The sequence below is a fragment of the Tetrao urogallus genome (genome assembly GCF_951394365.1).
Source record: "Tetrao urogallus genome assembly, chromosome: 1".
Lineage (NCBI taxonomy): Eukaryota > Metazoa > Chordata > Aves > Galliformes > Phasianidae > Tetrao > Tetrao urogallus.
The window spans coordinates 44,783,242-44,855,330 of NC_136813.1; the positions used below are offsets into that span (position 1 = coordinate 44,783,242).

The 72,089-nt window shown below is 36.4% G+C and overlaps 1 protein-coding gene across 1 annotated transcript; it reads right to left on the reverse strand.

Moving 5' to 3' along the window:
• Positions 1–42,014: 42,014 nt before the first annotated feature.
• On the reverse strand, positions 42,015–44,093 carry SLITRK1 (SLIT and NTRK like family member 1; the record flags this gene model as incomplete). The annotated part of the gene is made up of 1 exon (XM_079549416.1): positions 42,015–44,093. One exon carries the CDS (start codon positions 44,091–44,093, stop codon positions 42,015–42,017), a length of 2,079 nt encoding a protein of 692 aa, XP_079405542.1.
• Positions 44,094–72,089: the final 27,996 nt, after the last annotated feature.

Below are 72,089 nucleotides of genomic sequence, written 5' to 3' on the forward strand. Positions count from 1 at the left end.
AATTCTAAAAGATAGGATTGCAAATCTGAAAACTAATTAGCTATCTAAATTAAAGGATATTTAGAGTGGCTGGCAGGATTTGTATCATTTTGTTCAAGACAGTAGCAACACACATAATTGAATGAACTGCTACATTTGGACATTAATATTTTAAGAAGCGAAGTCTTGTGGAGTAAATGAACGTCTGCTTGACAGATTGGAGCAACAAAGATAAATATGAGTGCTCAAGATCAGGTTGGGCATGGCTTTAGGAAGCCTGATCTACTGAAGATTTCCCTGCTCATGGCAGAGAAAGTTGGACTAGATGAACTAGAAAGGTCCTTTCCAACCCAAATAATTCTAAGACACTATAATTTTATGATAGGGTATGTTATCAATAATGTTTCAACAAATTTTCAACAGCAACGACAGAAAACAAGTAACATCAAATAACCCAGTGTTCATTTAGTTGTCAGTAGAACACACATTGAGTTAGATCTGAATACTCACCTAAGATTTTTGCTGCTGAGTAAGACTTTAAATTTTATGCCAATTAGTTCATGAGTGTCAGCAAAATGATCACATTTAAACCAGACAACTGGGAATCAGAACACCTGTTTATGACCTAGGCTTTACAGCAGGTTACTTGGTTTGAGAAAATAATCAGCATTATTTTTAAAAGCTGTGTTTATAATTATATGTTTTTCCTCCAACACTTTCTCTGCAACTCTAGTACTAAAATAAGCAGTCACAGAATTTGTTGGAAATCTTTTCTCGACAGAAGTCAAAAGAGTTGGGGTAGTTCACCTATTGAAACAGAATCTCACTTAAGAGTTTCTTTTTCAAAATATGTTTATACTGTCTTTAAACAATCTAAGCATATAGTATCTTGCACTGTGTTGCCTTAGCATCTGGAATTATCTGTGAGTTCACCTTTTGAGTTTACAAGGATTTCAGAATGACTCCTGCAAATTGTGTGTAAGCTAGGGGAGAAGGAACCCTGAGGAAATGAAGAAAAATTGTGCCAGTACATGTTTATTTAAACTAAATTCCTTCCTTTTTCTGTTTGTTTGTTTGTTTTTCCATCTCCTCCCATAATGCTTATGAATTGCATAAATGTTTATCTATTTCCTTAATATATTAACCCTTATATTATTTAGTTTACTATTGAAGATATAGATGGAGGATTCTGAAAGCTGAACTGAAGCCATAGGTTGGTTATTCTTTACATTGTCAGACACAAATATAGGAAAACGCATGATTAGATTTTTGTCATCCAAATATTCAGACCATATACAAGAAAAATATCACCAGGCTTCCAGCTGTTGTGCCTGGGTGTCTACACTGAGAAACCAGAATATGAGTGTAGCAGAAGTTGAGGGTATAAGCTTCACTGTGACATGAAGATAAAATGCTGCCAGATTCTACATTTGGATTCAATATAATGAAAGCTTTTCAGAATACTACTAACACATCTTACTAAACACATCTCAGTGTCCAAACTACTAATTACCTCCCACCTCTGAGGTTAATCATCATATTAATTATTACACATGAGATGATGATTATATGATAATTATTATACATTATTATTATTATGCCCTTCTTTGAAATAGATTGTCTATTTGTGATATGACAGTCTTTAAGAAAAAGGCAAATAATTATTTTGAACAATGTTTTGAGACATTCCATTTCTTCTCTATACACACTTTATGTTTATACATATTTATGTATATATATCATAAAGCAAAGCAGCCTTTTCCATTACTTTTCTTACTTTTCTCTCCTTTCCCCCTCTCTAAGTTGTGATGTGTAAAATTTACTGTACACTTGAGAAAGTAGACAAATTTTTTTCTCTCGGCACACTGATGAGGACACTACCACAAAGGCAGAGCTTGTTTTGAAGCTCAACAAGTTTGTCCCTAGTGCAGTATTCTGGTAGCATTACTTACAGAACTATAGAATCATAGAATTGCTCAGGTTGGAATAGACCCTCAAGATCATCAAGTCTAACTGCAACCTAACCATACCACCCTAACTCTAACAACTCAATTCGGCAATGACCTTATTGTGAAATCTTGGTGGCACACATGGCACATGTGTGGTGTCCAGGGGATCAGGCCCAGCCAGCATGGGTTTGTGAAAGACCATGCTTGACCAACCTCATCTCCTTCTATGACTGGGTGACCAGACTGATAGGTAAGGGAAGGGCTGTTGATGTAGTCTACCTAGACTTCAACAAAGCCTTTGACACAGTCTCTCAGAGGCTTCTTCTGGGGAAACTGTCTGCCCGTGGTCTGGACAGGTCTACACTCCTTTGTGTAAGAAACTGGCTAGTGGGCCATGCCCAACGGGTAGTGGTTAACGGAGTTAAGTCCGCCTGGCAACCCATGGTGTCCCCAGGGGTCGGTACTGAGGCCCATATTTTTTAACATCTTTATTGATGACCTAGATGAGGGGTCAAGATCAAGTTTTGTGTTCAGTTTTGGGCCCCTCGCTAAAGGAAAGACATTGAGGTCCTGGAGCGTGTCCACAGAAGGGCAACGAAACTGGTGAGGGGTCTGGAGCACAAGTCTTATGAGGAGCAGCTGAGGGAGCTGGGATTGTTCAGTCTGGAGAAGAGGAGGCTCAGGGGAGACCTCACTGCACTCTACAACTTCCTGAAGGGAGGTTGTGATGAAGAGGGGTTTGGCCTCTTCTCTCAGGCAACGAACAGGACCCAGGGAAATGGCAGTTGTACCGGAGGAGGTTTAGGTTAGACATGAGGAAAAACTTTTTCTCTCAGAGAGTGGTCAGGCACTGGAATGGCCTGCCCAGAGAGGTGGTGGAGTCGCCGTCCCTGGCAGTGTTCAAGATGAGCCTGGATGAGGAGCTGCAAGATATGGTTTAGTAGCTTGTGGTAGCAGTGGTAATGAGAAGACGGCTGGACTAGATGATCTTATAGGTTGTTTCCAACCTTGTGATTCTATGATTCTAAGAAAAAAATTCACTGTGGCTGCTTTACTCCCATGGAAACTTACTTAATATTTGTAGATTTTCACAAAGTAATCAAGTTCATTGAATATGAATAGCAAAACTGGGAGTCTATTGCTCAGAGAAAATTTGAAACTGGTTTCAATAGAAGGTGCAATTGTATTTAAAATAAATTATTTTTGAATATTTTTTTAATTTGCCTACCTGAATCCAAATTGTTTTTCTCCTTTAAATATGATATGGATTTATATGTAGCTCTTTGTCTACCTAAGTTATTTTCTGAAATAGGAAACACTGCTACATCCTCTGATTATGTAAATAATCTACTTTTCCTAATATTAAATACACGGTAGAATAAGACAAAAATCAAGCTTTTATTTAAATTTCTCTCATTTTTATTGTTTATATCTGTGGGACGGTGTCTTGCTTTCCTATGCTATACAACTAAGGTTTGACTCGAGGCAGTTTGACAGACACTTCTGAGCAAGGTAAGGACGAAAAAATTTCCTGGCATTCAGTACAATTGTGACTCTCCTAGAATATCCCTGGCAGTTGGTACAATCAGTTTCCCAGAAATCAGTGACCTGTACAGTGTTAATAGTCATAGTACTTAAACCCTCTCTTGAAGACGCACTCTCTTAAAAACTCTCCCTTGTGATCTTCTGATGCACTACCTGCATCTCATACATGTTTCTTAAAATTGCTACTCATGCTCATAACAGATGCTCATCTCTATGTTTCACATACTAGGAACACAGGATTTAAAAGTTATATATGAGAGCTGATCCAAAAGCAATGTCTCCTGTTTTATTATGCTGACTCATAACATTGGAGGCAGATACTGGTTGTATGGCAGCACAAGTTGAATCTTCCTGACAATATTCTGTTAAATTTTGTTGCCATGTGACACAGAGAGGCAGAGGGGCAGTATGATAAAATGACATCTGACGTGGAAATGCATATGAAGCAGAGATGAATTCCTCCATGTGAAAAAAATTACAGTTATCGGACATTCATTGACTTTTTCTGAATATTTATGAATAGCAAACACTGAATGTGAGCACAGCACTGCTGTGGGTGGTGCATTTCATTGTGGCAACATCAACGTAAAAGACAACCATTAAGTTCTCCACAAGATTGTAATCTTGAACAATAAAGTACAGGAAAAAAAAAAAATCAAGTCTATGGAATTGCCAAGAAAGGCATCTTTCTCCTGTACAGCTCTCAGTCCTGAGAAAAATCTGTATGTTGCATATATGAAGATATATTGCACTAAGAACAGACTTATTTTTGCCTTGGGTACTACTACTGGAAGCTACAATTACTTCTGGTGCCACCAGAGATTTGGGAGAAAACACATTGATCTGACAAACTAAATGACAAAATTTTTCAATTCAACTGTCCTTTGAAAAGCAGTGCTTCTGAAGACAGTTCATTAAAAAAAAAAAAAAAAAAAAGACTTTCTCTTGCTTTTACAGAGAGAAGTTATACACTTTTGCTTATTAGTCATGTGCTGATGAAATTTTAAGAGCAGTAGGAAATGATTAATGATTGGACAGTAGATTTACCATATTGCATAATTCTGAAGTGGTGGAAAACCCCAGAAAATTTTTACAAAGCATCGGATTATCTTAGTGAGTAACTAAGTCTAAAAAATATCCTCCCCAGCCATGCTGAAAAATTGAGGAAAAAATTATTTTAGTGTTTGCAAAATAATACAATTTCCTCGTGACTACTAATTTTTCCCTATAGAGTGCAAAAATCATATTTCAGATATTTTTAAATTGTTATTCATTAGTGAAAATTCTGAAATCTACATGTCATACTTATGAAGCAATTAGCATTTCAGACCCATGTGATTTGAATAGCTTCAAATATCAGTACCATATGTGCTCTTCATGTAAAATAATAACTACTAGAACAACACTTTGTAAGGACAGATGAAGCAAGAATCAAAATACTTGTATTCAGAAGATTTACTACCATTGTGACAATGTTACTACTTTGAAATGTAGTCACTTGACCTGGGAACCCACCAACATAAAAGGACTTTTGGAGAGTGTTGGCTAGTAAGATTATCTTCAACCTCTGAAATAAATAAACCAAATTTACTGCCCTTCAAGACATATTTCATATTTCCAAATCTAATTGGAAACTAGACTGAAGATCAGATCGATGAATAACAGTTTATGAAGTGACAAAACTTTGTCTCTATAGTATGAATATTTTAGCAGTTTGTAATAACTATGTGCAAATTCACTTGGCATTTTTTTGTTTTGTTTTCATGTCTTCATTAGAAGTGCTTTTCTTTTTTCTTTTCTTTTTTTTTTTTTTCCCCTTTTCAGTTGGTATACACTAAAATATTCCATCTGCTACCATATAAGATAAGCTGAACTGAAGATAGCAAGTAAGATTTTCATGAAAATGTGTCACATGGGATTTGAGCCAAGAAAGGTAAGCCTGAAGATCATTGTTTTGTGTACATGAAGTAAGATACAAAGATGTTAGCACTCCCATGTCCTTTCACCATGTTTAGTAATACATTATTTTGTAAAATTCTGCTTTCTGATGCTTTTTCAGTGAAACAGGAGGTTCATATGTGTTCCCTTTCAGTCTGGCATATCATAAAATTCTGATGAAATACTTCTTTGGGATCAAAAGATATGCAGAACTCAAAAGGACAAGAATAATTAGAAAGTATATACATATGCATATTTTCTATTTATTAGCTTCCCAACAGAATCAAATAGCAGGTTGAAGACATACTGTTTTCAATTCCCATTGCCTAGGTAAAGCCATTTTCATTCCTAACCTATAGCCATTTTCATTCCTAACCTATAATAGTTTTAATAGTATTAACAAAATCAAAACACACTGATAATTATTTGTCACACCCTTAAAAATAGATAGGAACTTTTATTTAAAGCTAACTCACTTGTTTACAGATGCATTTTAATTTCGTTCAAAATACATCGAGTCTTACACTCTGTCAGAAATGTAAACCAAATTAATTTCAAAATTTGAATTTTGTATCAGCTGATTACTTAAAAAAAAACAGAATTTATTCACTTCTCATTAAAAAAAAAGTGAAATCAAATGATGTTCATCTCTAAAACTCTGATTGCTTTTTTCTAATTGTTTCTCTATATGTTGAGATAATAAATCATGACAGCATAGACATTTGAAGTAGATTAATTTAAAACTGATAATGAGATTTCTAAGTCTAAAGCCAATATTTTAAATGTTTTAACACTGGAAATGTGCAATAAATGGGAATAGTTGCTAGTAATCTTAATATCTATTTCTTAAATCTGGTTTGCAGACAGTCCTGCTTCTCCTAATATTAAAGGCATAAACTACAGAATTTCTATAGAAGACATTTCTGTGTGGAAATTCTGCCTTTCTGTATTCAAGGTTAAAAATTATATTATGAAGGAGATGCAGTCTAGACATGAATAAGTACAGCTGTCGCTATTACTATGTGGATTTGGAGTTTTTTCAGTGCTATTAAACAACATAATATGCTATATGGATCAGCTTACGCAATTCCAAGTAGTTAAATTGAATAATATCCTTCCAGACATATAAAAAATGGTTTAGAAATAATTTCCACTGTGCTGGCACTGGATAACTTTAAGCTGTTCTGTTTAAAGTCTCTGTTTTAATGAAAGTGCATTATGTTGAATTGATCAGTCTAAATATTACTTTCTGTACTCAGCCTCTTAGCAGTGCTGGTAGCCTGAGCACAAATTGTGTGCAAGTGTTGAACCCAAGCCAGTTCTGGTTGCAGTCTCATTAGCATATTCATAAGTCACAGCTTCATGCAGGTGCCAGAAAGCTGCAAAATGTTTTGTGACTATTCACTACCACAACAGCAGAAATACTGAACAAGCCTCCAAAAGCTATTATATGCTTTAAAATAAACTATTTAATAGAGTGGAAAAGATTCAAAGACTCTTGGACAATCACGCTCTATGAAGAAATGAAATAATTTTTTCATATTTTTCCCTCTTTTTTTCTTCCTTCTCCATTCTCTGTCCCATCCCCCATCATTTTCCTTCCCTTTCCCCCTTCTCCCTCACCCCTTTGCCCTACGGAGTGAATAATTCAGATCAGGCAGTTTAAATAAAATGTTTTTTGCCTCATCCCCCTTTGAAATTCTGTTCTAGTTTTCATAATAGAGGCCAAGGAAGATGGCATGATAATTACCAGATTAGACATCTACATACCCTGCTGCATGAGTGATAAAACGGAATAAGGGAACTAAGCTTCTTCTGAATGAATTTCAACAACAAGATGCTCACTAACTTGAATCCAAAATAAAAGCACACTCTTGACATGCTGCTGCCAATAGTGTCAGCATGATAAAAGGATTGTCTGGATCAATGTATCTCTTCACTACAGGTCGCTTTTGCCCAGTTTGTCAGGAAAAAAAAAAAAAAAAAAAAAAAAAGGTTTTTCTGTATTGTAAAAACAATTGATTCTTCTGAAATTAAAATTCAAAACATTGCTAAAGCAAAATATTTTAAAGGTTTTTCTGCACTGTTAAATCCAGAAAACAAGGCCAGTTTGATTACCATTTGGGTGTATCAAACAGTCTGTACAACAATTCTATACAGTTTGGTACAGTTTTCTTCATAAAAATAAAATTACTCAAATAGTAGGAATAATAATAAAAAAATAATGTAGATAATTTTACCACTGATCTTGTAGAGAATGTTTAATCATTTCAACACTCTGTATCAGTTTAGGATACATACTTGATATCACCTTAATGGATCCTATTAAATCATCCTTCCTTTAGATGCAGATTATCAGGTTCTCAATCATTTATGCATTAATAAAACGTAATATACAGTCATCTACAATCAAAGCATTCACTCAGAACTTGATATAGGCAAAGAAGCTACCCTAACTACATCACAGTGTTTAAGAAAACATGCCTTATTCATCAAGTTTTTGGAATTCATATTATTATCCTGTTGTTGAGGGACAGATTCAGAATTGTGATATATCCATTTCCTTTTGCCACATTCTACATATCCTTTACAAAGATGCACACTTCATGTTTTAATTTGTACAATATGTATGTGAAAACAGGAAAAATTCCCCTATATGAAAGTTATTAAAAGCCAAGGCAGATGCAGAAGCTGTATGTTGATACTAGAGCCTGCAGTCATTATGATACCTTATATAATGTAATCGAGCTTTTCATTCTCTGTGTAAGGAGTATTTGACATTGACTACGCTAGGTATTTCTAGTATTTCATCTAAAAAAGCCTTAGAAGCCTAGAGAGTCAGGCTCATTTCCCAACATGAAACTGGAATTTGCCTGTCAAGCGATAACAAATGTCTCCTCTTTAGCCCTGGACTGTGTGTCAGGGAGGGAAAACAGATCATAAGGAGCTTCCATGCTGAAAGAAATAATTCAGTATACTCCCCTCCTTGATGGGATTTGGTTTGTTTATTTATTTGTTTATTCTCTCTTCCTGAGTTCTTAATTCTGGCTACTATATTAAGAGGAGGAATTGTCTCTGATTTAAATAAGGTGAAGGCCACACCAGATGCTGAATTCTTTTGGATGGGTTTGAATTGTTCAATCCTCCTAAGAAGGATTTCCTCACATTTAAAATAATTTGTCTTTCAAAGAATGCAAATACAGAATAATGCTTATTTTAAATAATTTTTTCATTTGTTTACAGCTTGAGGAAAAGGATCAGAACAAAAGTTATTTGTTTCTGGATCTAGGGTATTTTATCTAGGTAGCATTACAGACTTAAAAAGTATCACCAGCATTATAACTAGAAACATCACTCTTCTGGAAATTATTTGAGTTGCAGTGGCATCCACCTCCTACCTTGTAGGTACAATGAGGAGTTTGTTGTCATGTTGCTGTTGTGCAGTTATTCATAACTATTTTACTGAAATGATCATAAAATTTCCATTTTCATAAGCTGCCTATAATCAAATGCTTTCTGAGCTTTCATACAGAAATGTCCTTTAAAGTTTTTTTTTTAAAACAAACAAACAAACAAACAAAAAGCAACAGTGCAAATACAAGATGTTTTAGCAAAAACGATTGCTAGAGAAATCTAGTGACTTGTATATTATTTACAAGAAAGTATTTCTTATTATAGAAAGTTTTGCTGTTGGTGGCTATGTATTAGTTTTCTTCGTTTCTTATTCTGTTTTTAAAGAAAAATAAAGAAAAAATAAAACAATTTCTGTTCTTCCTTGTTTTAAAGATCACACTCCACCTGCCCACCAATGCTGACAGTTTTTGAAATGACACCTCTGAATCCTGCAGAGTAGAAACTATGTAGCATACAGAAAATAATCGCAGTAGAGTAGAAAGATATGTATTTTGAAAAAAAGTATTTTCATGGTAATTGTTGAAAATTAAACTATCAGTGCAAAGGTAATCTCCTGAAATTTAAAAATTCTTAAGTCCTAAATCTAAAGACCCTGTTCTCCAATGCTGGCATTAAACTATTCACTTTTTTTTTTGTGTTTTTCTGCTTGCATGTAAACAGGCATGCACACAACACATGGAAGGAATGCCTCCCTATCTATTTATCTTCCTATTTATGTTTCTATCTATCCATCTATCTGTGCTTATCTACCTACATACTTGTACAGATAGGTGTATACATGTTATCTGTCTATACATACATTTCTACATTGTATTGATTCTGGTTCAGAAAATGAAATTACAGATCATTTAAATGTGAAAATGGCAAAAATATTCTAATTTATATAATGAGATGAATTTCTCATCATCAGTAGAGATTTTTGTTTAACTACTATTGTTTTATAGGATATAAAGGATCATTCTCAGCTAAAGAAAGGAGAGAAAATTCACACAAGCACTTTGTAGCAATTTCTGGGATTCATGAAAATGGCACAGTACTGTGGCATCTGGCTGCATAAGGTAAAACTGCAGGTAATATTTGCTAATGTGCCTAGAACATTTGCAGGAAGATGCAAAGTCCTATGGACCCTAGCAACACTACAGAATTAACAGAATGAATACCTTTTGAAAAATGTCTTCAATGTATTATGTATTAAATGGAATTGACTTCACTTCAGTTTCAGCCATGCATGACTTTTTGTTCCTGTGCTATCTTCACTCAGCATAGTTTCCATTTGTCTGTGGTATTTCTAGAAAGCAGAAACTTTTAAAATAATATTTGTCATGGTTTTATGATTTTTGGTTATCAGTATTCCACATCATAACATCATGTAGTGCATTGGGAGTTTAACTGTTAATGCTCAAGTTCTGAGTACCTGTCTGGAAGAGAAGAACTACATTCCCCCGGGGGGCTTAGTGGTCAGAGAGAAGATATAACTCCTGTCAAGATCACCTGATGCGTTCTTCTTCATCTGCTCTTCTTCATCTCCCTGCTGCTCAACTGGACTGTGCATCTCATGTCAGTGTTATGGTGAGTCCTATCTACCTTTCAGACATTCTCTCATTATATTAGATTTGTTAGTTTCAATTCTAATTATATTGTATTATGGGGTGTTATCTTGCATTCTGATACTATATTTAGTAAATTAGTTCATTTCTCCTCAGATCGTTGCTGCTGTTTTTAATTATTTTGGGCCCCCCTGTTCCCTTTTTCTGGAGGCACAGATTTTGTGCAATCCCTCTGCCATGCTGGTCACGGAACCGGACCGAACCAGGCCATAAACCATTGACAATATCCTAGGGAACTTCTTAGAAAATGTGAAATTGGACCAGAGAGTTTTCAAGTTTGTGAGTAAAAAATTTCCATGAACATTTCCAATTTAGAAATATGTGCACCTTAGGAAAAAAAATCTTGCAGAATTTTTTGGCTGGCAGTCTTCATAATATATATGACAGGTGGCATCTGCAAGGGAGAATAACAACATAGTCTTATAAATTTGTCTGGAACAGCTTTGGAAGGTGTCACTATTCTCCTCCTCTGGAAGTCTCTATACTGACAGCTATGAACCCAGAGAAGTTATGTGATCGCTTCAAATACATTTCAGCGCAGTCACAGGGTTAGTTTAATTACTGCTTAGTGTAACTTCATATGATCAGTTTTTGTTTTAAATATTAAGTCTCACCTGACAAAATGTAGAATTACCTTCATAGCATGTAGATATTGAAGAACTTAGAAGTTTTTTGTTGATTTTATTTAATGGAAGTATTACACTGAAGACTCATCTGCAAATATCCTCTGTAAACTTGATAGGTTTCCTTTTCAGTAACAGGGAGAGACAGACCCATTCTGGATTTATAATGATTTATGCCTATAGAAGTACTTACCATTTATGATTATTTAAAAAACTAATAACTTAATGCTTCAAAATTTTGATGACACTTTAAATATTGTTAATTAATGAGAGTAAAATGTTTTCTTAATAGGTACAGAACTTTTTTTGAACCATGCTTTAAGTTTATATCATATACGAGTAAATCAGATTGTAGTTTGTGAAAATACACTATTCTTTATGCCGTTAATTTCTGATGCTATACTAAAATTTCTGGTCTAAACATTCATTAGTGGTATATGTAAATCAAAGTGTGAAGTTCTTTATTATGCAATGTAAGTAATGTTAGATATTCATAAAATTGTTCTGTCTTTAAAGATCTATAAATTATGCCTCACCATTTTGAAAATTTGTGAGACTGACAAAACAGACCAATATTCTGCTATATATGTTCCTGTTGCTATGTTTTTATCAAAATTATATATACATTAGCAATAGGTTCATGTATGTTACCCCAATATGGTGTTTTGCAGAGCCAGAAGATGATGACCTGTAGAGCTCTCTGCCACATGATGATTGTTAAACCAAAATGTCTTTTAACTGCTGTCACGGATGCAGAAAAAGAAAATAACAACTAAATCAGTGTTATACAATTTTTGAAGTCTGTATCTTAGAGCAGAGAATGTTTTCCAACTTATATGCTGTAAGTATTTCTGTGGGTGTACGTGTATGAGTGTGCAGTATGTCTGTCTGACAAGGTAGCTGTTTTGTTTGTTTGTTTGTTGTTTTTTTCTCTTTTTTTTTTTTTTTAATTGTGTTCAAGAATTAAGTCAATATTAATAGGGAAAACATACATAAATCAGCAACAACATGACAGAGCCCTTTCATGTCTTTTAAGCATTGCTGTGGGAGTGTTAAGTGGTTATAAGGGTTTTGCATTAAAACAGTACTTCATTGGGGTCATTTGAAACAGATATGATACGCCATGCTTTCATATAATTAAAATTTATATGGTGCCATGAGCTCCTTGGGCCCTCAAGAGGTGCTTAAAGATCTGTCAACACTTCTACTGAATCATCTGCTCATTTCTTAACATAAACTTTGAGTAACTTTGTTCTGTAGTGAAGCAGAACGAGTACATGGTATGAACTGTTTAGGCGTCCTGCTTTTGAAACTACTGAACTGACATGAGAAAAGGCAGGTGGTCAGAGAGGGGATGTGCAAGTTGCAGAATGAAAAAATTAATAATTCATGAATGTGAAAGAAGGAAAGAAGAAGTTGAAAGAAAAGGAAGAAGGTGGATAACTTCAACTTTCAAACAGACATTTTGGCTTTTTAAAGTTGCTCTATCTCCAAACGAAACAAGAAATATTTTCAAATCACTGGGCTTCATTTTAGAAGTTATAAGATAAATTTAATACATGAATAATTCTGTGTCATGACAATAAATAAAAAGCATAGAAAAGACTTGCATTACTGAGAGAGATGTGTTTCCAGTCTCCATTAATATCACCATCACAGAAAATCAGGCTGTTTTCTTTAATACCTTAATCCGGTTTGAAGGGGCCTATTCTTAGGCAACTAGGTTCAAAAAAATATTCCGGGAGAGATAAGATGTATTCTGGCAGACTGGAGAGTGAAAAAAGGTAAGTATTCTGAGGGGAAACATTTTTTAAGATTACAATAGTAATTAAAACCAAAATGTAAATTGAATTAATCTGAATTAATATCTATGTGATACAAATTTAAGCTGTACAGTTTTCACAGTCAAATAGGAATCACATATTTCTATACGAGAAGTTCAAATAGTGCTGTGGGTGAATGCATGGCATATTTTACTCATCTGAGTGGGATGCTTTAATGTCAGGAAAACTGAATGATGTCTGGGAGTCTCACAGTTGCTCCTCCAAGGTATGAGTAGCAAGAGAATAATAAAGGTTCCTGATAGCAGTGACATCCTACTGTTAGTTATATCAACACTCAAGAAAAACTGAGGAGAACTGAGAAATGTTTATATAAAACTGCCCTGGTTTTATCAATATTCCATATCACAACATCATGCAATAGGCTATAACCTAGTGAGTTAATTTCAAGCAACTATTGTCAAACAATCAGACATCTTTCAGAAACTATCGGGCATGTTATCCTGGTATTTTATACATACAAATGCACAAATATATGTGTATAAAATTTAATGTCATTAAATGTGCACTGTGGATTAAAATAAAATTAAATAAATAATTTTAAAAATTATGAATGCAATTTGGAAACAGGAAATCGTTATATCACTTGCAATACATAAAGTCAACAGCAAAAAAAAATCTTAACTCTATATCACAGAGAATAAGAGAAACAAAAGAAGAAATAAGTAAAATAAATGCAGACGTTGAGAAATAGAAACAAATAGAAAATAAAGAGGAATCCACTAACAGGAAGCTGTGAAACATCACTTTCACTATATTCAGGAAAAAAAAAAGAAATCACAGAGATGCAGGTTACAATAATTTAATTCATTAGCAAGCAAAACTCGGATATGAGTTTAATCTTTTTAAATAAAAAGGTGCATAGTTAAATAATATTTATCTGTATGCATCAAGGCTTACAGTAGTACCCAAGTTTTGAAAAAAATAACTTAAATACAGGACTTGGTAAATAATGAGGGTCTTTTCTTCCTTAACTCTATATGTGTGTCTCAGAGTGACATCAGTGATAAATGCTTTTAGGATATCTTTAAGATTAGAATAAAAAAATATTCCTTAACCAATGTGTGCTTTTGCTTTCAAAATGTGCCTTCACAAAATCATTTTATCAGTGAAGAATTAAAAAGTTAAGTTTTCATTGCAACAGAAAGTTAAGTACTCTCAGTGACTTCATTTTGAATAGCATTGAAAGATTTTATTTCATATTTCATGTATTATAATGACATATTAAATGGGAAAATAGAGTCACAGACCCAATCATCTTGTTTTCTGAAGTCATGTTTGTAGATGAATGTATCTGGCATTTTAAAATCTCACAGAAATCTAGGAGAAGGCTTTGAAATTTTCACTTTTTATTTTATGTTTCAGAGAAAACCATTGAATTTGTTTGCACAATGTGTTACAAAGCAGATCTTATAGCTATAATAGAGCTAAAATCCACAAAGATGAACTGAACCTGCCTGCATTTGATCCTGCTGGATGTGGATAGATTTAGGTGTTTAGGTTGAAACAAGTAGTCCATGAAGTTCTCATTTTGCTAGCTTCCCAATTTGAAAAGCACTTACTTTTCACAGTGTGTTCTATTTATTTCGGCTGATAAATCAACATGCTTCAATATTCCACTTAGGATATTGAATTTCAAACTGGCCCATATCAGAAGCCTCATTTGTTAACTGTAGAATAGAAATGGAAAGTAAGAAAAACCATGTGTTGTTTTCATCAAAACACAGAGATGATGATGTCTGGCAAGTAGAAGTCTTCATTGATAATTCTTCTTTCCTCTGTGGTTTTTAATCCCATGACTAGAGGGATTAGTGACTGGAAGCCTTTTTTTTTCTTTTTTTTTTCTTCCACAATATTCCATGCACCAGATTCATGTGCATTAATCACCATGTGACTCAGTTTTTCATTCTCATAAACAGTGATCCACAAAGTGATAGAGAAATAGACAACTATATTTTTCAAGCTGTAAAATACAAGCTTGAATTCTTGCAAATTGTAATCAATAATTCCAAGTTTCCAATTTCTAAAGCAAAAAACATCTAAATAAACAAACAAGCAAAAAAAATGTAAGCACAGTACATACAAGGGCTGCTCCAAAAGTAATGCCTTCTGTTTTATTATGTTGTTCCATGACATCAGAGGCAAACTATTGGTGGTATGGCAATAGAGGTTGAACCTCTGTTCCTTTACATTTTGTTGCTGAGTACCAGATGATGGCGAAAGGACACTTTGACAAAATGGCATCAGACATGGAAATGCATATAAAAGCATGAAGCAAAAATGTGTCACTGAATTCCACCATGTAGAAAAAATCACACCTATTTACATCCATCAAGGCTTCCTGAATGTTTATGGAGACCAAACAGTGAATGTTAGTACAGAGATGCAGTGGGTGCTCTGTTTCAGCAAGGACACTGTCATGTAAGCTATGAAAAAGAGGGTCATCTCCACTGGTGCAGAATTTTATGAGCATGGCATGCAGGCTCTTTTTCATTGCTGGCAAAAGTGCATAGCTAATGATGGTGGCTATGTTGAAAAATGACCTTTTGTAGCGGAGAACCTTCTCTATTAACTATGTTATTATGTACTTTGCACCTCTTGTAGTTTCCATGGAAATAATAGGAAGCACTACTTTCAGAGCATTTAGATATCCTCGTATGCATCTCTTACTATAGTTTGAAGAGTGATCCTACTGAGACAAATGTCTAATCAGAGGAAAGCATCCCCCAAATGGACAGAGACATTAACTGTGCTATTCAACAAAATATCAAATTTCAGAATTCAGACTTCAGGTTTATGTTAGCAGCTCACATGCTAACTTCAGTCCTTTTCAGTGACCTTTAAAGCCTAGGCGAACAGATTCGGAGTAGAAAATGCTTTGATAGGTATCTTACATTTCCTCAGTACTAGAAATACTCCAGTGCATAATGACATTCAGATGCGTTTTCTATATTAAAGGAAACATTGTCATCTAGCATCTTCTATTTTTTCACAGAATAGTAGGAGCCAGATATTCAAACATGCATTTTATATATTTGCACTTCAAATATATATAAATATATGTAAAAATTAAATATATTTAATGTTCTCAAATCAATAAATGATATTTAAATTATGTGAAATCTTTACTGCCTATATTAGCAGTAAATTTTAAAACATTCTTGTATGCTGAATGCTGAAGTAAGCTCTCAGTTAAGTAACTGCATCCAATTAAATAACAATTGCTTAATGGTTATTTTAGCATTTAGCAGTTGCCTAACTGCTGTGTTCACAAAGAAGAAAATATTTCACAAATATATTTGAATTTAAATATAGTGAAAAAGATTAAAAGTCAGAGATTCCACTTATATGTAATCAAATATGATAGAAGAGCTTGTTACAAAAGCAGGCTATGCTCTTGACAATTTTGTGGATTATTATTTTTTTTAATGATAACATAAAGCACATTCAATTTTATCTGAAATTCTTTTCATGTTTATTTTTCAGAATTTATATATTATATAAAAGATGATTATTTAAAATTAATTTCAGATAGATCCAAGCTAATAGCTGTAATCACTTCAAAGCGTCATACACATACTAGAATACACCATGTAATCTATCTTATTCTAATAGTGTATATTATATTGCTGGCTGTGTTTCTACTTTTGTCAAATAGCACTCACGTTCAGCTGCTTTTGTATGGGATCAATAACAAATTTTAACATTTTTATTTTACACCTCATTTCTCCTCATATTTGCTAGTCTTAGTTCATGGGGTAGAACAATTACACATTAAATTGTGGGTTATACTGCTATTTTTCAACATGATTATTATGCAATTCAAATTAATTTCTTCATCTTCCTGAACTTCAGATTCAACAATGCTTTTATACTGTTTTTTCTTTCCTTTAGCAGTGATGTGCAACATTCTCTTAGTGGCAACTCATTATATTATCCAAGGATAGTTAATTGTAATTATTGTATAGATGCTAACAGTAAGGAAGTGAATACTAAAGTACAAATTTAATAGACTATAGATACTGTAAATTCTATTTGTCCTAAAATTGCAAAAATAGTTTCAAAATTTTTCTCCTATCTAATCACTTCTGTTCAGGTATTTGTATCACTGTATCCTTTGTTTTGATTCTCCTGGTAAACATCGCCAAAAAGCTTTCATTTGTACATAAATCAATTCATATTTATTCGTGGATTTTTTTAAGCACACAGTTGTATCTGACAATCATTTTAGTTTTCTAATGCATATGCTGACAGAGTTCAAATGAATAGGATGAGTGCTTGTCTAGGGCAATTATCATAATATTAATAATTAATAATAATAATAATATTTCTGTCATCAAAATGACTGTCATTAGTAAGCACTACAAAATTAAATGAATCTATTGCTACTAATTATGTGTAAATAGTAAACATGTAAAATCCATAGGTTATGTAGCATATACATGCATTTAACATCATTTTAATGAGACTAGTATAAAGTGTAGGTAGTGATTCAAAATGTAATTTATTGACCAACAATATTAAGTAGACTGAGAATCTATTTCAGTAGTGTGCAGGATAGTTTGCACATATAAAATACATTTACGGTCTTACTAGTCACTATTTTTTTCTCTTATATTTTAACCCTCTATCTCTCTCATTTAAGATCCTGGTTCACTTTTCAATAAAGTGGAGTCCTCTGAATCAGTGCAGTTTATTCTACAATTGTTCAATAAATAAAAAGAAAAGTTTTATTTGGGGATCAGTTAAGTACTGTACATAATATATACAAATCATCTGTTCGTATTTATAATAGACCTGATCATGCACCTTCTGTAAACAATGGAAAGACTGCTGTTAACTTCAATGACCTTTGATCATTGTTATCTATGTAGCATCAGAAAGCATATTAATTTCAGATGTCCCAAATTCTGATATTTCTCATCCCTGAAAAGTTTTTTGCAAACACCCTCATGCACCACACTGCATGGTGAATCAGCCTCATATTGCACTTTCAACTCTTTTTCCTACGCGCAGTTAATAAGATGTGTGGATTTGAGCAGGTTAACAGTGAAACAGTGTGTTACTTTGACAGCAGAAAGAGGTACACTCTGCATTGTCAACAGCAAAACGCACTTTCATCTCAACAAGACACATCAGTGTAGTCATACGGGGTAAATGATGAGCACATAGCCTGTCAGGAGACATTTGTACATGAAGTCATAAAAACAGTTTTTTTCTGCTTATATAGCGTCACATATACAATATGTTGAAGAGAAGAGATTATACATGGCAAAACCTGATGAACAAACAAAGTTTGAGCTTGTCTATTGGGCCTCTTTCTCTTCTTGAAAATGTCACGTTGAACTGATAACTCTCATGTTTCAAAGTGAAACACAAATTTGTTTTTTGGCATAAAAGAAAATATTCTAGCTAAGCCTTCATAAATCTCTTTAAAAAATCAGTGTTATTGATATTGATAAATTGGGTGTTTCTTAGTCAAACATCCTTTCTAATAGTAATATTTATTTGTGTATCATATTTTACTTAGGAAAAGGAAAAAACATCTTTGAAGTCATTATGGAAAAGCCTTAGTCCCTGAGAAAGTAGGAATTAAATGTTACTTAAACATAGGATTATGTTGAAGTGAGACACCAGACTGTCACTAGACTTCATCTGTAGTCTTTGGAGAATGACAGAGATGTTCCTCAGTTCAGGTTTTGCAGTAGGGTGACCAAAGTAGTTGGGAAAACTATCTGCATTGAAAGTCAATTAAGAGTAAAATAGTTCCTGCAGTGTTAAGTTGCAATGAGATGTGAACATGTGCTCCTTTTTCTCCTACAAGCAATTGAGGCAAACTCACATGAGATTTGGTGAGACCTGCTCTCTCTTCCTCGCTTATTTTAAATACAAAAATTATGGTTCTGCACAGACTCAGAAAGACAGGTGTCCTCAGCAGACCATTTTGTTCTTCCTCAAATTCATAATGGTATAAGAGCCTGAGGCACTTTATGGCTTCTATCTATACTTTGTTCTCATTTTAAACACAGGAAAAAAAAAAAAAAAAGAGCATGCACATACAGCCATTTAAATATATCTCACTGAACTTACCAGATAACTATACAATTTAACAGTAAAACATTTGTATTGAACTCTGGGAAACAACTCTAAATTTTTATTAAATACTGTATGAGTATTTTGAATGGATCTTTTTGCCTTCTTTTCTATTCAACTTTCAGTATGTTTTTCTAAAATCTTCAGCATAACTGGGCTTCATTATGAATAGTATTTTTTTTTCTGTGGATGAAGCAATCACTCAAAGTATTAAAAATATTTCTCATTACATTGCTCATGTGCATTCACTGCTATCTTCCTCATCATAAACTTTTGTGATGTTATATTTGAATAGATATTTCAAGATGTTAGATTTGCTCATTGAATCCCTATATCTGATCTTGTCTTAACACAAAATGTGCAGTATTCTTTAGTTGTGTCCTTTAATATAATTTCACTTATTTTCCTGTGAAGAAGAGATTACAGAGAAAAACATGCAGTGCAGGATTGCCTTTATTTTTCTGCATGCAGCTGAAAACACACCGATGTGTTCTCACGTAAGAATCTAGATTAGGCATGTCCAACCCATGGCCCTGCACAGGGCATCTAGGTGTGCCTCAGCTGCAGACAAGCAGGCATACTATAGAAGTGCTTGAAGCACCAGGGTAGCTGGCAGATATATCACAGGATGTTTCAGACCTACCTATATGTTGACAACTGAACTCTTCTCACTCTATCAGGAGAGAGATGGTATCTCTGTATCATGAAGGCAGTCCTTAGACACACTTTGAAAATAAAACATTTTTTTTTTTCTTTCCTAACAGATTAGAAAATCAGAACAAAGTATTTTCCCTTTAATCTTGCTAAGATAATCAGGTCCTGGAATTGAAATAAACTTACATGAAATAAGGGGAAAAAAAAGGAAAATCTAAGAGAACACAAGGAGCACAAGGTCTTAAAGGTGAAATAAGAAGTAAAGCTTCAGGTCAAATTTACATAATTTCAATGAATATCTTGTCAAATTTATTTTAAATGGAGAGCTATTTTTGTTTATCTCTCTGGTTAATGAGAGGCAATTGACGACCACCTGCTTAAAAACCTAAAAATTATTAACAAGGTTTTTTTGTGCGTATGTGTGTTTTTTGTTGTTGTTGTTGTTTTTGTTTTTAATGGAAATTATTAAATCCCCTCTTTATAATGCTTAGTTTTACCAGTGTTTTCCTCAACATTTGATTATTCTAAAGAATGCTGAAATGGTATTGCCCCTCCTGTCCATTCCTGCAGAAGAAATAGGACACTGTTTCAAAGAATACTACTTCAGATTGTTTCTTCCATTTTATCTTCCCTTCACAGTTTTACATGTCTCCTCACCAAATTTAAATTTTGTTTGTGCACAAACCTCAGAGTATTAGTAAAAATCCATGTATTAAGTTTTTACTCCTCATTTTTCTTATCTCATTTTTTGATACATATCTTCCAGTTTTCCAACTGAATGAACATATCTCAGGCATAGACACACACACATACACACAAAACAAGAAATTTCAAAGGCTTTCCCTTCTAAATGTCTCTCACACAATGTTACTATTTATTTTTGTGTTGGAAATTTGGAATATAGAAGTGTTATAAATATAATTAAATTTGGGAAAAGCAGAGCATCATAGCTTCAGAAAGGATAACATGAATAGACATCTGCAGATAAAAAACAGAAGTTTCATTTTGATGGCTTATGTTAAATATGGATTAAAATATTCGTAAGAAAATATGAAGTTAAGACCCAGAAAAAATCAATCATATGTACTATGAACTCAGCAAATTACAGAATTAATCTGAAAGGGAATACAGTACAGATGAGAAAAAACTCACTATTTCTAATGGAGTAAAAAAATAATAATTGTTTTTAAGGGAAAAAGATGTGCTTAGTCAGTTGATTCCCATTCCTGGAACTTTTCATAAATTTGAATGGAGACAAATGTACAAGTTCCAGTTAGCTGGAAAAAGATTGTGTTATCAGCAGTTACTAATATTTAATATTTATTTGATATAGTTCAAATTTCCCTTGTGAACAAAGTAAGTTGAGTTAATTACGTTTGCAAATACTATGGACAGTCCAAAAATAAATGATGGCATCTGAAAAGATTAATTTTAAGTGGCAGATGACATACTTATTGCAAGTATATAAAATTTGCATAGAAGTTGTGCCAGATCAAACCTATTCTTGCAGATACTTGCATATTAGCAGACGGTATGTTGAGCATATTAGAAGAGTTTCAACTTGAGTAAATACATGAGAAAAATATCTGTAAGTAATTTGATAACATGATAGCGCTGGCCATTTTTTGATGGTGCAAATGTCCAGACAACAGCAATACTAGAGCAATTGTTCTGAGTTAAGTATTCTTGAGTACACTGAATATAAAATGGAATAAAATTTCTTGTATTATCTGTAAGAAACAGTATGTGGGTACTTTACCCCAAACATGAAAATGTCCTGACAACAGGAAAAGTACCTGCAGGCTTTTCACTCTATTCTTCTAATGATTTGAAGCTCTATATTCAGTAATGAGAGCAGTGAATGCTAACTTTTTGCTGTTTACAGAAAAAGCAGCAAAACCATACAGAGATTAAAAAAAAAAATCTGATTTTTTTCATGATAGCTCATTAAAAGATATGGAAATAGGTCTACATGTTTAAATATGTGCAGCTGAAATACATTCTCATTAGTAAAAAAAAAAAAACAAAAAAAACCAGAAAAACAAACAAACAAAAAAAACTTTAAAAGAGGCTTTATTTTTGACCCAGAAATAAATACTACAGATTTAAGAACAACATGTAGATTATTTTTCTCATGCTGTAGGAAAATTGAAAATGAATCTCTACTTGAGTGTCCTCCCACCAGAGGTATTAAAAAAAAAAAAAAAAAAAAAAAAAAAAAAGAAAAAAGAGGTTCAATTACTTGATGCAAGTGTAAATATAAATGAAGATATTACAAATATTACAATGTGTCACAATTTTCTGAAAGAGATCTGATTAGACTGAGAAAAGTTTTGCATGGATTTTTCTGGAAATCAACATACTTACTGATATATTCCATATTCATATTCAACTCTAAAGTTTCAACAATTTTACCATGAAGCTTACTAAAGAGAGGCATCAAGTAGCCAGAAAGACACAGATATTATTTGATTTTTAAATTAATAATTCTATAACAATTTTAGCTTTCTTATTACTATGTTAATTTCAATTTTGACACCTGTAATAAAATATCAGTTCAAGCACAAATACAGACAACTTATTTAAAAGGTAATAATTACAACTATAAAACAACTTATGACTAAATATTAGCTAAATAATTTCATTATTCATTTTGCTGAGTTTTCAGTTTTGCAGTAACCAGGAATGAGAAAGAAGAAACAGAAAATGGGAAGGAAGAATGAGGACAGTATTTTTTTCCTAACTTAATAGCTCAACTCCTAATTAAAACATCTAGAAACTCATGTTTCTTGACAGTCTTTTCTGTCTAAAAAAATGAACAAACAAACAAACAAACAAACATCTACATGTATTAAGTGTTCTTGGCTGTGCTTTTTTCCTTTTTTCCTTTTTGTATTTTCTTTTCCTTATTTTCTCTGTGGTAAATAGAGTCAAATAAAGTACTTGTCTTTAAAATAACTCCTCACTGACATATTTTCAGTTGCATAGGGGGATTAAAAGTCATGTTCTGCCTGCATGATATTTATTGCAAGATCAAGGTATTAACTTGTGGATATAGGTAGGAGAATATACATGATCATACTGAGCCTCTGTGCTAAAAACTCTTGCAGTGCTTTTTCTGAGGATGTAAGACATATTTCACTTTTTAATAATATAATGAAAAGGATTAAGCCACACTGCAGATTAATCAGCAGTATAATTTATAATCTGATTATAAAATGAAACTCTTTGGTTAACTGAATTCAGAAATCTTTCTGAAAGCATAATTTTCTCTTATGTTTGCAGATTTGTTAAACTAAAAATAAATACCTCTCTGTGTTAAAGCTTTTGCTTAGCAGTGAGACATATGCTTAGTTTTAGCCTAGGGAAAAGTTTTCCAGGAAAAAATCTTGCTGTTAGAGAAGAACAACGACTATTATCTTGTGGAAACTTTGAAAACAATATTAAATGTTAGACATCTATGTAAACTAAATTATCCGAACTCTAGAATTATCACTTTTATTTAGAAGCACCCTATTGTTTCAAATACTCTCACTACAAAGTGAAGTACATGTGTCTAATAAAAATGAAATTCTACTTTTTCTAATAACTTCTGTGCTTCATTTATTCATGACTAGAGTGGTGCCTTGAGAGAACTGTTTTATTTAATTATAAGAATCAACATGGCTGCATTTTTTGACATACCACCCGTTCACATGAAGAAGTTCTAACATCTCTTTGAATAACTAACCTACCATTCCATAGTACTTCAGACCATTGTATCAAGCAATTCGTGGTAATAGAATTACTTGCTCATTGCATCTACAGATGTCTAAAGAACAGCAATAGATACATATATAGGATAGGTAGATAGTGAGATGCTGTCTTGTAAATTCTTGCTGTCTTGTAAATTCTCAATTTTTATAGTTAAGTTTGCAACACTGTAGAAATTTCACACTGCATACTCATGTTGAATTAATAAAAATCATTCTCTTCCTTCTACACCCTTTCCTTTTCCCCTCTTCCCAGTTTCCTGTGCTACAAATCTTACTTATTAGATAAAAACCTTCCAAAACTCTATAACCTTGTTACTCATTCTCAAATTCAACAATATAAGCAAAAGCTTGAAATATTTATCCTTGTATAAATAGCTAAAAATTCCTTTTTAATAATCTTTTTTGTTGTTGTTGTTGTTGTTGATTTATACATCAGTAGAAAAGCGTAGATGATTTGAATCGGCGACTATAACTGCTTGTCTTCTGATCCCTAATTTCTGTGATATAATAAGGCATGTCACAGACTGAAAGTATTTATTATTTCTAACTGGAAAATTCATGATATGACAAAACATATTGATGAGACCATACTTTCCAGTCAAGTAAAATAACTATTTCAATATTTACTTGTACAAATTTAGGAACTGATTCTGAATACATGGAATTAAATAAGATCCACTCTGTTGGATTCACTGTATTTCACGAAGATGGTGAATGAGTGAGACTCACTCCACTTTGTCTTTCAGTATTTTCTTATAAGGAGAATTTTCATTTGCTTCTGTAGGAATACTCAAGTTCACACTAAACAGTTTGAAATGTCACACAGTATACGCAGTTGAAAGGATTCAGAATAAAGATAGAAGCTGGGTTTCAAAGTCACTTTTTTTTTCAGATGTTTTACTGATATTTGATTTGTTTACTTTTTTTTCTGTCTGAAATGTTCCTGTTGGAAACAAATTTTGTAAGGTTTTACCTCTGCTGGTAATGACTTTCTTATGCATATCACTAAAACTATCTCTAGACAGATAAAGCAGTGTATAAAAACATTAAGTACTGTTATATTATACTACAGAAAGTACACAGTACACAGAAAAATATGTAAGACATAAGAGTGTACCGAAATATGACAAATCTAGCTTATAAATAAATAGTCTGAAAAAGGAAGCATAGAAATAATTCAACAGAATATTCAATATACTTCATCTTGAAAAATTACTTAGTGTAACCAAAAATTCACTAGGAATATTAGATAATATTTTAATAGAAGGCAAAAAAAAAAAAAAAAAAAATCCTGCAGTCAGAAAAAAAAAAAAAAAGTACAATGTAAATAGTATATAGGTAATACTGTAAACAAAAAGCCATCTTTTTCAAACTTGACTGCTTAATGTAACACTTTTCAGTGTCTATTTGTGACTGGAACTTAATATTCAAAAGCATTTAATCTCTCCAGATGAAGGCAATTTCAGTGAAAGTAAAATAAGCTGATTTTTTTTTTTTTTAAAGAAAGTTATTTTCACGCATGCAATTTAATTTAACACAAAATTGTAACGTTTCTTTTAAATGCTTAGTCATTGATTGATTCAACATAGTGTTAGACATTTATGCTTATTTAAGATCTCACACATACCAACAGTCTTTATTAATACCTTTCTCACTTTATACTAACCACAGAAATAATTCTAAATATTTCTATTTTTAGTTTATATGCACTTGATAGCTGCCATAATTTATTAGACATTAGAACTCAGCCCAAGGTTTTATAAAATTGGCTAGAGTCTTTCACTTACTTTAATACCTCATGGTGAATTGTAAAACTACATAAACTTCTAAGATTTTTTTTTTCTAGATGGCTTGTATATTTCTACAAAGAAAAAAAAATATTTTTGAGATCTCATTCTTTTGGTTAGAGAAACATAAGTATTTTGTTGTAAATAATGTTATTCATTGTTATTGTTTTAAATAATAATGTTATTCGTAGAAGAAATGGGGGTATTGACTGATGCTCTGCTGAACATGAGCCAGCAGTGTGTCCAGGTATCCAAAAAGGCCAATGGCATCCTGGCTTGCATCAGGAACAGTGTTGCCAGCAGGAACAGGGAACTGATTGTCCCCTGTATTCAGCTCTGGTGAGGCTGCACCTCAAGTACTGTGTCCAGTTTTGGGCCCCTCACTGCAAGAAAGACATTGAGGCCCTGGAGTGGGTTCAAAGAAGGGCAACAAGGCTGGTGAGGGGTCTGGAGTACAGGCCTTATAATGAGCTACTGAAGGATCTGAGGTTGTTCAGTCTGGAGAAGAGGAGGCTCAGGGGAGACCTTATTGCTCTCTATCACTACCTGAAGGAAGATTGCAGTAAGGTGGGAATTGGCCTCATCTCTCGAGTAAGTAGTGATAGAGAGAATGTGATAGAGAGAATGTGAATAGTGATAGAATTAGAGGGGAGATTTAGGCTGGACATCAGGAAATACTACTTTTCTGAAAGAGTGGCCAGGCACTGGAGAGGGCTGCCCAGGGAGGTGGTGGAGTTACTGACTCTGGAGGTGTTCAAGGAACATTTGGATTTTATATTGAGGGACATGGTTTAGTGAGTACTATTGGTGATAGGTGGATGGTTGGACTGGATGATCTTGAAGGTCTTTTCCAACCTCGGTGATACTGATTCTATTCACTCTTATTTTCTTTTTTACTATATATGTGTGTCTGTATGTGTAAGAGACATGCCTTGGTGAACTAATAAGGAAAGTGTTACTTTTTAGAAGTTTTCAAAGTAAAGCCTGTGTTCTACAGGTTGAAAGACTCAAAAGAAGAAGATAATTGAAATTCTTATGTAATTTAGGCTACCTGAGTAGGAATGAAAACTCCTGTATGCAGTTCAGCTGGAAGCAAAAACATAATTCACTAAAAATAAGACAAAAATATTGCAGTGTAACTTTCTAACTGAGTAAGATAAGTTTTGTGTAGAAATCTTGAGTAAACTGGTATTAATGTCATTGATCAACTTTGTCTTTCTCATTTATTTGCCTTAATAGGGATGTCAGCAACATTTTAAGAGTTTTGAACATGGTATCTGGTCTACAGCTGTCTCCCTAGAAGGTTCTTAAATGTCCTGTGTCACGTTTATCATCTCCATACAGTTTTCTCAGATATCATATGGTATCTTAAATAATACTAGATATATGTATTACACAATTACTGTAATGTTTGCACTGAATACATGGAATTTTTAGATTTACGAGACATACAAGAGCACAATTTTAATATGACCAAACCAACTTTTATTTATTTATTTATTTATTTTTATTTACTTACATATGTATTTATTTGTAATACTAGTTATAACACTACATATTTACATTTTTCTTATTAAGATGTAAAATCACTTTTATTTTAGTCTTGGCTATGCATGTGGTCTGAAAGTTTAGAAACAGCACAACCTTGGAGCACAAAACAAGTATTTATATTTTGTAAGGCAGCTACAGGTTTTACACCATGACTAATGCATAAATAAATGCATTATTATCATAATTTCTGTCAAATTGAAAAGGCAAAATTATTCCTTCATATTTTGAAGACTTATCTACATATTGTAATTGATTTTCCATCTGATGATTTTAAAATACTGGAAAATTACTAAAATACTGCAGTCAAATCAAGCAGTTTTTCCAAGACCTATTTGATCGCTTAGTGATAGTTTGGTATATTAATTATATGACAGAATTCAAACTTTTTAAATAGTGAAAAAAAAAAAGTTAATGGATGTTTTTCACCATTCTGTAGGGCAATTCAGTGAAATTTAGTAACACAGTGAACCCGATGAGCAAGAGATTGTGGTGTCGAACATGATTGTCATGTACAATATCTAGTCTGAAGTATTATATTATTACAGAAATGATTAAAACTTGCTTACTGAATTGTGTTCATATGCATAATTTATAAGGAATCAGAGTCAGTTAGGAATGAAAACTTGATCTGTTTTTGTTTGTCACACACTGGCTGCCTAATGTAGTGAAAAATAAAGCATGAAATTTCTCATTGTACTTCACCCTCCTCAGACTTCTCTTCAAATGAGAATTCTCTTCCACTACAGACTTTGGGGAAGTTTTTTTTTTTTGTTTTTTGTTTTTTTCCTAAATCATTTTCCATGAATTATGCATGGATTTTATGTACAGCCTTTTTCAAGAGAGACAGAAGCCTGATGACAATGATTATTAGATTTAAAATTATTACTTGTGGTTCCGAAACTGAGTAATTTAGATCTATTCTTTCTCACTTTGATGTTGTTCTCTGTAATCTTTTAAATCAGAGTGAGAATAACAAGCCACATAGTTAATTATTATAAATCCAAAAAATAATTCTATTGACTTTAAGTTGAAAATGAATTTTACATTTTGGTTCTGAACCATGCAAAGGAACTTCCTAATTAGTTTTGACTCCTCAATAATTTGTGTTCTAATCTGTCAAGATCTCCAGTAAACCTTCTCATAGATTCAAAATTATTTTCAGAAGGAAAGCAAATATTTTTCCCTGGAATTATATGTGGTAGTAACTTTGTAAAATAAATGCAATATTAATGAATTAAAGGAAGAAAACATTTATTTGTAATTGACATGGTGTTCCTGCAAATAGGAGTTATTCCTGAGATAGGAAACTATTACACATATTTTCATACTATCATTTACATTCTTAATGTCTACAAGAGATTAAGAGCTAAAACTTCCATATTTTAGCAACATAACCCCAAAAAACCAAGGCATAATATTGGGACCAAATATGTCAGTGTTCAATAGGAACCTGTGTTTACAAAATCAGACTCACAGATGGGATGCAAGGTGCCTCTGGGTCCTGGGAGCTCAGTGTGGGGCCAGTGTTTTCTCGATGTGCTGACAGTTGGGCAAGGATACGAGGCAGAGACAAGACGTTAAATCCTCTGTTCTGCAAGATCAATGAAACTATGCCATTTTACAGCAAAGGAGTATGAAAAACTAAAAGTGTGGAATTAATTTGAGGAAATGCAGCTGTCTATATTTACAGATATATTTAGACAAGGTGCCCTAGATTCTTGCTAGAGTCAATGGCAAGAACTAAAACTTTTAAAACACGTTTATTTCTTTCTAAATATGGACAGGGTTTATTTTAAGATTAAGATTTACAAAAATAGTTGTCCCAAGGTGAATAAAGTATCTAAGTTCCAGATACATTCAATTAAGAACATGATCTTTGCTAACATGTAAATGACCATTGGAGATGCCTTGGAGTATCTGATACATCCAGGACACCAATGGGGCTCAGAACTTACTAAAGATTTTCAGCCTTCTAGAGTGTCAAATAGAGGTCAGATGCAATATGTCTGGAAACAAAAATTATGTTTTAAAAATGAATTTTGTCTTAAATGTCTATTTAAATTGAGTTGCACCTTTTCCTATTCTCCACTGAGTGTAATAATTAGCCCTTCGCTGACTTTGATGAGAGTTTAAAGAACCAATTCACATCCATATGCCAATATTTAGTCACATAATTTGGTGTCATAGTCTGCAGTTGAACTGTTCTTAGCATTCCAAAATGCTGTGTTGAAACTTCAAAGTTCACATAAAGATTTCTACTGGTTATGCAGAAAGCCAAAGGTGCCTAGCTAGGTAAGAGGAAAATGTGAAAAAGCAGCAGAATGACTGTCCTAAAAATCAGCTTCAGAACTTAATGACAAACAAACAAACAGAACTTAATGACAAACAAAAAACCTTAATAGACACATCTACCAATCTGATGTCACAGATATAATCTATGGTCTAAGAAAATCTTGCCACAACTGATTTCTGAAAACTGATTTCTGAAAACTTAGATCTTTTGTCAAAATTTGTGTATCACAGAAAAGAGAAGAAAAAAAAAAAAACAAAACATATATATGGTCAATCTGACTTGTTAGATTGTGTCAGTTGTGGTTATATTGATGTCTGTGCATTACAGATTCTACCCAAAATAGACTCATTCTACAAATTTAGAGACCGAAGAAGTTCATGGTTGATAATTTTCAGTTACTACTAACTGTTCAGCCAAGTTTTCTAGGAAGGAAGGAGATAGGGCATAGCTATTTCAACTTTCACCTTCTTTCACGGATTCATGTATTTTGTTTATTTGGACTTAATTTAGTAAAATAAGCAAGATTTCCCCCTATTAATCTAGGGTAATATTACATAAATTATTACATAAATTATTGCATTATTATTATTATTTATTACATAAATTATTTGTTAATTATTCTCCTGAAGACAAAAATAAGACATTCCTGCAGAAATAACAATAAAATAAAAGTCTTTAAAAAAAGCCTCATTTTGTTGTTCTTGCTGTCATTTTCTTTTATAAGCAAATATATATCTGTATCTTCAGGCTGCAATAAAGATCACCAAAGATCATCAATAACATGACTCTGCAATATTTCATTTTGCTCATAATAAATTGTGATTTGGCAAGAGAAAAAAAAAAAAAAAGATTTTTGAAGAACAGTCCTTGGCTACCTTATTTTATGCATATTTTCTTATTTTTAATTAAAAGTTCCATCCTGAGGATGTTATTCATTAGTGTGTGATTCATCATGCTTAACTTTAGTAATATAAAAATTAAATAGCTTAGCTGTGATTTAGCTTACTCAACTTTAGGAGCTGCAGTTTGGTTACAGACTGAGATGTTTAAATTCTTGTGCTCACAGTACAGCTGTTACAATTCAGCCAGGGAACACTTAAGTTGCCTTAGTATAATCATCTACGGCATTTAACGTGTTATAAAGTATCTTGCCTGGAATCCAGTTGTCATTTCAGAAAAGAAAATATTTTAAGCCTGTACGGATATCTAAGGTACCCTAGGATTCCTTAAAGACTATAAATTATCTAAACATGCACAATTCAAATGATTTAAGATCTAAAATCTAGTTCCAAGTATAAAACAACTGTACATTATAACACTGGGCATAGTTACAGCAACTTAAATTAATCGTGCTAAACTATTCTAGTAATTTTAATATAAAATGATAGGCAACATGACAAACTAAATTAATTCCTGTTGTTTTGTTTTTGTTTTTTAAGATTTTAATTAAACAAACATTTTGTCAGTATATTCTCATCCTCTTAGCAGTCAGTGAATGTCAGGAAAAGCCAAAATTAGGGGCATCAGAGGCAGTTCAAGACATCCCACAGTATATATGAGAAGGAAATATGTACTCAAATCCCAGCAAGCCTAAAGTAAAAATGAAGAAAACAAACAAAACCCATAAAAACAAGCAAAAAACCTTCCCAGCTTTTAAGAACATTAGTGAATATCTGGGCCAAATTCTGAACCCACATAGATGCACTAGGTGCATACATCTTAGAGGATGTGGTAAGATTGTCTGGGCAAACTCAGCGCACACAAATCCATTGGCCCTGAAGGGATGCACTCATGAGTGCTGAGGAATCAGCAGAAGTGTTTGTTGAACAATCCTCTGTCATCTATGAAAGTTCATGGAGAATAGGAGAGTTTCCTGAAGACTGGAGGACAAAGTCACTTCAGTCATCAAAAAAGGCAAGAAGGAGGACCCCAGGAACTACAGGCCAGTCTGTCTTACCTCTGTCACTGGGAAATTGATGCAACAACTTATCTTGGATGTCATCTCCAAGAAAGTGGAAGAAAAGGATATGAGGAGCAGTCAGCATGGATTCACCAAGGGGAAATTGTGCTTGACCAATCTGGTAGCCTTCCAGGCTGTCATGAATAGCTGGGTAGATGAGGGGAAAGGAGTGAATGTTGTGTACTCTGACTTCACCTACACTTTTGACACTGTCAAGCAACCTCCTAGGTAAGCTTAGGAAGTGAGAGGTAGAGAACTGGACTGTGATGTAGATTGAGAACTGGCTGAGCAGCAGAGCTCAGAAGGTTATGATCAGTGATGCAAAGTCTTGTTGGTGCTCCCAAGAGGTTGGTATTGGGTCCAATCTTTTTCAATATCTTCGTCAACGACCTTGATGAAGGAATTTATCATACAAGTCTGCTGATACAAAGCTGGGAGGAGTGGCTGACATAACAGAAAAATATGCTTTCTTTCACCAAGACCTGGAGAGGCTGTAGAGTCTGGTGGAGAGGAAGCTAATGAGGTCCTACAAGGGAAAGTGTAGCATTCTACACCTGGGGATGAATAAATGCACATGTCAGCACAGGTTAAGAGCAGATCTGCTGGAAAGGAGCTCTGCAGAGAATGATCTAGGTGTCGTGGTTAAAAACAGGTTGACCATGAACTAGCAGTGTGCCCTTGTGATCAGAAAGTCCAGAATGTTTTCCTGGAATGCAATAAAAATAGACAGCAGGTCATGGGATGTCCTCCTGCCCCCCTGCTCTGCCCTGGTGAAGCCACATCTGGAGTACTGTGCCCAGTACTCTGGGTTCCCTCATCAAAAGAAGAGACAGAGCTACAGGAGAGAATCCAGCAGAGGGCTACAGAGATTATTAGGGGCCTGGACCGTCTCCCTCATATGGAAAGGCTGAGAGATTTGTGACTGTTCAGCCTGGACTGAGGGATCATCTTATCAATGCATTTAAAAAAATTACAGGACAGGAGTCAAGAGAATGGGACCAGGATCTTTTTGTTGCTGCACAGCAAAAGGAAAAGAGGCAACATGCAAAACTGCAATACAGGAAGTTCCACCTGAACATGAGAAAGAAATTCTTTACTTTGTAGGTGACAGAACACTGTAACAGGCTGTCCAGAGAGACTGTGGAGTCTCCTCTGGTGATATTCAAAACCTGTCAGGATGCTCTCTCTTGTAACCCCCTTGTGGAAACCTACCTTAGCAGAGGAGGTGACTAGACGATCTCTAGAAGTCCTTTCAAACTCTCAAATTATGTGAGACTGTGAAAATCGTAGGCTCAAAGTCCAAATACAAACTGGCTTGTGTCCAGATTGCTGAAGTCTGGTTTGCTCTGCAGTAATTTTGCCTTGGACAGCACCAGTGAAGAACTCCAAAAAAGAACAGAAATAATCCATTATGGATTATCTGTTATGGATTGTATCTCCAGTGCTTGTGTTCACTTAAGTAGTTGTCCATCAATTGAGCAAGCTGGAGTATCTCATTAAAACCAAAGAGGAATGGGATACTCAGTCCAACACAAAATAATTTACATGACATATTTTCTAAGTTTCCTTTCCTCCATTACTGTTTGACAAATTGGACCTGCATGGAAAATTGAGACTAATTCCATGTCAAACAAGGCAGAGCAGAGATTTGCAACTGGTATTATTCTCTCTGTAGGAAAAATTGATTTAAAATTTCTTTGTGAACTCCAACATTTCAAAGAAAATCTGCTAATCTAGTGAGAACTTTATGTACATATTCGTAGATGTCATTTAGTCAAGAAAATGTATGTTTTGATTAAACATACACGTTGATAATTTCCATTTCCTTCTGCATCATGCTGGGCATGATCGAAGCTCCATTAATATCAGTACTATTGGCACTTTGAGAATAATTATCTTAAATTTTCCAATCTCTGCTAAATGCTTTTACTTTTACATTTACAAATGCTTGTTGTTTTATAATCAGAAATGTAATGCTTTCAAATAGCATCTGTCAAATTGCAGCATCACCTGACCACTGTTGATGATGTAACACTAGTATCCAAAACTTATCCTTTAAGGTGTGAATCCTATTTTGAATTTTTTTTTCCCTATTTATTTCATTCTCAATTTTCATTTGTATAACATAATGGACATCCCTGTATTTATTATTGAGATTGGAAATATACTTTCAAAAATGGGTCTTATTCAATATATATGCCTGTAATTGATATAATATATTTGGACATGTCACTTATTTATGAATATGCAGTAAAAACCACTTTCTACACAGCTTAATTTTAATATTGCCTTGTTATGAGAATCAAACCAACAGTCTAATCATTATCCTAAATATAATTTATTTAGTTCCTGAGGATTATTTTCTTATACTATAATTTTAATTAGTTAAGATTGTTTTTGATTAATAACAGCATACTCATAGACAGACCTTCCAAAAACATGTCTCTTGTTCCCCAGAGCATCTTTAGTCAATGCCAGCAGCTCCTTTCAATCTGCTGTTCTTCCTGAGTAATTTCAGAAAATCTACAGATCTATCACCTATTTAGTGAATTTTTCTTGTTCTTTCTTATTTTTGCAATCTTTTTCCTGTGAATCATGTTCTTACTTTGTTACTGACACATTGAAGTGTGTATATATTAATTACAGTATGAAATGTCAAAAGCAAAAAAAAAAAAAGAAAAAAAAAAAGAAAAAGAAAAAGGAAAATACATTTAAATGCTGTTAATTTTCTTTTTCTAATAGGATATATGCATCTTAAGTTACTTAAAAAAAAAAAAAAAAGAGGAGGATCTTTTAACCAGAATGATATCATTATTATTTTTACTCTTATTAATATTAATACTCACTAGCATTCAAGGTGCCATAAGGAAGAGCTCAATTTCTGATAGGGATCTAAGATTAAGAAATAGTCAAAATGAACTCCCCCCCAAAATTAGAAAATTCTCAGTATTTCAGTTGTCTAGAGGTGTCCCCCAGCCAAGCATTATGGATACCATTGCCAGCACTAGCCCACACTTCCCATGCTTATCTACAAGGATGCTGCAGGAGGTAAAATAAAAAAATCTTTTTACTTGCATTTATTTTTCAACTACCATAATCTTTCCTACCTTAACAGAGAATTGGTGAAATATTTTGAGTAGATAAGACAAAAACACATGATAAAACAATGTTTATAACCACTGTAACTAGTTTTGAAACATTCAGTTCCTAAGATATAATTGCGGGGGGGGGGGGGGGGGGGGGGGGAGAAAAAGAAAAAACAAACAAACAAAAAAACCCACCTGTTTCATGGTTTCATTCTCATCATTTCTACCCAATCTGTTTCACCCCTTTTCCCTGAAAGTTCCTATTATTTGCAGAGTACCTGTTACACAATACTGACAATTTTGTTGTGACACATTTATCCTGGGCAACTTACAATATGACTAATGGACTCTGGGGTCTAGCCACATCTTCTAGATCCTGCCCTTAAATCTTTCCTAGCATCTGTATTCTTTTTAAGATATCTCATGTGAATAGGTTGTTACAGTGTGTCCATAATTAAATTATATTTTTCTCATTACAAACCTCCTGTGAAAAACCACTTGCAGTTTAGCACCTTCTTTTCAGAATTTGTTTCTAAAACACTTACTGCTATATTTTCTCATCCATTGCAAGCATTTATCTCTTGCTGTAATCTTCTTAATGACTTCAGTAATGACTATAACCCTGGAGTATTGTATTCCTTATTTATATTTCAAGCTTGACCCAAGAACCTGTTATTTACTATTACAGGAACAGTAATAACTCTCAGGCTTTTTTGCTGTTCCTGTTTTTGCTTTATATTTGTTTCCTGAGCCTTCTATTACTTCATGATGTTTCTATTGCAGTTATTATGTAATATAACAATTTCTGAAGGCACCAGGAGAAATAGGAGTCTGTCTCATCCAAAAGCAACCATTAGAATACAGTATCCAAGACAAAGAGCTAGTAATTTTAAAAGACAAAAATAAAATCAAAGATTATCACAGAATCACAGAATCATAGAATGACTTGGGTTGGATTTGACTTCAAGGATCACCAAGCTCCTATCTCCCTGCAGCAGGCAGGGCCACCAACCTTCACATTTAATACTAGACCAGGCTGCCCAGCACCCCGTCCAATCTGGCCTTGAACAACCTCCAGGGATGAGGCATCCACAATGTCTCTGGGCAGCCTGTTCCAGCACCTCACCACTCTCTTGGTAAAGAACTTCCCCTGACATCCAACCTAAATCTTTCCTCGCTCAACTTAAAACCATTTCTTCTTGTCCTGCTATTATCTACCCTTTCAAAGAGTTGACTCCCTTCCTGTCTATAGACTCCCCTTAGGTACTGAAAGGCTGCAATTAGGTTACCCCGCAGCCTTCTTTTCTCCAGGATGAATATGCACAGTTCCTTTTGACTGTCCTCACAGGGGAGGTGCTGCAGTCCCCTGATCATTTTGTGGATCTCCTCTGGACCCTCTCCAACAGCTCTCTGTCTTTTTGTACTGGAGGATTCAAACCTGGACACAGTACTCCAGATGGGCCCTCATGAGGGTAGAGTAGAAAGGGGCAATCACCTCCCTGTCCCTGCTGGCCACCCTTCTTCTGATGGAGCCCAGGAAACCATTCACTTTCCAAGCTGCAAGAGCACACTGCTGGCTCATGTTAAGTTTTTCATCTACCAGGAACCCCAGGTGTTTCTCTGCAAGGTTATTCTCATGGAAAATAAGAAAATAGATGTGGAGTACAATTGATCCAATTAATACTCTATAAATTTAAGTGATAACATGAAAAAAATAAACATACTAACCATCTCTGATATCATTAATTTTGTATTGATTTTGTGATATGTATTTAGTAATTTTGTATTTTATTTAATTCAAACATTCATTTAGTCATCTACAGTGCAGATGAGTATAACTTAATTACTGTTTTTAGAATGTAACTGCTTTGCCCATTCATAGGGCTTTTGATGATACTTTAAATTGTCTTTTGTGGTCAACAGTTGATTGTCTTCTACAAACCTTGAGTCTTTTCTTTCAGAAACATGCAGAAAGATCAACTACTGAAGTATTTCAAATGACTTATGTGAGCCAAATGAACCAAGTCATGAGTCTCTCAGTATACCTCCACAGCTCAGCTCAGCTCAGCTCATTTCTTCCCACGAGTGGCTACTCCTATTTTATATGCTCCAATATACCCCACCCAGGATTCAGTTGCCACTCCAGAAATATATGAATCAGCCCAAGGCCTTATGTTGTATCTACCAGCCTCACGCACATGTCTAAGGTACTCCATGACCTCTGAGGGAAACTACTGATTTATACGTAGGCAACTCAGTGAAGCATATCAGACAAGGTGAGATAAATACCACCTACACTATAAGTCATAAAGCAATCTACAAAACAAATAACATTCCCTATTTTTTTTTCTACCAGACTATATTGCTTCTCAATTTCTTTGTAACTCATTTGCACTACCTTTCTCACAGTTTTGCATAGATTTCACTACAACTGCCCAGCCGTCCTTTACAACCTAAACTCTCATTCAAAGGAAAACGTAGATATTTTCCCATTCTTTTTATTTTTCCCCTAGTAATACCTTAACACATTTTGTTTGCTAAACTCTTCACTTCCAAATGATTCAGGAATGAAACAATAATATAAACTAAGCATGACAACACATGCTTAGACATATCTGCTTTGAGACCTAAGCTTGAGCAGTGTGTTTGAACAGTCATGACTTCAACAAAATACATCAACAGCTAAGATTTTTATTTTTTTTAATGGTGACTCAGTTGGAAACTTTTGAGGAGAATCAATATTACTATATAATGGGAAAGGAGGAAGTTGGAGAAAAACTTCTGGCACCACCAATGTTTTTTGATTCAAATGGTATAACACTTTATCCCACTAATAATGCGAAAACAATGGCACTTAAAGCACTTGTTCTCTTAGAGGCAAATCACTATTTCTGAAATGAGTTATTTCTCTCTATTCTTCCATTTATTGTGAACTTACAGTCAACTTTCAAGTGGTCCATATAGGAAAATGCTGTTTCTTCAGGTGAATTTCTACTGACTTTGCTCCACTGTCACAAAACTGAAGGATGTATTTAAGAAGTATAAACAGAAACTAATTCAGAAACTACTGAATAAATGAAACCACTCAGCAGATAATATATCAATTGACGCAATAATTAATCTTGGAGAAGTAATACTGATTAATTTCATTTATATTTCCCCAAACATGAGATAATATGACAACTTTTTCTGAAAGTATCAGACAATTATCTCAAATATCATATGTTACAAGTTTACGCATTAAACTACCACTGATAGACATAATCATAATAAATAGAATGTAATAAAACAGAGTACTTGCAGAATTTTTAGTCTACATTTTCTCTGATACTAATATTCCTATGTCTGGGAAAAAGTGAGGAAAACAAAGAAGATTCCTGTAATTTTCATCAGTCATCTCCATACTGATAATACAGGTCAGAGCATTTTAAACATTATATAAATATCTAGGTAATTTAGGGCAATGGTAACTTACGAATACAAACCATGAATTCTTCACTTTCTGATTTGTTCCCAAATCCCAAGAAAAGAGGTATTCATACATCAACCAGCTCAAAAGTCCTACCCATTGCACTGAAATTATTGTGCCACAAAACACACAATCCTGTAAATCTGAACTACACAAACACATGAAATAACTTGCAGTCAAATAAATTGTCTAAACTTTTCTTAAAAAAAAAAAAAAAAAGAAAAGAAAAAAAATTGCTGATGTTCCTAATCATCAAAGACTGCCCCCTCTGGCCAACAATTGAATAAAAATATAGTGAAAACTATTTTGACTGATTAAAATGCAACAAAGAACTACACTGAATTATTGCACAAAATCCTGCTTAGATTTTCTTTGCAACTGGCAAGATGCTGGAAAAAAAAAATACAAAACAGGAAAAGAGTTTGCCTCTTTACTAAGAGCTAACTGTCACTGGGAAGAAGCTTTTATATTTGGGAGACCCAGGAAACATTCCATAGGTAATGGAGGCTAGAGACTGTGGTTTCTTGCTGCCCTAATGTTCCCCTAGTGACTTTTGCCACCAGCTTAAGAAATTGTGAAATGTTCACCTTTTGAATTTAATGACTTCTCTACCTGAATAAAGGCTACATAGAGCCTTTTCTTCTCTATCAGATAAAGTCTGATCCGTCAAAAATACTTCTTCAGTTTGCATCATCCTAGTTTACAAGCATGTTAAACGTTCAGTGCAACTGCAACAAAGTTAAAAAATATCATGATAGAATCAATAATTTAAATAAAATAAGATATTATGTCTCCCTGTGCAAATTCATCAGCAGGCTTTTCTCAAAACAGTATGTATTACCTATTGGTATTGATTTAAAATTTTATCAGTTTGTGTCTAAAATTCCATTTAGTCTTCTTGCAATGGCATGCAAGGGGCTACAATGCATACAGGAATATATTTCTATGGCAACAGTTTAAAGTCTAGGCTATTCTTAGATTGTTTTCAGAAAAAAACAAGGTGTTCTGTTATGTTGTTTTTAATAACTAAATGAAATATTCTATTTGATTTTTTTTGTTTTGATTTTTGTTTGTTTTCACAAATGCCCTTTTATAAGCCAAAAAAAAAAAAAAAAAAAAAATCTCTTTACTGTTACAAAAGAAGAGGTAAGAAGTGACTTAATGTGGTATGTGTTATGATTCTTAATTTTATTGTTGTTATGATATATATGTTATGATTCTTAAGTTTATTTTAAGTTTATTTTTCTGTTTAGTTGGGTGCTTTGTTTTGATAAAATGACCTTGAAATGTCAATCAGACAAATAAGATAAATATCATAATTCAAACCTGATCATGATACAGTATCAGAGATTTAGATGATCTATTTATCTTAAGGGCAAGTGTCTGAGAGATGGAAGAATGAATCATGTGAGTGTTAAAATCAGAGCATGTCACAGAAATAAAAGGGGTTATTTTGTTGTTTCTTCCAACCCTCAACCTAGAAGCATGCGTAAATGCATACCTTCAGTTCCCCAGCTGACTTGACATTTCTATGTACTTGTGCCAATGAAATAGTTCTTTAAAGAAAGTGGGAGACAAAAGTCACAAGTTTATGCTACATCCCACTGATGGAAAAACCATAATCACATGTATTTAGTATTATAGTCTCTTCAGTGTGTGTACGACTTGCCTCAGCCAATGATTTGGCATCTTTAATTTACTATCTCTTTTAACTTCCATAGGAATCAACCTAACATAACAACAATTTTTAGCATGAGGTGTATTCTGACTGCTCTGTTCTTCAATTTTCTCACTGCAGTGGCATGGGGAAGGCAAGCAAGACATAAATGTTAGTCTAGTAGTGTACTGACATATTCTTAAATGTATTTGGGCTATGCTTAAGTTAAAGCAGATGGCCTCGTAATGATAGAAATACTGATTCTTGGGTGAACGCATTTTCCTTTTCTTCTCAAGCATGTAGGAGGGAAGCACAATGGCAAACTAGTGACTCTACTGCCATCACTTTGTCTTACATAGAATGTCCTGGCAGAAAATCAGTGCAGAAAAGAAGCAGGGGGAAACAAAGAAGGGTCCTTGAAATTAGAATGGTTTATATAATTAAACAGGACAGTATGTTTCCAGAGCTGCATAATCAAACACCAAGGTATTTTCTAGCAGAATGCAGAATTTTCCATAATGATAAAGGATCCTGGAAGAATGATCTTCTCACATTTAATACTTCATGAACACCTGGGATCAGGCTTTTGCCTCATTTTCAAGAGTGTATCAATTGCAATGTCTCTGTATGCATGTCTTTTTTCTTATTGCATATCCCAAAGGTGGGCATTTTCTATAAAGCAAACCGAATTAGTATTTGAAGTTTAGCAAGTCCCTTATGGTGTTTTACTCTTTAAAAGGATTCTCTGCCTGGAGAAAGCCAGAAGCAACGTGACTGAAATTCTCCATATCTCCACCGGGACTTGAGCTCTGAGTTAAAAATGATTTGCAAGGGCTTTCTCCTTTACAGATATTACTGGGTTTTGGAGCACTTTCCCATATCGGAATAGGATCAAGTGCAAGCTGCCTGAAGTCTAACTGCAGTCCTATGCTTTGTTTATTTCAGCATCTAATATTAAAGGTTCAGAAACCTAGAGCAGGGATGGGAAAGTCCTTTCGCTAATTAGCTTTCCCACCTCCAGCAGCAGCTGGAATCCAGCCGCCCACAGCAGCCTCATCTCACTGGCAGTCCAGCAAGCTGTGTGAGGGCCTGAAGTGCTGACCAGTGAAATCCAGCTCTGGCTTAATGAGACCGAGGTAGGCAGAGTCAATTAAATCAAATTCCCACTAACATCCCTAATACATCTGCAGTGTGTGCAGCAGAGGCAGTGGCAGCAGCAGCAGCAGCAGCAGTGAGAGATTCACAGTATTAATAAAGGGATTCACTGCCGCATTACGAGAGAGAGAGGAAAGAGGGTTAGGGTGGGAGGGAGTAAGGGAGACAAGAAACCTGTGTGTGTTATTTACATTGGGGAAGACTGTTTGTGACGCTGCACGTGAATGAATGAGAAAGAGGAAGAGAGGGAGAGAGGAAAGCAGGGGGGCTGGAAGTGGAGAGATGGAGGAAGAAACACATATCACTGAAAGGAACCTCTATCCCCTAAACCCAAATAACCCACTTGCAAGAACTGATGCTGGAAAAATGGTAAGGACCCAGAGTTGAAAACATTTTCACTTTAATACTGAAAAAATATGCCATTATAAAACCTCAAGTAGAATTAGTAAGTTTCACTTGCTTCCTCAGTTCTAATTTCCTCAAGTTATAGTAAGATTTACAACAGCACAGATTTTTCTACCATTAAACTCTGCAGCCTAAGTACTAGAGTGACATTAATTGGTCATGCTTAACTGCCTTGATTTTTTTTTTTTTTTAATGTTTACACTATTACCATAATAGAAATCAAGGGTACTAATTTTTACATTCAAATGGAAAGGCAGTACTGAATATGTATACTGAAAAGGAAGAGAGAGAAAACAAAGCCAAAGCCTCCCCTCCCTCCATACCCCTCCCACAAAAAGAACTAAAAATCACCACTGAGAAAGAAAACATCTCCCAAGAAAAGCCATTCCCACATCAAGAAAAAAAAAAAATCAAATGAGAATATTCATGCAACTATGTCTTAAATAAAACCTTTACATGTTGGGTTTTTTTTGTTGTTTTTTTTTTCCCCCACAGTAAAAGTACGATCTCTACTGCCTATTGATCACACACCAAAAAAAAAAAAAAGGTGAAATGGCACTTTTATTATTATACTGTATTTCTTATATAGAAGGTTTGATACGAAGGGACTTATCAGGTAAGAGGGATGATGGTGTGAACTAGACGCTGCTTCCAGTCGCAGGCTGGAGCGTCCCTGGGGTGCGTTGTATCCATGCGAGCCATGCAGCAGTTGTTTTTTTTTTAATTTTCTTTTTTTTTTTTTTTTTTTTTTTCATTTGTCTGTTTCAGAGTCAGTCATTTATTTACATTACATTCATGCCTTCGTGCAACTTTCTACTCCTGTTTTGTCAGGAGGAGGCTGACAGCAGCCTTTCCTACGTCCCCCTCATCTTCCTGGCCTCTCAAGGGAGGGAGGGGTCCATCCAAAAGGGAAGAGGGCAAAAAAGCAAAACAACCCCCAACACAACAGAACAAAAGCCCAATAAAATCAAGAGCCATGGTTTGCCCTGCTGGAGCCAAAGGAAGCAGGTCCTTGCTCGTCCATTGCCGTCCCGGCAGCGCTTGGTAGGGAGACGTGCCCCTCCGCCGGGCTCCCCCCACACGTACTGAGCAAGGCTCTTGCTCTGGGGGCCGCAGGGGAGTGCGCAAGTGTTTTTCATTTCTCACAAAAGGTAGCTGAGGTGCAGAGCCGTCCCTGCTGGCATTTGCCTCTCCATCACTGGGATAGCGCAGGGTCAGCCTGGGCAGCAGCCACCTCCGCCCCACCCACCTCCTCAGTCTGACAGGGAGTGGGAACCACAGTCATAAACCCTGTGGGCCCCATCGGTGCTGTAGGGCCCGTTGTGCCAGTAGGATGAGTCACAAACAGTCTGCAAGGAGTTGATCTCAGATGCAGATGAGTTGGCATCCCTCCTCTTGGACCGTTTTCTGTTCCTTAGGATGAATACCAGCATGCCAACCACTGTGAAAGCAGAGGTCACAAAAACCAGCAGCAGCCCTGGCACTAGCACCGAAATGGAGACCCGGCTGGTCTCCAAGTAGGAGTTGGAGTGAGTACCTGTCTCTGCAACCCCAGTGCTGTTTTTGTTGGTAGAACTTAAGGTGGGCAATATTTTTAGCTGAGGGCAAATCACATCATTGGAGAGGGACTCAAAATCCTCCTTGAAGAAATCTTCTGGAGACTCGCACCTCAGGTCACTCATTATCACTTTGGGGCGCAGCATTTCCGCCCACTGTTTGAAAGGCACGATAGGGCAAGTACAGTCCCATGGGTTGCCGTGCAAGTCGATCTGGGTGATGGAGGTGAGCTGGTCCAGCACCCCTGCCACTGGGAGGTACATGAAATAATTGTTGTGTATGCTGAGTTTGGAAAGTGAGACCCCGGCAAACACATCAACTGGGAGAGACCTCAATAAGTTGTTGTTGAGGATGAGGACTCTGAGTTTGGGCATTGCATTGAAGGTGCCGGGCATGATCAGCTGGATCCCATTAAACTCCACATTCAGATACTCCAGGTTTTGCAGCCCAGTGAATTTTTCCCGAGAGAGGGTATCTAAGTAGTTGCTATCCATGTACAGCCATCGGAGATCAAAGAGGTTCTTGAAGGTGTTGTTCTCAACAGTGGCTATGTTGTTGTTTCCCAGATCAAGTAAATTAAGTTTTCGGTAATCCAGAAAGTGGGATTTCCTGATGGTGTGTATTTTGTTGTCTCTCAGAAACAGCTCCTGCACATTGGACGGCTTAGGCTTCAAATCCACCAGGCTGCTTACATTCCTGTCATTGCAATTAACCTTTAATCCTGATCCAGGGATCTGATCACAGCTGCAGATCTGAGGGCAGGACAAGATAGCTGGTTGCTTGCTCTTCACACTAACAGTTGACACAGCAGCAGTGGGTCTAGTTTTGATTTGCCAGTTGACAGGAATCTTTGTACCTCCGTTTGGACCAGATCCTGGTGTGGCAGGGTCTTCTTTGCCATGTATTTTAAAGGGGGTTGGAATGGGACCAGGATCACAGGTTTCTTCTTCAGCAGGGGGAGCAGCTAGACTAGAATCCACTCTGTTCTTTTTGCACAGCTCTTGCTCAGTGGTCTCATTTAAATCTTTGCCCTGCAACCTAGTGGGAGCTTCACAAATCACTCTGCCGATCAAAGCATTTTTGGGTATGTTTTCCAGCCATTCCTTCAATGACAGCAGATCGCAAGTACAGTCCCAGGGGTTATCCTCTAGCAGGATTTCAGCAATGCCTGGGATCTGCTCCAGAACCTCCTCATAAGGCAAGGTTTTAAGACGGTTTCCCCGGAGGTCGAGGTGGGTGATCGGCACATACTGAAACACGTTGGGGGGCAAGGTACTGATAAGATTGTCATTTAAAATCAGCACCTCTAGTTTGTTTAAGTCCCTAAATGCTCCTGGGTCAATATCCCGCAATAGATTAAAATCTGCCTGGAGGTATTCCAGATCGTCCAGCCCCAGGAAAGTCTGCTTCCTGAATGATTTGATCTTGTTGTTGTTTATGTGCAAGCGTTTCACCAGCTGCAGCCCCAGGAAAGCCCCAGGAACAATCTCATGCAAACCATTGTTTTCCATGTGCAAACTGACTGCATTGTAAAAGTTAGCAAACTCATTAGGGAAAAGTCGAGTCAGGGAATTTCCATGCAGGAATAAATGGTAAAACTGGGAAGTTGGGGCGGTGAAATGTTGCAGGCTGGTAAATCCCTTTTTCTCACAGTCTACGTGCAAATCCCCTTCTATCTCGTTGCAGGCACAGATCTTCTCTTTGCAAACGTCCCCTGTAACGTTTCCAGCAGCAAAACAAAGAGACGTCTCCAGCAACAGAATCCAAAGCAGCATTTTTAAACCGAGCAATTCATTCCCGATCTCATCACAAAGTAACAGCAACCATCCTTCTCACACGGAAAGCAATTCCAGTTCATTCAATACAAAATGTCCAAACCAACACCAAAGGGGGTAAAAAATGTGGGGAGGGGAAGCAGGGAGGGTCGGTGGAGAGGGGGGGGAACTCTTTCTTTTCTCCTCTCTCCCCCCCCCCCACATACATCTGCAGCAGCCCAGATTCCAGTCAATAATTATATCCACAAACTCTCCAGGCACGTACTGCAAGGCACGCAAAAAAAAAAAAAAAAAAAAAAAAAAAGTGGAAGGAAAAAAATTCCTTCTCCTCGATCCCTCTCCCTGACGCTTCCCGGGCAGCTAAGCGGAGGTCTGCGGGCCGGGCTGTCTCACCAGCACGGGAGCGGTGCTTGCCGCCAGCCGCCGCTGCATGGTCGAGAGGAGCAGGCGGAGCGCGCAGCGGTGCCCGCGGAGGCTGCTGCTGTGCGCGGCTCCGCGCCGGACTGACCTTGCCGCGGAGCCGCGCTCCTCGCCCGCCGCCCGCCGGGCGCTGTCCAGCGCCCCGGTGCTGAAAGCGCGCCCCAGTCTAGGCGCTGGCCGCCGAGCCCCCGGCGTTCCGCGGCGCCTGCCCCCGCTGCGGAGCGCTGTTGCCCATGATGCCGCCCGCCCGCACGCCCGCCCGCCCGCACGCCCGCGCCGCGCCTCGCCCCGCCGGCCGCGCTGCCTCCCCTCCTCGCTCGCTCCCTCGCTCGCTCGCTCTTCTTTCCTTTTTCTTCCGCTGCTGCCGAGTCGCACTCTCGCACACACTCACATGCACGCAGAGGGAGAGTTGCTAAGAGGCTCTGCTCGTTTCAGCCTGGTGCACTCAGAAAGATCTGACACCCTCTGCTGAGCTGCAGTGGCAAAAATCCATCTGCTGAGGGAATGCTGGAAAAAAAAAAAAAAATCAATTCACGTACATGGCAAGCATTAAAATGTTGGCGTAAAAAAACTGCCGATCTATTTAGACGCTCTTTTTAAACTGATTATTTAATTTATTTATTTCCTTTTAAGATGGGAAGTTTAGCATCCCCCCACTCCAGACCAGTTCCCTGTTGCCCCCATCCACACGGACATACCTGCACAAGCAGGCAAGGTAGGTGTTTTTGCCTTATTGTATTTCCCAATGACTTGAGCAGAATTAGTGTCAGGGTGTCAAGCGAGTAGCAATTTGAGGTAATTATTCTGCACGCCATTTTTATCGTTGCTTTAAATGCATTTCTTCCTTCCCTGCAATCTACAGTATTTCATGCTGGGTTTAGTCTCTTGTTGGAGTTCTCTATATAATGAAGAAGCGTGGATTACTGCATTATATATGCATACATATATATATATATATATATAAAATTCAGATGATCAGAGAAGAAAAAAGGATAGGGAGGAGGGGATTGCTGCACTGTTAGCAATTCAGTGCACCTACGGAGTACAGCATCTCCCCTAAGGAGAGGAGGAGAGGGGTGAAACTGACAGCTGTGCATTTTGACATTCTCATCTACACACAGATAAATCTAGGTAAGCACATATGTGCATGCATGGCTACTTCCCTAGGGATGCTCTCAATACCCGCTCTGTGGAAGCACAACGGCTGCTCCCCACCCCCACTGCCACCCCACCCCCCGCAGCCCTTCCCTCCCACCCTTCTGACAAAAGAGATTACACAGCGGAAAAATCGGTGCCTGGCCTTACTGACAGAAGCCAAGCACACAAAAGTTTCTGCATCATTTGGACGGGTTTCAGATGCCTGCGAGCGAAGGACCAGTTGCACCTCTGGTGGTGCGAGTGAAATGCGGAGCTCCCCCCATCCTTGGAAACCGCGTCGAGGCAGAGGAGGAGGAAGAGGAGGAGGAGGAGGAGGAGGCGGGAGCGGGTGGAGAGGCCCGGCCGATGCATCCCGCACTCCGAGGCCGCACTGCTCTCGGCCGGCGTGCCGGTGAACTTTGCGGCAGGCAGAAAGGGGGGAGAAGTCAGCGCGGGGGAGGGGGGGGGGGGAGAAGGAGGGTTATTTATAGGGGAAGCCAGGTGCAGCCCGCACCCCTGGTCCCGGCGGCATGCTAATTTGGTCAAAGCTTTTTTTCCCCGTCTGCCGCTTCCAAGTGAATTAGACATCCTGCCGACAATGATCTTATCAAATTAATGTAATTAGACTGCAGACAAGTTACAACGTAGCTGTTTCAGGCCCCCAAGATGAAGGTTTGGCCTTTCTGGTGGATGCGGTAGGCGAGGATTGCAGAGGGTGGGAGGAAGCTAGGGGTAGGGGGTAGGGTAGGGAGTGGAACGGGACAGGAGAGGGAAAACAGATTAAATAAAAGAAGAGAGAGAGAGAGAGAGAAACAGAGAAATTCTGGTCCTGAAAACGTCCGCCCAAAAAATTACAAAGAAGTCTAGAAGAGATAAAATGCCACCGAGAGAGAAAGCATGACAATAAATATATTAGTGGTTTCATTAGGAGAAAAAAGAGGGGAAGGAAACTTGGCGCCACGATGAGGCGCATTAATTCATTTCTCCTGTCACCGTCTCTGACTTTGCCTCTCAGTGCATGCCGGGGTTGGGAGGACTCGGGGCTGCCTGCAAACCTTCCGTGCGTCAAGAATCTCTGCGTCCAAGTGTAGGGGCAGCTGGAGGCAGGACAGCCCCCACTGAGTCCTCGGAAGGAGGTGGGAAAGTCAGGGAAAAGGAGCGGGGGTAGGAACAGGTTTGGAATAGGGGACCCACTTGTGTTGTCAGCAGCAGCGACCCGATCTCCATGAGTAAAGACATAGGACAGGGAACACAGATACGTTAGAGCCTGGTGAATGCTTATTGGGATGTGTGGCAGGAGGACTAAAGATCTGCTCGAGAATAAAGCTTCTTAGCGTCTTTACCCTTTTGTTATTAAAATTGCTCAGGCACCATAAAAATGATCAAAATGCAACCAGAAAAGCTGAAAGTTAATGAGATATTAAATAAATATGAATAATAAATAAAAAAAAAAAAAAGAGGAAGGAGACAACGACCTGCTGTCAAAGCATGAAGGACAAATAACATGCTTCTTCCAAGGTGTCTGCTGAGAGGTGGGAACTAGTGGGAGCCAAACAAATGGAATTTCAAGGAGGAAAAAGAAGGAAAAAAAAATGAATAAGTTGCAAGAAGACCTAACCTATTGCCTATTTACAGGCAATACGTAATTTCCAACAGAAAGTATTTGGATATGCAACCTGTTGTGCTTGCAGCTGTATACTTTGAAGCTGTAAAGAAAGACCTGTACATATGTTATGTATTATTTGGAGTACATCTGCCATGTAAAAGTTAACCTCTAGAAGACAAGTCAGAGGGGAATAGAAAGGGTATAATCCATTTCATATTCGATATCTGAAGCTTTGGTTCTGTAAGTCAAGTTCTTGCAAAAGGTCTGTCAGGGCCATGAAATCAATCTGTCATTACTCAGTGCCATAATCCTAAATTTCCAGATTTCTTCATCTTCTTCTATTAAGTATGGAAACATGTATCAGGAGAAAAGCCGTGCCTCTAAGTATTTTAAGGAAATGTCTGCTTCTGCATCAGGGCCTCTCAAGCTAAGATGTTTTACTCTTCTATTTAGACAGTGTTGTAAAGTGAGAGATCCTACAGCACTGAAGGACCAATGAATCTTGGTCTTTAAAATTCAGTATAAGCATCCCATTTTTAAAAACACAGGCTGAACAATCAGAGATCACATTATCTGTTTCAAATTATCCAGTGTATTAGAAGGGGGAAAGAGCACACAAGGACAGTTCTATCTTCCTTGACTCCTTTCCTTATCTGATGCCTTTCACCTCCCGCTTTCCTTTGCAGCTTCTAGAAATGCACAGTAGTAAGCTTCCCACTTACACATTTCTTCAGGGATTAAAATTCTGTGCTTAACCAAACACAAACAAATTGACTTCAGCATCACTGCTGCCTTCAGAATAGGAATGTTTTAACTCCTAATATGGAAAATATCTTCGAACAAGCAAATGTACTGGGATACATTTACATTTTTCCCAGCTGGTAGTCTTTCATCTCCCTGTTGTTATGACTATGCAGTAGTAACATTGCAAAATTGGTTAAGGGCTTATTTATGCTATATGGAACCATGTTAAAAAAAAAACAGTTGTCTCATCTAACATTGCAGATTTTCCAAAGCAGGACTCAGAGCATCTGTAAAGTATCTACAGAACAAAAATTACTACTGTAGATAACCTGCTTGCAGTATTTTAATTTGGTGATCACCGAATTGTAGGAGTTGGAAGGGACCTCTGGAGATGATTTAATCCAATCTTCCTGCAAATATGGTTTCCCAGAGTAGGTTGCACAGGAAAGCATCCTGGTGGGTTTGGAATATCTTCAGATAAGGAGACTCCACAACATCTCTGGGTAGTTTGTTCCAATAGTGCTCCATGTTCTTGTTCCATGGGAGATATAAATATGTGTGTATACATATACATGCACACACACATATGTGTATATATGTATAAATGCACCTACTACATATTGCGATGGATGCAGAAAATAGAAAAGTCATAGGATCTTTATTTCATTTGATATTGTAGCTTATATTCAGACTTTGGCTATGCTGGGAGGTAAAATTAACACAGGTGCATGCCTACGTTGATGCAGCCCCACCTGAAACAGTTCCCCTGGTGGCTTTAGACATGTTCAGGTCATTTAGTTTTTACTAAGGGTAGTGATACATTCACCAGATGGAGCTTTGTGACATAATGAAGTAGTAGATTATAATGATTTTTTTTAATTCTTTTTTTTTAAAGGAGGAAAGAAAAGAAAGTTGGAGAACTAGTGTGCCTGCTTCCATCTAGTGGGTAGGAGACTGGCTCAGCATTAGAAAATCAAAATTCTCTATCGTCTGCACTGTATGAGAGTTCCGGCCCATATGTTCCTCTTTTTTGGCTCATACCCTCAACCATCAGGCTACCAGCCCTCTTGCTGCAGCTGTTCTACTTCACAAGAAACATTTCAAGATTTCCTTGAACCAGAGAAAGGGGGGGAGCTTGAGCTCACAGCCTACTGCTTAGAGCATACAGTGGATTGTGCAGAGCCCGGGGAAGACATGCTTGCTTTGTGCTTTCCTATGAGACTGAGCTTGATCAAATTGACTTCCCATCAGAAGTTCAGACTGTGGAGCCTATAGTAAAATCCATAGACTTCCATTCTCCACTAAACATATTTGTCAGACCTTGCAGTAATTTTATGTTGGAAATGTTGGCTTGAATAGGTCACAGAGTTACTCTTAAAAGCTTCAAACATTAGGAGTTGGATAAATGAATAGGTGCCAAAAAATGTTGACAGGTTTTATATCCAACCTGAGCAGGGTCTGCCATAAAAACCATGTAGTCATATCATTTTGAAATTCTGATGATGTGAAAGCAAGTGAGCGGGCCTGGCAAGGTCCTGACCAGTATTTCTTATTTAAACTATATATATTGATCTACGTTTCTGGCCCAGTTTCCAATGTGATTGCTTGCATTAACATACCTGACCAATTTTTAGGAGAAGATAGTGCCCTAGAACTAGCGTCCTTAATGTCAAGAGTATCTAGAATAGTTGTTTAGGAAAGCACTGAATTCACATATATGCATTTATATTTTATCTTTCTTCTCCTCTTACTTTATTATTTTTTTTTTTCTTAATTTCTCTGCAGTCTGTAACATAGTCTGCTGGAATGACATGCTTTCAAAGGAAAAGATTATTGTAGGGAAGCCAAGGGACAAGCTTGGTTCTCTTCCAGCTTAGCAGTGAATTGACCCTGAGCCTCCATTGGAAAGTATGTTCTGCTCACTGTGCTGTTGGTTGGAAGGAGAGAGGAGCTGACTCACACCCTTCCTTTTATTCTTCTCTTTCCAAAACACAAATATACATAAACATAAATGCAGGCACATAAAAAGATAATTCAACTAAAAGAGGTTATCTGTTTTAAAGAGTAAATTTCAGGTTGTACAGCCTGGATGGGGGGAAATGGTTTTGCTGCAGCCCTGACCCTAGAATGTCAGAGATACCACTGCAGCATTTCCCTTAAACGACCTTCAAGCAGCATCTTCATTGTTCCTGATCTTGATGTGGAGGCCTATTCTCTGCCTTTCCCAGTGCAGTGTGTGAGGTGGTTTGTTGCCTGACTCAGGAATTGGGATTCCACTCCATGCTTCTTCCTAATTTTGGCATTGCAGATTTTAGCACTGCAGCACAGAAGCACAGAGATTTATTTATTTTTCCCTTTGTGATAAAGTACGTGTGTTCAGGCTGGGTAAAAATCTTGCAGTGCAATTAACTGTAGCTATGAGAAACGTTCTTTTGGTCAGATACAGCAGGGAAAGTACTAGTATAATGTTATGGCTCTTAAGGACTGATAACATCTGTACCATATACTAACCTCAGCACTGTGTTTTTGGTTTTTTTTTTTTAACAGATTCCAGTGGTATCATTTAAGCACTTGTAATGACAATTCTCAACAACCTGCAATACTAGACTCCCATGCAGTGTAATCAATATATTGTACTTCTAGTAATGTGACCTTTTTGTAATTTGCTTGTTTGCTTATTGTGGTCTTTCCTGAAACATTAGAGGTTGCAAACAGCAGAATGTTGAAATAACTGGTCACTCTGTAATATGCTTAACTGGCTGAGGTAGTTATGTGAATCCATACAATCTATAGTTAGTAATAAATGACTTTCAGCCTCATATGAAAACTCATAGTTTGAAATAGGAAGAGCAGGAGTTAACTTGCATACACATCACAGTGTAATTTACATCTGCACTAAGCAGCATAAAGTATCTTAAACTAAAAAAAAAGAAAAAAAAAAGAAAAAGAAAAACAAGTTACCTAAACTTTCAATCTATTGCTTACACAAGTAATCCCACTGAATAACATCAGCTTGAATAATAGATCTATAATGTGTTCTCAATAATTAATTCTTTTCTATCTGTTTTCATGGCCTAGCCTTGGAGCAACAGAAGGATCATTTAAATGGACAAAAGCAGATAAGAGTTTATGCCTGTGTTCTCTATAACTATAATTTTAAACCACTATTTAATAATGGAGAAGGAATTGCTTCTAAAATGCAGAACATGACCCTGAGACAAAAATTGCTCTATTTCTATCTCAACCAATAGTTTGCTGACATGACTATGGGCAACTCATTTCTTTTTCCTGTGCCTCAGTTTCTCAGCCTTCAGAAGTGGATGGAATTATAGAGCCCAAAGGTACTAGCAGTCTGTGATGAACAAATGTGGTGACTGAGGTAATTATCATCATTACTCAATGATGCAATGTGAAAAGTCAAATCTTATGTAAGAGTAATACCCACTTCTTATCAACCTATCTTAAAGGCTTTTGCAATGGAATAGAGTTTAATTTTACTTGCTCAACAGATTGGAAAGCAGAAGCATTGGCCTTGGGAAGGTCACCTGTCAAACCATTGATAGAGCTAGAAATAGACCAAATTCTCAGAATGTCAGGCACTGCCTTCTGCCCCAGTATTTTACAGAAATAAGTCTGCTCAAAAAAAAAAAAAAAAAAAGAGGCCAACTGCCTCTTTATCCTTGTTTCTCAGACCTGACTTTATGCATCAGGGGTTACATATGCCAGTCATTTTCTTTATGGAAGTCTAATGTAGTTATGTGGCGTGGCAGCAATACCTTGGCTTGGTTTTCTTATTAATTCACAGGTTAATTTACCATAATTTAATCATTTTAACTGGAAAAAATTGTATATTTTCTTTCCTCAATGTTCTCTCTACTCAGACTTCAAAAAGCACACAAATTTCAGGGAAAAATAATAAACCATTTGAAATACAAAGGACCTTGGAATTAAGAAACATTACAAGAAAACAACAACAACAAAACAACAAGTAAAACATAAAGATAATGCTTCAAAATATCATAAGAATTCTCTGTTTAAATATAAGAACCGTGAGGAGGTGGTTTGTGTTCTGGAAATTCGTCAGTTCATTATTTTTTTTCTGCTACAAAACAAAATAAAAACAAAAGCAAGCAACAAAGTAAAGATGCAAACCAAATTAATAATTTCTATTGTCATTCAAAACAGAAACCTGAAGTATTAGAGGTAATTGAAATGTTTTGTTCTTTTATTATGTATTTCTTATTTTTCTTTTCTAGTATATGGAAAAAAACACATTTAAAATAAAAAAATCAGTCTCGAATTCAAGGAAATCAGAATGTGGTATCTTTCATGATCCAAAGAGTTGTGGTCTATAATTATATGTCCAGGTGGAGACCAGCGATGAGTGGCATACCCCAGTGGTTGATTTTTTGGGCTGGTGCTCTTCAACATTTTTATTAACACAGGCAGTGCAATTGATTGTACTCTCAGCAAGTTTGCTGATGATGCCAAGCTGAATGATGCAAGTGACATAACAGAAGGGAAAGATGCCATTCAGAAGTATCTGTACAGGCTCAAAAAGTAGGCACATGATAATCCAACGAGGCTTAACAAAGCTAAGTGCAAGACCTCACTCGGGTTGAGGCAGTAGCAGATATGAGTACATACTGGGAGAACTCATCGAGAGCAGCCCTGCAGAGTAAGACTTGCAGGTCCTGATAAACAAAATGTTGGACATGAACCAACATTGCCCTTGCAGCATGGAAGGCTAATGGTAACCTGGTCTGCATCAAAAGAAGGGTGGCTAGCAGAGTGCGATGATTTTCCCCCTCTATTCTGCCCTTGTGAGTCCCAATCTGGAGTATTGCTTAGAAGCCTGGGGTCCCCAGTAGGGGAAGGATATAGAGATGTCGGAGTGGGTGCAGAGGAGAGTTTTGAAGATGATCAATGGGCTGAAGAACCTCTATCATGAAAGGAGGTTGAGAGAGCTGGGCTTGGGTAGCCTGGATAAGAGAAGCCTCCAAGGAGACCTTACTGTGGCGTTTCAGTATTTAAAGGGAGCTAATAAATAGGAACACTGACTTTTTACATGGCCTGATAGTGATAAGGGTGAATGGCTTAAAACTAAAAGAGGGAAGATTTAGATTAGATATTAGAAAGAAATTGAAATTCTAATTCTCTGAGAGTGGTGAGGCACTGAAACAGGCTGCCTAGAGATGCATGCCTGGTGACGTTCAAGATCAGGTTGCATGGGTCCCTGGGCAGCTTGATCTGGGCAGGGGAGATCTAGATGATCTTCAAGGCTCCTTCCGACTCAAGCTATTCAATAATCTTATAATCCTATGATTCTATGGCCTTTCCTTGTTTTGTTTTTCCAAAATTTCATTTTGTCCAAAATATTTTTCTTCTTTGATTAATGGCAATTGCAGCTGTTATTACCTGACAGAAAATTTCTAAACAGCTTTCTGAAACTGAGAGTTTCATGTGGTGTTTGAATATTAAAGAACAATTCTTAGACGTCAGCAAACAGTGACAATGCTGAATAGATAGAACATTTTTAACAATAAAATAGTATCTTTAGCCTATTTATGCAGTACTAGAAACCATATTATGGGACCAATCCCACATGGCATTTTAGTTTTAATTAAATAACATTTCATAGACATAAGGGAAAAGAGGTTGGTGACCTGATTAATCGCTGTAGCACTTGAGTTTGCATCCCAGCATCCCAGATGATTTCAAATGTATTATTCTGATGTAAAGCTAGGGCATTGCAGTGGTCACTCCGGATGTAGTTTTTTTATTTTCATCACTGGCAAAGAAGAGCTAAGAAATCCCTTGCTGCCTCTACGAGTCTACAACCAGTAACTAGATTTTGAGGCTTTTTATTTAGCCAAGATTATTTTATTGATTCAGTTCATATTACAGTCCACAAACAATTCTGTCGTTCCCGAGCTGATGATAGGATGAAATCAGTTTTGTTGCTGAAGTAGCTAAGGCAGCATCCCTACACTTATTATAATGGGTACATATTGAAGTCCTGTATTCAGACCCATCTAAGGGAGTGAAGATGGAGTGAATCTGGGCCTAATTACCTTTAAATTATTATGCAGAGCATAAAGCCAAACCTCGCATAAGACTCTGCAGATATGTGTAAATATGCAGATTTTGTGTATATATATCAGGGATTTTGATGCCACTAAAAGACTGTGCTTAAACAGTGCCTTACTATACAGATATTCATTTACAGTATGTATTTCCAATGGTAATTTTTTACATGATTATATTCTTGTATGTTCAAATTGTTCTTAATAATCATTCTCTGCATTAGCTTAGTCTATACCACATAGCTGATGCTACAGCAGTTAACTGTAACGAGCATGGTCAGGTTTGAGGATCAAATTTGGCTTGCTTTGATGAGGGAAGCTAGAGCCAAAGTCAGGAGTTATCTTTTTTCCTCTTTTTTTTTTTTTGCTTTTTTTTTTTTTTTCCATTTTTTCCCCCCTAGTGTTTCCATGGTATTTTTACCTTCCTTACAACCTACCCAAGAGAATAGGTGGTGCTTCCAGCATAAAGTATCTCAGGAACAAAACTTGTTTGTTTTACACAGCATGCTTTCTGTCTGTTCTACATTCACCTTTCCTACCTTGAAGTTCGTCGTGTAAGTAGGTTGCTCTGAAAGTAATGCCTTCTTTTTCATAAGATAATAGAACAATTTCCATGGAAACTACAACAGAAATAAGGAGCACCATAGCACTATTTGGTAGAGAAAATTCTCAGCTACAAAACAATATTTTTTAGTCACCACTACTAGCTTTGCATTTTTGCCAGAGATGAACAAGAGTCTGCATGCTACACTTGTAAAAATTGAAAGTGAACGTCAATGGGAGCAGGTTTTTCCACATGAAGTAATTCAATGACACATCTTTGTTTGATACACACTTCCACGTCAGATACCATTTTGTCAGATTGTCCCTCTGCTGTTATCTGTTGCATGGCAACAAAATGTAATGGAATATTTTTGGGAAGGTTCAACCTCTACTTCCATACCACCGTTTTTATTGCACTCTATTTGAGCAACTTCATTGCAAGACCCTTCTTGCTGCCTGCTGATATATATTGCCTTCATATTTACATGTACCTTTGTCAGAGTGCTCAGGCACTCTTGCGGTTATGCCATTAGCAGCATTATAAAATGTGCAGTCTCACAAATAATTATACAGTATAGCTATTTAGGCACTTCAGTGCTGTTATGACTAGGCTTCAGGCAAGCTTCTTGCTTACTTACACATAAAAGGCTTCTCTGTCAAGTTCTCATCTGGAGTAACCGAGGAAAATTACGATAGTGATTGTCTGAGTTCATCATGTGTCTTAAATAACCTGTCTTTTTTTTTCTTTTTTAACCTTCTCTGGAACTAATATCTGTTTATATTCTAGAGTTTCAATATTTTATTACTAGAAAAAAATAAATTTATAAACCATAAACCAACTCGCCATTATATGGTTCTGTAGGATGCATGTGATATGAGATTTAAGGGAATGTGATTGTTTCTTGTCTGGTGTACAGGGTGCAGCATTTTCACTGAAGAACCACACAAGTTAGTCTTAGATGAATTGACAAATATATAAACATGCTATACTGCACATGTGCAAGGCAGCCCATATTACCAGAGATCTATTGAATCTATACACCAGGATATATTCCTCGCTTGCTTCCAGCAAGTGAATTTAGCCGGCCTAACACTTCTGTGAAGGCAAGACAGATCTACCATAATAAAAATATATTCTTCTGTCAATAGAAATGCTACTCTTTCCTTTCCTTTCCTTTCCTTTCCTTTCCTTTCCTTTCCTTTCCTTTCCTTTCCTTTCCTTTCCTTTCCTTTCCTTTCCTTTCCTTTCCTTTCCTTTCCTTTCCTTTCCTTTCCTTTCCTTTCCTTTCCTTTCCTTTCCTTTCCTTTCCTTTCCTTTCCTTTCCTTTCCTTTCCTTTCCTTTCCTTTCCTTTCCTTTCCTTTCCTTTCCTTTCCTTTCCTTTCCTTGCCTTGCCTTGCCTTGCCTTGCCTTGCCTTGCCTTGCCTTGCCTTGCCTTGCCTTGCCTTGCCTTGCCTTGCCTTGCCTTGCCTTGCCTTGCCTTGCCTTGCCTTGCCTTGCCTTGCCTTGCCTTGCCTTGCCTTGCCTTGCCCTTGCCTTGCCTTGCTTTTCTTTTCCTTGCCTTGCCTTGCCTTGCCTTTCCCTTGCCTTTCCCTTGCCTTTCCCTTGCCTTTCCCTTGCCTTGCCTTGCCTTGCCTTGCTTTTCTTTTCCTTGCCTTGCCTTGCCTTGCCTTGCCTTGCCTTGCCTTGCCTTTCCCTTGCCTTTCCCTTGCCTTTCCCTTGCCTTTCCCTTGCCTTGCCTTGCTTTTCTTTTCCTTGCCTTGCCTTGCCTTGCCTTGCCTTGCCTTTTCATCTGGTTATGAATAGAATCACTGAAATGTGGTAACTCTGCCTTCTCTATGGGTGCCTGCTAGACCATTAAAGGACACAAGAGCCATAGGTGGACAATATCTACAGGAGCATATACCTGACAAGGTCAATACTGAACAATCCACTTCTCAGTTATGCTCTTTACCATTTTCCTTTTCTGTAACACTCATCATGAAAGTTCAAGATATTGAGAACTGACTTGATAATTCATATACTTTCATCCATCGATTTGTAAGAGATTATTCTTTTACATCATTGTCTCAAAGCTTGCTGGGGACACAGATGGACAAGTCCAAGCAAGTCCTGGGCCAGGGTTGAGAAATCCTTTGCCTGGAGAACACTGATGGACAAGTCCTGGGAAAGGGTTGCAAAATCCTCTGTCTGAGGAACACAGATGGACAAGGCCAGGGGCAGTGAGAGAGAGATAAACCACAGATTAATGGCCATGAAGTGATCTTTTGTGTGGACTTATCTCAAGGAAGATGGCCATCTCAAGAGGTGCTGCACGTGACTTTTACCCAAGCGCCCAGGAATGCCATGATGGCAGAAGAAGGATAAAAATCTACAAAATACAAAAAACCTACAATCATGAGGCTGAGGTTTTCTGGCAACAGATTCCTCACGAAGAAGAGGTTTCTGCCATGAGAAGCCTCACAACCTGCCTCTCTCCCTTCTGCACTTGCTCTGCGCTCTACCTGCGGCTGAAGAAGAGCAAAGGTGTCTGCCATCAGATTCCTTACTATGAAATGCCTGCATGCTGACGGACTCTCGTGGGCCTGCTACCTGAGACCTGCTGATTCTTCCTGGACTTACCCTGCTGCTGCTTCTTCTTGCTACCTGCTTGCTGCCCAAGACCTGCCACGCTGTTGCTGTTCTCCCTCTGCACTTTTTCCTCAGACACTCGAAATGGCATGCAACATGACTGCTGCTGGATCCTGGTGGTGAATATCCCCACTTTACGCAATTTTTGCTTATTTCCTATCTTTTCTATTGCCCTCCTTTCCTTCCCCATCACCCTGATTAGGATTTATAATAAACTGGTCGGACCAACATTTGAGTTGTTGTTTCTTAATCTCACACCGGGTATACAGATATCAAAGAACTTCCTCTCCCTCCTATGAATTGGAGTGAGATACAGTTGAGGGTCAACCAAAGTTAAAGCAAATGCAAAACCAACCAAAGAAAGAGATTATCTACAAATACAGAGCTTTTTGTCTGAGGATTCAGAGTAACAGCTCCCTTTTTTTGTTGGATTTCTCAATATCCAAAATGATTAAAGGACAGTACTGTATTTCTCAGAACATTTTTTGATGTTGTTGTTTTTGTTTTCTTTGTTTTAGGTCACTGCAGAAATAATTTGAAAATACAGTGACTTCAGAGTTTAGAGCATTTTAGAGTTTAGAGTATTTTTTCCCTTTTTCTTAATTAATGAATGTCTTTTGATTGATTTATTTATTTATTTAAGAAAGGAAAGTGAGATTTCAAAATGATTTGACTTTAATTAAATATTTAAATCATTTAAATAAAATATTTTACTGCTTTTAAACCTAGCTTTTAAAGAGAAAACTGAAGCATATATATGATAGAACACTTCAGCAGTGTGATGGTATCTTTAGCTGTTATCATCTAGTCTTAGGTACCTATCCAAGCATCCTCACAGACACTGGAGAGAAATTAGCAAGCCAGTTGTACAATGTACATATTGTACAATTATATACATACATACCATGTACAATATGTACAAATCAAGCAGAATTAATTGTGTTGGTAAAGCATTATTTGCTATGCTTTTTAATAAAGGCCTTAGAGTTTACATTACCTTACACTAAAGCTAATTGACTTTCAGATTACAACTTTGACATGTGATTAATCCCATCCAAAACAATAAGTATTTTTAAGAATTAATACTTTATTGAAAAGGTATTGACACAATCATTATTTTTTTTAAATTATTTTTTAGAAGTCTGTTTTTTCACTCAGTTTTGAATGGAATGAAATCTAACAAAAGAGAAAGCTGTTATCTAGGTAGAAAGCTGTTATCTAGGTATAGTCAGACATTCAACATAAAATAGGAAATCATTTTTTCAAAGCAGAATGAGCTGAAACAAAAGCATTAAGTTATGCCTTCAAAATTTCTTTTAAATGGAATAAGTATACAAGATGCATGCTATGGTACTATTTGTTACCCTTAGCTGCTACAGAGGACTGTTCTTTTATTTTGTCTTTTACATCTCTACTAAAAAAATCTGAGAGAAATGAGGGGGGAGAACAAAGAATGCTATGGTGATGAGTGTCTCAGAGTTCCCTGAACTCAAGGATCTCAACCTTATATAAAAGGAGCATTTAAATTCACAAACACTGTAAAGAATCAAGGATACCTGAACTAGTAATAATAATAATATATATATATTTTAAGGTTACATCTTAATGGCATTTTAGTTTCTAGGACATGCTAGAGAATGTTTAGGAGATAAATGCATTCTTCATTTCTCTCTCTTTTTAAATTTTTATTTATTTTCTTTATTTTTTTAATGATTGATGAATAAACATGAAAACAAGCAAACAACAACAAAAAAACCCACATCAGTCTTGTAACTAAATTGTGTAGAAGCTACCAATATATAATCTGATTTAAAAATAAAAATAAAAATATTCCAAGTAAGTTGTTCACAAAAAAGAGATAGGAGACAAAAAGCAGAGCACATATTAACCTTCCTGGTACAACAAACAGCCACTTCACACCATAGTGGACACCAAGAGAAATAAGAAATGGTTAGATATGGTTAGATTTGTCCGCTATGGTACAAATATTATTATGATCTTTTGTTCAGCCTGTGTGCAATTCAGGACTATAATTAAAGATTCAGTGATGAAAAAATGTAAGTTGCATGTGTTCAATCTGGTGAATGTGTAAACAAGTAACAAAACCACACTGGATTTTTGGAGCTATAATCACCTCCATCTCTAATGTGAATCTTAAAAACAGAAAAGAAAAATCAATAATTCTTACAAATAAAGCAATTTTAATATGCATTTGCTGGAAGCTTCACCACTTCCTCTCTGTGCCGTCATTAAGCAGAAAAAAACAAGGAACAAAAAAGTGTAACTATTCCCACAAATTACTGCTCACTAGAGAAAGAGCTGTGAATTTTTACCATTTACTCATACGTGTTCACAACCCAGATGGTAAATCAGGAGAAATTATGTGATCTCTATTCTAGTGACGTTTTAAAATTGTTTTGTGATCTTCAGATGAACATTATAGAACTTAGTTTGGGGCAATAATATCATATTTTATTTCTAAAACATTTTGTTAGCCTTAGGTTTATCTGAACAAGTTGTTTTGATTACACCAACAATAATACAGCAGCACTGCTGCTGAAAGTTTAAACCTGTAATATTATCTATCCATTGCACTTCTAAAAACACAATTTATATGCCATGCATCCTTTTACAAAAGCAGGCTCTGTAATGGATAGAAAAACCCGAACAACAACAACAAAATGACATTTCTCATAACCATTTAACAATTTTATGTTTTTTTTTTTATTATTTATGTGTTTGCTTTTTACCTCCTTTTCCCCTCATATTATAGCATTAGTGATATAGAAGCTGATCCGAAAAAATATTCACAGCTCCTGTTGAATTCTTAATAAAATACACATTTGGTATTTTGCAGTATCATATAGATCAATATAGAACTATTCATGTGCCGTTATTTTTTCTAGATTTTTTTTTTTTCACAATGTGAACAATGTGAAAAAGCCTGTAAGACTTTTTTTTTGAGTTTGATACCATCTTCACTTCAGACAGAGTTTGAAAATTGAAGTCAAAGCAATTGCTAAAACAGCACATTTCTGACAGAAATGCATAATATGTCTTGACCTTTATGAGTATGTTTCATAAATTGTTAATTTGATATTTGTTTTCTGAACATCTGGTACTATATTTAAGAACCTGCTGTTGGTCTGTACACTTAGATCTATATCTACAAAATACATTCTGTTTGTAAAAAATAATGCACTCTTATATTGTTCAGACATGTGCCTGCTCCTATAATTCAAAGATATACAATCTTTGAATCAAAGATGTAAAATACTGCAAAATAACTCTTTCTTCACTTTTTTCTTATGTATTTAGCATAAATTAATTCTTAATGTCAACTCTACGAAAGATAAAATTAAAGCACAGGCTAAAGAATTTGTTATGCTTGTTATATGTTATGTGCAGCTGTCTACTAAGGAGAAAAAGCAAGTAGGTGAGAGACAAAAGGCATAGAAACAGAGAGAATAAGAAAGGAAGGAAGAAATGGAGGGAGAAAGGGAGAAAGGAGACAAGGAAGGGAGGAAAGGAGAATGGAAGGAAGGGAGAATCCTGAACTTCAGGAGAGTAAACTTCAAACTGTTTAAGGAGTTATTGGATGAGATCCCCTAGGAAACTGTCCTTGGAGAGAAAGGAACAGAGCCGAGCTGGAAGCACTTTAAGGATGCTTTTCTGAGAGCACAAGAACTCTTCATCCTCCAGAGTAAGAAATCAGGCAGATGAGGCAGGAAACCAGCGTGGTTGAGCAAGGACCTGCTGATCAAACTGAGGGAAAAAAAAAAGGATAAGTATAAGCAGTGGAAGTAGTGGTGGGTGGCCAAGGAAGAATATGGGGATGCTGTCCAGATGTGCAGGGATGGAGTCAGGGAAGACAAGGCACAAATGGAATTGAATTTGGCAAGGAATGTGAAAAACAACAAGAAGAGATTCTTTAGATACAGTGAGCAGAAGAAATAGGCAAAGGAGAATGCACTCCCCATAAAAAATGAGAAGGGAGATCTGGCCTTCATAGACATTGAGAAGGCTGTGGTACTTAACAAATTCTCTGTCTTGGTCTTCAAGGGCAGTAAGGCTTCTCACATCTTTTGTGTCTCAACTTGTAAGCAGGGCTAAGGAGAGAAAAATATCTCCCTGTGTAAGAGCAGAGCATATCCAGTATCACCTCATGAGGCTGAAAGTGTATAAGTCTATGGGGCTAGATGACCTGCATCCCAGAGTTCTGAAGGAATTGGCTAATGTCATTACTAAGATCCTCTCCAGCATATTTCAAAAGTCATGTCTTCAGGCAAAGTTCCTTGTGACTGAAAAAAGGGAAACATCCCTCACATTTATAAGAAAGGGAGAAGCAAAGAGCTGGGGAACCATAGACTGTTGAGCCTCACCTCTGTGCTTGGGAAGATCACAGAATCACAGAATCACAGAATCACCCGGGTTGGAAGGGACCTCAAGGATCATGTAGTTCCAACCCCCCTGCCTAGCAGGGCCACCAAACATACACATTTAGATCAGGTTGCCCAGGACCCCGTCCAACCTGGCCTTGAACACGTCCAAGGACGGGGCATCCACAACCTCCCTGGGCAGCCCGTTCCAGGGCCTAACCACTCTCCTCGTAAAGAACTTCCCCCTAACATCCAACCTAAATCTTCCCTCCTTCAACTTGGATCCATTTCCCCTAGTCCTGTTATTGTCAGCCCTTATGAAGAGTTTACTCCCCTCCTGGGTGTAGGTTCCCTTCAGGTATTGATAGGCTGCAATGAGGTCGCCCCGCAGCCTTCTCTTCTCCAGGCTGAACAAGCCCAACTCCCTCAGCCTGTCCTCATAGGGGAGGTGCTCTAGCCCCCTGATCATCTTAGTCGCCCTCCTCTGGACCCTTTCCAAAATCTCCATGTCTTTCTTGTACTGAGGGCTCCACACCTGGACACAGTACTCCAGATGGGGCCTCACAAGAGCCGAGTAGAGAGGGACAATCACTTCCCTGTTCCTGCTGACCACCCCTCTCCTGATGGAGCCCAGGATCCCATTTGCCTTTCGAGCTGCTCATGATCATGGGAAAGATCCTTCTGGAAGGCATGGTAAGGAATGTGTGAGATCTGGAGGTGATCTGTCACAGGTCATCATGTCTTCAGCAAGTGCAGATCGTGCCTGACCAACTTATTGGCGTTCTATGGTGGAGTTACGGCATTGGTGGGCAAAGAAAGGGCAATTGATGTTATCTGCTTGAACTTGTGCAAGGCCTTTGACATAGTTCCATCCATCTTTATCTCTAAATTGGAGAGACGTGGATTTGAAGGCTGGACTATTGGGCAGATAAATAATCGATTGGAAGGTCACAGTCAGAGGGCTGTTGTCAACGGCTTTATGTCCCAGTGGAGGCTGGTCACAAGTGGTTTCCCCCAAGGATCAATCATGAGACCAATGCTCTTCAATATCTTAGACAATGATAGACAGTAGGATTGAGTGTACCAAGTGTACCCTCAGCAAATTTGCGGATGACAGCAAGCTGACTGGTGCAGTTGGCATGAGGTGGCATCCGGAGGGACATGGACATGCAGAAAAAGTGGGCACATGAGAATTTAATGAGGTTTAGAAAGACTAAGTTCAAGGTTCTGCACTTCAGTTGAGGGAATATCAGATACAAGTACAGACTGGGAGCACTCAAAGAATGATGAGAGCAGCCTGGAGAAGGGTTTACAGGTCCTCATGGACAAAAAGCTGGACATAAGCCAGCAGCGTGCTCTTGCAGGCTGGAATGCTATTAGTATCCTGGGCTACATTAAAAGAAAAGTGGCTAGCAGAGAAGTGATTGCCCTCCTCTATTCTGCCCTTGTGAAGCCCCATCTGGAGTATTGCATCCAAATCTAGGGGCTCCAGTAGGGGAGGGGTGTAGAACTGTTGAAGTGAGTGCAGAGGAAGGTCTCAAAGATTATTAGAGGGATGGAGCAACTCTCCAATAAAGAAAGTCTGAGGGAGCTGGGTTTGCATGGCTTGGAGAAAAGAATGATCTGATGAGATCTCATTGCAGCCTTCCTGTTGAGTCGAAGAAACTGATGCATGGAAACTTAACAGCAAAGTTCTGTTACTGTTAAGCAAGGTATTCTTTATTGGCAGCACTGTATAAAAATATACATCAAATATAGGATATGTTTTGAAGATATTTAGAAATTGTTCACAGTTGAAGAATTCAAAATGATTTTATCCATCCACAGAGGCTGGGTTTCCTTTTTCTTTTTTTATTGGTATAAACCTCTGTATGACTTCCAGTACCATTTTTTGTGCATCCAGCTGTATTCTACATGTAAATAAATATTCATTAGACAATGAGGGAAGGAGTAAGAACTTGGCACAGAAGAGCAAATGAAGCTCTGCTATTTAGAGAAGAAGGCAACTGGAGGATATTTGTTAGCTCCAGATTCTCTTTTGCATAAATGCACACATATTGCATATACATCCATTCAAACAGCTTATACATACAAATTCATGAGAATTAAAATTGTGATACAAATATAATTAAGCTAATATAAAATAAATAAAACAAAATAACAGCCTCCGAACTCTACCTTAGGCTAAACCCTAACTGAAAAAAATTACATTTTGTGTAGGGAGATACTAATGGGCATTAACTATATAACCATACAAATTTACTGGGAAGAAGTCTCTGTTGCCTTATTAAAAATAAAGACAAGAGGTTAATTTCTGACATATATGTAGGATTTTAAGTTTGTCTCATCCTTCTATCTGGAAGTTTGGTTCAGCTGCAAAAATATAGAAGACAGTATACATATCATGTGTGTGATTATCTAACAGCTAAAGAAATCCAAAGCAAACTTTTTTTCAAGAATTTTGTAACACTTAACTATCCTCTCTCAATACTGATATATTCAAAAACAAGCAGCAATATTTAATCTGTACTAATGAAAAAACTGATTGGGCATACAGTGGACATGTTTGATGTTTTATCTTTATGACAACACATAATCAACACTGAAGCTCATACAATGGACAAGTTTAGGTGTTCATCTACAAAATACATTCTGTTTGAGAACAAGACACCTTAGCTAAAATACCACATCTCCACTAATCACATTGCAGCGAAACCAGAGACAGTCAGGGTTAGTTAAGGTTAATGATCGTGAAATCACAGAATTGTTTGGGTTAGAAGGGACCTGTCAATGTTATTGTTCAATAACCCTCAAGCAGAAACACTTAGAGCTGCTTGCCCAGGACCACTGAACCTTCTTTTCCCCACACTGAACAGTCTCAGCTCTTTCTACATATTCTCATAGGAGAAGAGTCCCTCATCTTGATGCTTCAGTCCCTCATCTTTGCAGCCCTACATTATGTGTTCTCCAATAGATTCATTTATCTCTGGGAAGATCTGTATTGGACTCAAGCTGTGGCCTCGCCAAAGCTGAAAGAAAGAGTTATCTGCCCTGATCTGCTGATGCTACTTTGCCTAATGTAGCCCTGGATGTCATTAGCCTTCTTTACAGCAAAGGACACATTGCTGGTTCCTATTCAAGTTAATGTCCACCAGCACTTTCAAGTCTTTTTCTGGAAAGCTGCTTTCCAGCTGTGTACCTCCGGCATGTACTGCTGCCTGAGATTTTTTCTCCCTGGGCAAAGGACTTTGCTGCTCTTCCTTGTTGAACTTCATTAAGTTCCTCTCAGTTCATTTCTTCAACCTGTCAAGGTCCCTTTGTGTGGCAGCACTAATCTCTGATGCACCATGCACTCCTCTTGTGTTTTGTGTACTCTTGCTGAGGCTAGACTCTGCCTCATCATCCAGACAGTTAGTGAAGATGTTAAATAGAACAGTACCCAATATTGAACCCTGGGTACACCATTAGTGACTGATGTTAAGTTAAATTAGTTAAATATGTGTACTACACATTCCCAAGGAAGGGAAACTAGATAGAAAATAATTTCTTTGCCTTCAGATCCTACCATTTTCAGGACAAACCACAACAGAGTACCACGTTTAGGCTTTTAAATCACGAGAGAGAGAATGCCTCCATATATCTCTATTTTAATAGCACTAAAGTACTATCTCTGTTTTGGTAACACTCCAGCACAAATAAAGGTATTTCAAGTAATGGACTTGATTCAGAAATGGAGCACTCTACTTTTAGGTGCCTCAGAGTAACATAGTGGATTGATTTTAGTTTACTGCAATGGTTAGTTGAGGTCAATATTGGTAACAGTAATTGTAAGATGGCAGTATCTAAAAAGATTTTCTCCTCTGGACAGGAGTGAACAGAGGCTCATCTTCTTGCAACTTCTCCCAGTAACTTGCATAGAAAATGTTGCTTTTTTTTTAATTTTTATTTTTTATTTTTTCAGGACTATGTAAAATGTTTCTCAGTTAAAAAAGTACCATTAATAAATTCATTTATTTATTTAATATTATTTAAAACATGTAAACGACAATTCACCAGTATATTGGAAAAATTGACTGTGTCATTGGAACTCAGGATAACATCTGGCTCAGCTTCTCCAAAATAGTCACAGTCTATTATTTTTCTTAATTTCACAATTCCTAAGAATTATATAAAATTTTTAATTATATTTGAGTCCACAGCAGTCTGTTTGCAAAATAGTTGCAAAAAAAAATGATCTGTCAAAAGATTCTATCCTTTTAATGCACTAGAATTTACACAAGCATTTAGCTGAAAGAACTGAAAATATATCAAAACAACTGATAAAAATTTAGGTTCTTTCGGAGATACAAATACACATTGTCACTGCCTTTTATTGCATGTTCTCTAATAGCCCCTATGGATTTTTTAAGTTCATTTGTTTTGGTTTCTTTTCCTTTCTACTTCCTATATTATAGGAATGTTTATTGCTTTTACTAAGCTGCTTCTTACAGTTCCTTATGTGGTGCCGATTCATAGCATTAGTAGCATTTTACAAAAGGCATTTTCTTTTGCATCTGTAATCCAGAATGCTAAAGTAGAAGGAGTTAATAAAATAATTTCATTAATAGTAATAATTATTGAAATATTAATGTTGCTTCAAAGGTAGAAAAGGTAGAAAAAAACCCAAACACCAACAATCAACAACATCTTTGCAATACACATAATAATACTTCAAATCTTGCATACCATGGAGCTGTTTAATTTTTTTATATTAATTTTAAAAACGGTGGGGTTTTGATTCTCCGGGGCTGCTAAATACCACTGAAGGAAGGAAGAACAAAGATACTAGTGCTTGGACTTACTTTTTCACTGACAAACAGCTGTGCTGTAGGCATTGGTGAAGCTGCAGGGATCTAGGCAAAGGCAAAGGCAAAGTCTTGTTGCTACTGTTTCTAAAGACTTCCTGAAGTGAAATCTTACTTGTTAGAAAGCTATATAAGTGCTGCTACATCAATGTCTGATTCTGGAAAGTACATAGGACCTTCACATCACTGCAGCAGCTATTCATGAAATTTGCTGTGTGATCTCATTCTTCTTAATTTGAAGTGAGTCAAGGGCATTCACTATCTGGCAGGATTAGCTTCCTTGTTTTCTGCATTGATGAGGAAGGTGAGACGTTGTAATATGAAAGGAAGAAAGGGAATAGTGAGGGCTTTAACGTTAAAAGGTAAGTCAGTGAAGGTGAGAGATGCATATAACAGTCACTTCTTGGTATTTTCAATCATTTTTTCTTTATCTTTTGTAAATTAGGGTTTGCATTAACAAGAAAGCAGTAGTGGTTGAAGTTGATTAACCTTGTTTCCAGAAATTCCCTGGAAATGGTTTGCCACAGCTAGATGCTTAGTGTCCCATGAGTAGACTCAGTTGGGAAATAAAAAATCTAAGAGACTTCCATGGGAAAATACCAATATAACAGCAAAAGCAATCAATTTAAAAAAAAAAAAAAAGTTTCAGGCAATAAATAAGAGGAAATTAAAAAGTGTATAAAGAGACCTCTGAAACTTAAAATTCTAGTTTGCTGTTTCCCAAGAAAAAATATTGTTTAATTCCAAAGTAATTTTGCCTATAATTTTGAACTATAGGTAGAAATAAACATATTAATTAAAAGAATATTGAAGATTACAAATGAAGAAGGGCATTCTGATTTGTTTTGAAAATGAAATATTAAAAGAAAGTATTTTTAACCTGAACTATGTTTATTTACGTATATAAGTATACTTCATGGACTAAGTAGCCATTTCTGACTATCACTTGGGCTACTTCAATGTTTTTACTGGTCCTAAGCACATTTATTTTTGTCTTCATGTTCTGTATTGTCTATCAGTGTGCCAGATATGCTCTGATTTCCTAAATAAATTCCCAAAAAGCTTTTTGCCACTGAGCTGTGTTTCCCTTTCCCAGACTTGAGCAGTGAATAATTCCCCAAGTAGTCCATGAATGAGATCAGTGCTTTCTGGAAAACATGGATCTGATGATATACCTTGAGCTTCAGATTAGTTTTGCTGCACTTCTTGTACACAAGGCCAGAAAATACACGATTGCTCACTGTAGTGCTTTCAGAGGTTTACAAGATTCTGTAGTAGACCACTGCAAACATTATCTTTTAACTCTTGTACTGATTAAACCAGACTAAGAACCCAAAATGGAGATATAAATCTGCATGCTGTGCTACATGATATCTGAGGGACAGACAGTTAGCTCTTTGGATTATTATGTTCAAACATAGAAATAAAACCGAAGTCCTAAGAAGACTCACATGGATGGCAGATCATCCACACCAACAAACATACAAAGTCATTGAGATTATTGCTAATGGCAGACTCCACAGTTAGCCCTGATGCTTTGCCTGTGGAGCGTTATCCAGTTTATAAAAGATCAGAGAGTTTTCAAGCTTCTCTGGAAACCTGCAAACCCACGTCAGCATCTTTGGGAAATTCAATATAAAAGAGAGATCTATTGTCTTTCTCAGCATAAAAAAAATCTGACATACAGAAAGAAGCCACAGACAAAGGCACATGTGGATGTATAAATCAGGAATTTCCTGTAACTGCACACCAAACGCACCCTCATCACAGAATCACAGAATTGCAGGGGTTGGAAAGGATCTCAGGAGAACACAGAGTCCAATTCTCCTGCTAGAGCAGATACTCTATACTAGGTCACATAGGTAGATGCTCAGCCAAGTCTTGAATATCTCCATAGAGGGAGACTCCATAACATCTCTGGGCAACTCGTTTCAGTGGTCTGTTACCTTACCATGAAGAAGTTGTTCCCCATGTTAGTATGCAACTTCCTATGCTCAAGTTTTAGGCCATTGCTCCTCATCCAATTGCTACATACCACCAAGAAGGGCCATTTGCTTCCCACTTGCCTTTAGGTATTCATAGACATTTATCAGATCCTCTCTCATATATTCTCTCTTAAACTAACAGAAAGGTTTCATTTGTAAAAGTTTGAGATCATAACTTTGTTTCTATTCTCTTTCCTACTACTTAATAATTGATCTTGAACTAGAAATGAAGTTTTACAGAGTAAGAATTATAGCTAAAAAAGTAGATGTCTGTGTCTATGAAGGCAAAAATATAGGTACGTTTGCCATCTTTTCCTAACTGTAGGCAAAGATTACTCTCCTATGACTTTCCTGATCTTTTTATGTAAAAAGTTATAGGTATATATTTAGGTACAATGACTACTTTCCTTACAAGTGTACTCTCTACGAATACACATTGTATACAAATCTGAGTAAATGTCAGTATTTTTCCATGATGTAACACCAGTAAAAAATGCTTTAAGTACAACAGTTGGAGCTGTAAGCTGCAAAATAAGTTTTACTTTGGCTTTTCTTTTCTTGTAATTTGTAAAGCACTTAACACTTTTCTGACTCCTGTGATAGTCTAGCTAATAACAGGGACTGGTACTTGCCATATGTGGAAGAATAAGCTTCTCATAATATTTATCTAGAACTATATATACAAACACACATTTTCAATTTCTTTTTAGCCTTGCTGAACTAGAGATTAAGGATTCATTACACCTAATGTGTGTAATTTCTCCCCCTTCTACTGTAGCAAGATTGTATAAATGGAGTAAATAAAAGATCAGGTCCTATGTTGCTAGGAAACATAGCATCTGTGCATACATCTATTTCTTATGGGATTACGATCTAGCCCTCCTCTTCCTTCTGATTCTGTAAAAATATTCATCCTACATAGTTTGGATGCTTTACAGGTGACTTACAGTGGCAGTATAGAACTCAGCTTTAAGTGCTTAATTACCCTGTCTTTATACTACTTACCTGCTAGAATGTGGATGTAAACGCTTCTTCTTAAACATATAGCAATACATTGTTGTACAGAAAAATAAAGAAATAAAGAAAAAGTTAAGAACATGCAAAAAGATAAGTATTCACACATTTGAAATTAAAAATCCTTATCTTTCTGTAGACATATAGAGCTATCATTCATAAACTCAAATATAGGAGAGTCAAGGGAGAGAAAGTCATTCCTTATTATTAGCCAGTTACTGAAGTGTAAAGTTTGCAACCCCAGAAAAATTAAGCCAGGGTTTATTATTAAAAATAGATTGAGAAGGTAGGTAGAAAACAAGTAGAGTTTAATCAAATGAGCCAGAGGAATATTTACTTTCTCAAGGATGCTAATGAAAACCTAAATATAGATATCATTCTACCCAATGAAGCTGAAGTAAATAAAAAAAATAAAATAACATGTAGGTTATTCTAATAAAATGGCTATCTAGTACATCTCTATCTTTTCATTTTCCTATGGTGATGACAGCTTCACCATGTGATAGATTTCAAGAAGAGCGTGTGCTGCTGTGTTAGCTAAGCTAGTTACCATAACACAGGCCACAGAATGGTGATTGCTACATTCTGTCCCTAGCTTCTTTTCTACATAGATGAGCATACTCAGCTTAATTTTGGCAAGAGGGATGAGAAGATAAAGCACCAATATGAATTACAGGGTTAGGGCTTCTGACAACTGTCACTGTATGTATTATCCACAAATCCTAGCCTGAGGCACTTTCAGAAGTTTAGAAAACAAACAAACAAACAAAGAAGTTTGCATTCTGGAGGAAGAAATAGGATTGCAATGCCTGTAGTTCTCACGGTAGTGAATACATCTCTCAAGTTTTTACTAAAATGCATATGTATCAATATGATATCAGCTTGGTCTGCCCTAAATTTCATTTGAAATTATTGATAAGAAATAGATGATATAGCCAAGGCAGGAAGGAAGGAATGTTTCCTTTGAAGATGTTAGAGATATTTATTTATTTATTTATTTAGCCTATTTATACTTTTCACTCCCCCATTAGGTTGCATGGGAATAATAAATTTATTTTTTCTCTTCAATTCCACAGTGGCTGATTTATTTAACTTTCTCTCTTCTATTTCATCTCCTTCAAAAATACAGAAAGCTAGATTTCTGTATTGACCATTGCCTTAAAGGTGAAAAAGAGAATAGAAAACATGGGAAAGTAAAAGCAAATTTATTCCTTCTCACAAATAGAATTATTGCTTTTATTAGCAGAATTCCCCATTCTTCCTGTTTCTCTTTTTCTTTCCTTATTTTCTCACACTGTTCTCTATGGCTTGATGACCAGAAGTATAAAAATCAAAGAGCAGATCAGCCAAGACTGTCCCCTCTTAACAGACCTTTATTCCTTCATCTTTCCGAAAACCTCCCCTGAAGACCACATGGCAACACCACTTCGAAAAATTCTCATTTGAGTGTTCATCTTCCCTTCCAGGGAGAAATTCAAATTCACTTATTTATCTGTTCATCATTCATATGTATTAAGTAATATATAAACTCATCATAATCTGCACAAAAACATTAATGAGACTTCGGAAGTACTTGTCAAAATTGAAGTTAAATTTCAAAAAAAGGTAAAAATCATATTTTCACACTTTTTCATCTTTCCTTTTTTCCCCCCGAAAAATGCACATTCAGAGATTTCAGATAAATTACTAATATATAAAAAAAAAAAAAAAAACCAGACAGAAAAATTCACATTGTTTTTAATATGATGAAAAGCAATTTGTAGCAGGTTGCCTGGCATGTATTTAAAAAGTATAGCAGATTGGGATAACAAACAACAATGCCAAAACTTTATCTTGTATGAATCAGTCTATTTACTTATTAATTTTTATATAGGTAATGTTAATATATTGATTCTTCTGACTATATAAATGCTTTTCTTTACGAAGCATGTTGTGTGGTACTGTAATTTAATATGAGAGTACTCAGGGTTTATCAAAGTTTACTTTACACCTGTACACAGGTTGGTTTATTAAGCTCCACACCTTCCTAAAACAGCTTTGGGAGACTTAATTTTTCAGTGTTAGATAAAACAACAACAACAGCAAGAAAAAGGAAAGATATATAAGGTTTCAATAGATATTTTAATAAAACACTATTTCAAGAACACTTTTTAAAGAATTTTAAGAATTTCACGAAATTTTAAGAATAATCATGTATCATTTTAAATGACTTCTTAGTCTGTGTAATTTGTGAAAGTAGAGCTTCACAGTAGTCTTTAAAAACAATGCTTTTAAAATCTGAACTGCTTTCCTTTCCTTCTAAATAGAACTCACATTATACAGAATGAATTTTTACATCACGCTGAGCAACAGACGGATTTGAAATACAAAGTGCAATTTCATATTCAAGGTTAGTCTGAGACTGAATGTTTGAAATAATTTCAAGCACAAACCTAACAAATATACTTAACAATAATTGCAGCCTGTGTTTCCTCTAAAATGCTCTTTGCTTATTGCTCAGCATGAAGCATAACATTATTTTTCCATTTGACAAAAGCATATCAAGTAAACCATTTTCCCATCACACATATTTCACTTTCTCATATCAATCAGGGAAAATAAAAGCAAC